The sequence below is a fragment of the Genypterus blacodes genome, unplaced genomic scaffold (assembly GCF_046128005.1).
Source record: "Genypterus blacodes isolate CSIRO-AG114 ecotype Tasmania unplaced genomic scaffold, CSIRO-AGI_Gbla_v1 ptg000061l_1, whole genome shotgun sequence".
NCBI lineage: Eukaryota > Metazoa > Chordata > Actinopteri > Ophidiiformes > Ophidiidae > Genypterus > Genypterus blacodes.
Window position 1 is genome coordinate 2960723 of NW_027466873.1, and position 72089 is coordinate 3032811.

The window sequence follows — 72089 nt, forward strand, 5'->3', positions numbered from 1 at the left end:
AACGCTGCTCTGTCAAGAATACCATACATTTGTTTATGTTTTGATTTATTGGATTCAGCTTTTTTTTATTTTTTTTATTCCCCCACTGCTAAATTTATCGAGTTGTTGACAGACGCTGACACACAAGTTTGAAATTTGAGTCTGAAAACTGTTTGTCTGCGTTTGTCCAGTTTGTTAACACACACACACACACACACACACACACACACACACACACACACACACACAGATAATGTAGTAGAAAGTCGGATAATACATAAATGTTATATTACTAATAATTCCACTGTTATTAATATAATTACCACTGCTACAACAAATACTAATGAGAATAATAATATCTGAACCGTACTACACATGTAAATTGCATGAGTAGCTGTTACAAATTATTGAAAGCAAATTAAGATGAGATATAAAGATACAACTTTTTTCAATCAACCCATAGTTTAGGATGAAATGTTGGCACTCAAGTGCCAATAATAAGATATAAATTCATCAAAAATCTCCAATGTTCCAGTTTTCAGATGCACTTGTTAAGAAAAACACCAAGTTTTCTTACCAAAAAACAGATTTAACAAAGTAGAATGACAACTCATACTGCGATCAAACTTAAACTAATCAATAATATCCTGGTGATGACATTTATTCCAGTTTATAATCTCCTGCATCTGAATGACTCCTCCTCTGTGATGAACGAACCCCATCCAGATCAGCTCAGAGCCTGGATCAGGTCAGGTTTATGCTCCTGGTCCACTCACTCAGCGAACACACGCACACACGCACACACACACACACACGCGCGCGCGCACACACACACACACACACACACACACACACACACACACACACACACACACACACACACACACACACACACACACACAGCACACTCACAGAGCACCCGTCATTATCCGAATTACAACAGCAACCCCTGCTGGATAAAAGCAGGTAATACAACAGGTGCGCTCCCTCAGTACAGAACTTCCATCACCCTGTAATACTAAGTACTAAGAAAAGTGTTTTACATCACATAAACACCAGATGTTATAGGGTTCGATTCTGTTAGAAATATCAATATTTGTCTAAACTTCTGCTAAATTCACGTGATAAAGAAATCAGCACCTTGTCCAGCATAATAGTTAAAAATAAAAGCCTCTCTCCTTAGATATGTAGATAAATTCGTTTGAACTATCATATAATAATACAAGTATTGAAGATTATTATTATTATATATTATAATGATATTCTACTGCCACAGTTTGAAACTTTTTCTTAATGAAGTTGTTGAAGAATATCTAAAAAATAAATAAATCTTGAAAATGTTTTGTGAAACTTTTCTGCAAGTGTCCTTAAGGTGAGTTGTGTTTTATTGTATTGTGCATGTGTATTTGTTGTATTATTAAAGTTTCAAATAAGATGCATATCCATTTGAATACATTCAAAAGAGCTCTTATTTTTACACTGTGAGCTTTGCATGGCTTGCCCAGAAAGCCACAGAGGCTGTGACACACATGGTGCAGCTCATGTATCAGAAATAAACTGTAAATATCATAAAACAGAGACGAATAAAACAAAAAAACATTTAAGTTATTGTTTTGAGTTCATTCAATATAATTATCACAATTTACAGCCTCACACTTTATATCACAGTCATTGTTTAAATTAGGTTATGTCAGCTAGACATGAATACTAAAGCAATAATATATTGAAAACTTTACTATGAACTGTAATTACATACACATGCTTTCCTTTATCTCAAAATGACATATGTTTAAATGTGATGGTATGTTATGAACAAATTAAGAAGACATGAGGTAAACTAAAAGAAGACGTCTCTTCACCGAGGATTACACTGAAAACATTTAGCTGGATCACAGATGAAACATCATCAAACCCTGAGGCCTGCGGCGCTGTGATGTGGGGATCTCGCCTCCATTTCTGTTTCACTTCATACAAAACAAGCTTGTGCGTCCGTCTAAGCCGATCGGACACATGAGGAACAACTTACTGCAAAGTAAATTAAACCACGGCCTCCAAACGTCTCGGCGGAGGAGAAGCTCGCCCACATCTATGGGACGACTCTCCCTGACGAATGCCTCCAGTACCTTAAACGTTTCTCCAACAGAGCGGCGTGCGGCGTCTGACGCGAAGGTGTCGAGTGGAGGAGTGACACGGAAACTAAACATGGAGAAACAAAAGCGAATGTCATTACATCTTCAGGAAACGCTGCCTTTGTTGTTGTGTCTGCATGTGTCTGTTTTGGTCGTTAGCTCAAGTGTCCTAGCTGGGGCGAGATTTGCAGCACCTTTCATCAGACGATCATGTGATTCAGTGGATTTGTCCCAACAAAAATAATGTTTCCTCTGTCAAAAAGCAAGTGAGCAGGAGGCCGAAAGCGTGAGTTCAGGACATATGCCATTAGCAACAAGTACAGACCTTCACTGCCCACATAAATTCTCTGTGTGCCCTCAGACTTTGTGGCTAAAGTAGTTGAAAGATAGTCTGAATACATCTACATACACCGAGCTGTGATTTAAAGCCCTACAATGACAAACGCATATGGAGAACGAGTTTAGGCCCAACTATGCTAATAAAGACATGACTGATGGCTCCAGAGACAAACTGCAGAAAATTTGGCAAACACACTCGTGTATGTCTTTCTTTCACTTCCACCAACACTAGATGTGTCTTGTATGTACTGTATCCAGTGTTTGTGTGTGTGTGTATGTGTGTGTGTGTGTGTGTGTGTGTGTGTGTGTGTGTGTGTGTGTTGAGCACATGTACGGCCTAGAGTGTGTCATTAATAGGCCGCACTTCAGAGAGAAAGGTAGAAATCCACCAGATGTTTTGCAGCTGGGTGGATCTGGTAGTGAAGATCTCGACAGCGTCTGTCACAGGCGAACATTTCTAATCTGTGATGAACATTAGGCAGAGAGCTCCACAAACCATCGCCGCTCGCTGCCCGACGTGCTCAGAGCCAACGCTCCGCATCTTGGCACTGCGGAAAACTTTAAAAAAGCAAGAGGACGGAACGTTTATCGGAATAAAGATGCATTTTTAACATTTCTCAGACCGTTTCCCGTCATGCGGAGGGCAAAACAAAGGCTAACGAGCCAAGCGGAGTTATTGGGGCGGAGCGCTGGAGGCTACGGAGCAGACAGAGCCTTTGAACTGCAGGTCCAGCAGAGCTTAGTAGGGTCAAGATCTGCCAAACACAAGCAGGACCCACGCCACAAAGGCCCCAGACCTTCACAATAAAGGACTTGATGTGAAAAAAACTCTGACAGCAGGAATAATAAAGTCAAAAATACTACAGCTACAACAAATACGACTGAGAAAAATAGCAAATACTACACCCAGGACAGACAGACAGACAGACAGACACGTTCTGCTGCTGGTAAAATGAGACAAAGTTTCTACTGTGGAACGCTGAAGGATCCGTTCAGCTAAAAATCCAAAGTTTGCTCTGCTATGTTGTGTGTAACTCTGAGATGGGAACTGCTCCAGTCTGACCTTGATGGACTCTAGATATCCCTCTCTCCTGGGTTCATGTGCCTAGTTACCAGTTGGTCCAGCTTGTGCCCCGTGAACTGACCCCGTCCTCCCTCTGAGGTTTGAAAGGAAAAGAAACCCCAATCCTCCGGGGAGCGCTCCGACTAACAAGAAAACTGCTGGCCCGAATCTCTCAGAAGTGCCGTGTTTTCCCACCGGACCACTTTCAGCTTAATAAACATCTTAACTAGCCAGCGGTCCCACGGGAGCCGCTGGGAAATCCTCTGGGCAGCCAGAGCTCAGGAGCCGGCCCTTTATTGCATCCAGGTGGCCGTTAAAAATGCCGGACAGCCATAAATGTCCAATAAAATGCATGTGGCACCTTCGGGGGTGGACGGGGTCAGTGCACCTGTCTGTGGACGAAAGCTGGACCGCTCTGCCCCCAAAGCGTCCGCTTCATGTCCCGTGCCACCAGCGCACCAACTCACGTCAGGAACATCCTCCAACGTGGCGGAGCACTTCCTGTCTCCATGCGTCAAGCTTTCACCTCTGGAGTCTGAAGTCCCATTTACTCACTTTTTACTACATTTGACTTGGTTTTCTTATTTATTTGGCTTGTATTCATTTTAACATTTCTGACAAAGCTGTAAACAACTAATGTAGCTTTAAGGACGCAGCTCACATGAGAAACAAAGAGAGGGAGAACGTTTTTATCGTTCTTTTTTATCATCTTTTCTTCCAAAGATTTTCAGAATGAGTCAGAAAATTTGAACTTGAAAAAATATTATTAGATATTTAATTTTATATATATATAAAAAAAAAAAGAAAACTGTAAAAACAATAATAACAAATAATAAAATAAATTATAAAATAACAATAAATCGTAACAAAAAATATATAACATATAATTATTTATTAAAAATAGTAGATGTTCTAGAATTACGTTTTTCTTTTAAATAATGACCTTTCTGAATTATTTGTTTTTTTTAACTGAAAAAGTTTCTGGTGAGATTTTTCCAGGAAGATCAGGAATTCTCTAGAAACAATTAAGAAACTTGTTATAGTCGTTTTTGTTTGGCAGAAATGTTCCGATTTTCAAACACATTTTGTCACATGGTGCTGATGAATGAAGATGGCCCTCTGCTCTTGTTGTATGACCGCACAGCTAATTGTTAAATCAGGGCGACGCTTGTTGGACTTCACACGTCTCTCCCCAGTGGCAGCAGCCTCCCCTCATCAGTGAGGTCTGGACGCTGTCCAAGCGGAGACTTAATTGTCCCGCAGGTTGTGGAAAGACCTGGACGGTGTATTGGGCCTTTGATCTGACTTGAAAGGAGTTAATTGATTTCTGTGTTACAGGCACTTTGTGTTGTAAAGGAAAGAAGAAAAAAAAAAAGGATTCTTGCTGGTCATTTCACAACACGTGCAGAAAAATCAGAGAGAGGATGGAGAGAGAGAGAGAGAGAGAGAGAGAGAGAGGGAGAGAGAGAGAGCGAGCGGGCAAGAGAGAGAGGGAAGGGATGAAGAGAGAGAGATCACCTCACACCCGGCTCCATCCCTCCTCAATTACGATAATTTGACTCACATGGTCTGGCCTCTGTAGGAGAGAGGGAGGGAGAGGGGGCTGCGGTGAGGAGGGGGAGGAGGAGGAAGAGGAGGAGGGGGGGGGGGGATCCCTGCTCTGGGAGATCACTCATCTTACCTCTGGCTGAGGTAAGGAGAGAGGTTATGTTTTTGATGTGCTGCTCCCCTCAGCGTCCAGCCCGGGGGCTTGTTGAAGGTGGCTGCACTGCGGTGAAGACCACGCGTCCAACCTCCCACTGTACGTCTCACTGGGACCTCCATCGCCATGACGTCGGCCAGGACACAAGAGCCTGCTGGAATTCGCCGCACAGTGAGTGTTTGTACTGACTGCCTCCAACCTGTGTGGCTCAGTGTCTCCCATTGTTTACATGGAGGGGGGGAGGGGGGGGGGTAACACTCTCATCAGGTTATTCCTGTTCAGGATCACGTGAGGCCGAGTCAATCCCAGCATGCACTGGGTACAAGGAATGAATTTAGGAAGTGTAATGTGCACACTGACTCACCAGTTTGTCCTCTTACCTAACCTCATATACTCACTCAGTGTGCGACGCTGACAGCGGAGGATTCTGCTGTATCGTCACTTTGGAGCTTTTGGTGTCTTGTGCTGTATCGTGACGTTGGAAAGTTTTGTTCCACTTGTTCCTCCCTCGCTGGCAAACAGAATGAACTGAAAAACAGAATATTACAAACAGCTCTCACCACAACACAAGAACAACACTAATCACTAAGGGCCTCAACATACTGTACTGTACTGTAATATGCAATGCTCAGAAATCACTTAAAATCTTAATTTAACCACATTTTGAGTGATTCTCCTCACAAACAAACCAATTAGCCAAACAACAGACACCAGTTTGTGCTCCGCTGTAGAGGTAATCGCCGTAGAGATGAATTAACAACAAAACATTGAACGTAAGCTTTAAAAAAAGGTTGGACTTGTAGGATTTTCATCCTGAACTGCTTTAGATTGTACAGGTGTACCTAATAAAGTGGTAACCTGGTGTCTATTCTTGACTAAACATAATCTGGTGAACATCACACGAGGCCCCTGCAGCTTTTGAATGATGATGTCGCTGTGATTTGTTGCTTCACCTGCCTGCCTGCCGCTCTGTTGACTGTGGGTCTGGTCTGGTCTGGTCTGGCCCGGGTCTTGACAGGCCTCCTGCCTTCACTCCTTCACCTCTCTCTCTGGTCACCCTAGCTCAGGGGAAGCAGGGCTGTCAGGGGGAGAGTGGCAGGCTAAGCCCGTCTTAACACAGCGCCTCAAACCACCTCATAAATACAGGCTTCCTTTTCCAATTTCCAAGCGGCCCATCCACCTCTGTCTACATGCTTACACGCTGCTCCGTGTCATGTGCCGGGGTGTGAGTTTAAAAATGACCACGGGACATCTGGCAGGCTTGCAGAGGGTGGAGCTTTGATCTGCTGCTCTGTACTTCAACCCCAGCCTCGGCGAGCCAAATCCTCCATGCGCCGCCGCGGTGCGTTCGAGTACAAAATGAGCCTTTTAGTTTTAAGAGATAGCGAGCTGCCTTTGAAACAGATCCACCATATGTGTAATACTTAAATACACAAACTGCACAAGCTTACATGGATAAAATTAAAGCAGCTTCCCATTTAATTTCAAAATGCGGTCTCTGAATATCATCATTATTTTCCATATCATAAAGCGGAGTGAGAGGAAAAGTGAAACCATGTGAGGAGGCCGTTTGATGGCCGACGGCGGGCAGCGCTCATGACGGAGTTGTGGTTCTCTTTGCCCATCTGGAGAGTTTGGCCGCGCCGCTTCACTCTCCGTCGACGCCAAAAATCCAACTGGTTATTAGCTTCAGTCTAAACGGTGCACATGTGACGTGCAGTGATACCTGCAGTCATCTCTGATCGCGCTGAAAGAAGTGATTTGTGGATACTGTGTGTGCTTAAAGGTGTCCGATTCAAACAAGACATGAGGCTTTTCTTCTGCACAATACACTGCTGTAATACTGAGCTGTGTCAAATACTGTATATGTAGTTTGAAAGAAGGTCGGAGCAAGCAGTGAACCCAGGATCCTCTTGATGGATTCAACTATTTTAAAAATATCAAGAAGGGCAGTTTCCAATATTTCATCAGTTCATACAAAGGTAAAAGATCACACAATCAGGATCAGGCAAACCGGATAGAAGAAGATAACATTGCTGTATCTTTAAATCAGTACTACAGTGGCTCAGTGGGTAGTGCTTCCGCTTGGGAACCGCAGGGTTGCCGGTTCGAGCCCCTGCCGAGGTGCCCCTGAGCAAGGCACCGAACCCTCAATTGCTCCCCCCTCTGCGTAGGGTGGTAATGTAATGTAAGTCGCTTTGGATAAAAGCGTCTGCCAAATGCTCGTAATGTAATGTAATGTAATGTAATTTTCTGCCAAACTAGATCACAGACATTTTTTTTAGCATTCTGGAGATAGTTGGACTTCAGTTTCCAGGTCAACAGCACAACATAGAGGTTATGCACGTCACAATAAAAGCTAAACGTAAATGCTCTGGATTCTCAAATAGAAATGTGAACCATTAAAGTGTATTGGTTCTATTTTTAGCTTACAATGCCTCCATGTAGATCTGCAACATTCACAAAAGGATGATGCGTTACGATAGGAAAGAGATCCATGAACAATCCAGATGTTTCAGGGAAAAACACCATAATAATATATTTAATAACAGTGAACATATTTGTGTCTCACTAAACTTACAACTTCATGTAGAGAAGCTTTCAATCAAAGGATACACAATAAAGAGTTATACAAAAACAAAGTCAGTGGCTGAGTTTGAACAGAAATTACCTGAAAGTCATGAAATTATTATTATTAAAATATAAGTACGGCTTTAATAGCTGCAGAGATGGATCCAGAAAAAATATGTTTGTTTTAGTTGTGGGCTTTATCAGCCTTGGTGGAGGTATGAGCTCTAGTCAGTGGCGCTCTTGTTAGAGGATAGGCTCAGATTGTCTCTCTGGATGTAATACGCACTGCTCATATGTACTTTGGAGGAGCTATTCTTCCTCTCAGTATGGGCCCTTAAGCGTTTCCTTCTCCGTGACTGCGCTGTTAAATTTATGGCCAAAATCCACAGCGGTCGTTCCATGAAAATGCCAAAGTCTAACTTCTAAGTTCAACTAAAGCTAATGTGAGGTTTCATCTGCGTGAGTTCCAAGTCAGATGATCGGTTTAGAAAGTCATGGTGCTTTTAGAGTGGAATTCTCACCCAGGGTTGAACCTGTAGAGACGCAAAATGGAACAGGCAAAGAAAATGATCCATCCCAAGGTCTGAAGATGAGTAGAACATTGCCTCCTGCTTGTGTGTTGTGTGTGGATGTTCAGGAGAGGCACAGATGTGTTGCACCGTTTCCCTTTGAGGAATCCAAAAAACCCAAATTGTGGCTTCCAGCTTCCTCGTGAACATAAATACACACTATGAGAGAACCTATGAGATTATGTGTGTGTTACTGCGAAACACTACCAGGTCAGACAAGAGGAAATGAAGAAGGAGGAAAACTCTAAAAAAACACAAAACCTGTTGAGCTGAGGTGTAAAAGAAATCTATTGCAGACCTCCTTTGGTTTGTTGTTCACTGGTCAGAGTTGTAGCTTTGGTTGCGGTTTGGAGACCATGTTCTCCTGGAGGCACGCCTGAGGATGTTTGGTTCAGTCTTTAACAGTGTATTCGCACCACACACACACACACACACACACACACACACACACACACACACACACACACACACACACACACACACACATTGTGGAACAATTTGCCACACACACACAGTTAGTATTCCATCAGACTGAAAAGAGACCAAACTTTAAAAAACAAATTCATTAAAATGCAAAGCAGTATTTTACAGAAATTATTTTTTTTTTTAATGCCTTAAATGTTAAAGATGTTAATTTTACACATTAGCTGAATCTTAAAAATTCAATTTAAATTCATTTAAATCTCAATCTTATCCGGTTTCATGAACTATGGAGGAAAATTGAGTGGGGATGAATGTTTTCAAACTTTTTTTGTTTTTAGAAGTCATTATCTTCACACAGGATAGAATAAAACAAATAGATGCACTAGAAACAAGACAAATGACATCTGGAAAATTGATTAAAAAAGCTGAGTTTTACTGGGAACATGTTGAATTGATCTCACTGCACTGGAAGATTTTTATTTAACTAACAACAGTGAGGTTTGTTTTCACTTTTGTTAGAGAGAGAGAGACTTAAGAGAGAAAAGCCATTTCATTTTGAGGCAGATTAAAATCCAGAACTGGATTCAGGTCGAGGATTTATTTCCCCCACTTTCTTTCACATTTGACTGAAAAGAATGTTGACAAATTGCCTATTTTTCCTTTTTATGTCACCGAGATGACAAAGCCTTATAACGAGATCAGATCAGATCCAGATATTGATCCAGATGTTGATCAGGTGGATTAAAATATTATGGGCCTGGAGTCACATTTACAGTGTGGCTGGTTAGAAACACGCAAGCATGACCAACAGGAAACTAAGACCGTGCTGATTAAACAATACAACATGTGATGAAGATGTGTCTGTCTTTATAGCAAAAAAGCAACTAAAGAGTTAGGCCTTGGTGGAGGTATGCAGCCTCTATAGTTTGACTTGAATGAAGAAAATATCGTTTTAGGAGTCATGTATTAACAAAATCGACGGTGATAAGATGGAGATTTTTCACAGATTTTTTGTAGTGAGGATCCGCTGCGTTTTCAGACACCGTTCATTAGTAAAAGATCAAACCTTCCACAATCCTCCTCGTTCTCTAAAGAGCAAGACTGTAATGGTGGAAACAGATGAGAGTTAACAACACATCACCTTTTGCATGTAGGATCTGCGTGGGAATACGGCTACATATGGCATACGGCGTGCACTTTCTGTACAGCCGCGAGGAGCCTGTCACTGTGCTCACGGGCATCACCGACATGAGTGTCACCTTCATGAAGGAGCGTGAAAGCTGTTCTATCAGCAGAGGATTCCTCAGACCGTCGCTCTGATTCCTACAGCAGAACAGAGGAGTTAGCACTGACGCCCGCACAGGCCTGTCAGCTGCCGCACACCTCATTACACACCTGTGAACACCGCAAGCTATTAGGAACTTTGCTTATCCGGATTCCGGGAGTTCACAAACTTAGCAGGAGTAAAGTCTCATTAACAATGGGGAAATTAACCCATTAGTAATTTTCTACGACTAATTATACCTACAAACACGTGCAAACAGATCGTGACAGTGTAATGAGTTGGAAATGACACTTGTGAGCAGGAGTGAGAGGATGGTATCGGAGTGTAAATCACTCCACAGCAACGTGGCAAAGAGAACTGTTGTTGAATCTGTTAAAAGGAAATAACACCTAATTAACCAATTAATAATTCACGATTTTTTGGCGGTTTGGACATTGGGATAATTAGGAGCTGTGAAAAAGAGCTTCTCATTGGACGATAAAGAGCTGGAACACTAAGAGCTTATACAAATTGTAATAGCCTTTACATTTTAATACGTTTCATAACAATTCGCCACAAGTTATGCTGCAATAAACACACATTTTCTCCAAACCTTCAGGAAACACTCACCTTTTCCATCTCAAACCCATTCTGCACAGGCATGCATGCAGGAATAAGGCGTTCCAAAGTGGAATTTTAATCCTTTTCTGTTCTTGAATACATGATTCAGTTGAGGAGTCACTGTTGATAAAGTGCACAGGGGTGGGGGTGGAGGGGGGGTGGGGGTGGAGGGGGGTTGTGGGGGCGTCACTGATCACTCTTGCTTCACGCTGCTCATGATGAACTTTGTGATGGAACATCAGTGCCTCTGTTCCTGTGCAATGACGCTTTGGTTCTATTCCCCGTTGTCGCGACGATGATGCCTGGCTGTCAGCGCGTCCCTGTGAGTCACAGCTAACATACTTTCATCAACTGCAGTTCACGAGGTTAATTAATCAGATTTATTCTGAGCCCTGGATGAGTGTGAGACGGTCTAAGTGATGGCACTCACACACACTGAAAAGTCACTTTCAAGATGGATAAGTTTCCTAAAAATTTAATGTGCAAATTTAAGGTTAAAATATCAACATGTCAAAAGGACGGTGTTACAGTTACTCAGACATTTAGACTGTAGGAATCAGAAATATACCACAAAGTTTGTTTTGATTTCATGAGTTCATTTTTGTCTTTTTTTGTGTCCATCAGAAGACTCCTTGTGTTTGTCTCCTGTCCTGTAGGAAGGTGGGGAGGTCAGGGGGCGATGCTTCGCTCTGCGCTGAAGTTATAATGGAACTACATGGACAAAACACAAAGCAAACGTAGAAAAGTTACATTCCCAAAAAGTAAAACAGGACAAATAATACAAACAAAACATTACTATAAGACAAAATTCACACATCGATCAATAAACAACCAGCTGAACTGACTATTATACTGAAGTGTAAATTAAAAACTTTTTGCTGGGAGAAGTGCCACCGGCCTAAAATGCCCCCACAGCAGTGAGTGATGGGGAAGTATGAGCAAACACTGCCCTCTGCTGGCCAGGCACGGAATGATCTGGCTTCATAGGCCGAACAGCTGAACTCTGATCATTAAATGACCGCTTTAATGTCTAATTCTGCCGTTTTCACACAATCAAAGGAGTTGCATCTTATGTTGGAAATGAGCTTTGCAAATTCAATCTGACAGATCGCTTAACTGATTGATAATTCGCATTAATCTGCAAAGAAAACAACAAAAGAAAAAAGTGCAATTTATTTACTTGATTAATTATTCATTTAATTCATAATTTTAACCCTCATATTTATTTTCAGGTTTAAGGAGGTTTTGGTACTGAAACAAAAACAGATAAATTAATATAATAGATTCCGTGCAAAACTATCTATTTAATCTGTTTATCTAAGCTATTTGTCCCATTTTGCCACTGACCCAAATATGAGACCAGATTAACAACACAAAATGTGCAAAATGGAATATGTCTAAAGGTACTGTAGTAACCAACAGTTACCAGAAGTGGGAGCTCTGTAACTTCAAAGAAAAGATTTGACATTGATTAGTTTAGATCTGTATGATCGGCGAAGGATCAGCATCTGAACTGAATAAAACAATCATTCAAGGTCACTAAGAAGACGACATGACAGCTTACAACAAACAACAACAACAACACACACTCAGTGATGGAGAGGTGAGGGAGGTGCATTACTCATACACAGCACTAGGGGATGCTGCGTGATCACTGTAGTAAGTTTCCACGCCGCACAATAGAAGCACAATAGCTGAAACAGGGGTGGGAGTGGGGGAGTGGGGGGGCTTGCTTTCTCTCTCTCTCTTTCTCTTTCTCTCTCTCTCTCTCCCTCTCGATCAAAATACCACCTACCCTGATTTTCATCTACTTGAAGGAAGCTGCAAGTTACCCAAAACCTGTCACATATCACAAGCCTGTTAGTTGTGAAGAAATTCTGCCCCCCCACCGCACAAAAAAATCCAGTCTCAACATCTGGCACGGTAAATAAATAATCCTGTGTGTGTGTGCGTGTGTGCGTGTGTGACTGTGTGTGTGTGTGGATGATGGATGGGGGAATGGGGTGTTATCAGGGAGAGCATGTATCAATGTCTGCCAGTTTTACACACAGGCTGACAGGACAGTGACACACTAGAACATGGGCGGCAGTCACCCAGACGAGCCGAGCTTCATTTCCTGTCCCTGCTCCACTGCCAAAAATATGTGACATGTTGTCTTCATTAATTCCACCTCTATTTGGAGCTCTCCCTCTCACACCTCTCGCACACCCCTGTACACACCACTGTCCTCTCCTTGCATCCAAACGGAAACACACACACACACACACACACACACACACACACACACACACAAGCGTAGACACGTGCACGCAAACTCCCCACAAACGCTGAAAACCCATCACACATAGGTGCTAATGAAAACCTTGTCATGTCTGCGTACACACACTTCTCTCCACCCGAGTATACTCCCTCTGAAAATCATTAGCCAGCCGCCAACAACATTTTTCAGCAGAGCAAACTACATAAAGATGTCACTTTAAATCGTTTACTAATTAACACTTAAAAAGACACAAATTAGATATGCGTGGCTAAAAGCAATTATAATATCCGCAAGTTTTGCGAGTCATTTGGGAAATGAAAAGAATGCCTAATTGCTGGAACCAACATCATCTGAGACGTGGCTTAAGTGATGCCTGTTAGAAAATGGTTTTATCTGTGATTACAACAGTTTTCCTCAATTACATGTGCATATGTCTAATTTCAGAAAGCACAGCTCTTTTCGATCCATATTTTAATGGCTCTGGAAATTAGGCAATTACAGCCGGGGCACAAAGTGTTTCTACTTCAGGAGGAGAGGAAAAAGGCTCCCACGGGTGTGTGTGTGGAGGGGTGGGGGCGGGGGGGACAGTGACCTCTTCTGGACAACAGCAGCCAGGGAGAAACTCTTTCCGATTCTTCAAAAGAACTTTGGGTGCAGTTCTGTTCTTGGGATCTCAATCTAAGAGGATTACAGAGCGACGGCTTCCATGGCAGCTCTCTGCAAAGCCAACACACCGGACATTAGATTCATACTGTAACTTATAAAGAAATGCATTCATCATTTCCTCTAAGCAATATTTGTGATGTCTATTTGTGAGAGCATCAGTGAGTATATTTCCCCTCTTGTTCTGCAGATATCATCGCAGGATAATAACAAGAGCAGAGAAGTAAAAATAACACAATGGTGAGGGATGTTTCCACTTGGAAACTAATTATCAAGCTAAGCTGTGACTTCATCCTCATCAGCCTGGCCCCGCCATTAATCTTGTGCTGTCGTCCACTTCACTAAATCCTGTGTGTTACACTATCTCACATTTACTTCATCAGCTCCGGCGCGGCTGTAATTAATGATTTCTCATGCCCTTCCCTTCCCTTCCCCAGCTCAGCTCGCCATGTGTCCTCCTGCTAATCACGCGGCGAGAAGAAAGGGAGAGGAGAGGGGAGAGGAGAGAGGAAACGAGGATGCAGGATGAGCAGCCCAGCCTGTCTCCACCCCGGCGGCGGCGTACACACAAACGCACGCACGCACGCACGCACGCACACACACACACACACACACACACACAAAACCACACGTGTGCATGCCATTAATACCTGAGCTGACAATGAGCTTCATTCGGATGACCATATGACAAGATGGCGACTCAGTGTGTGATTTGGATAGTGTGTGACAGAAGACAGAGGCAGAGTGCAGAACAGACACCCGGTTTGATGAGGGAGTGTTTGCTCTGTAACACATCTCAAACCCAACAGCACCTGTTCTTTTACAGTGGTCTGTCACTTCCTGGCAGTTCTGATACCGAGATACCGTGCTAATGAGAGAGAAGGAGGAGGGGGGGGGGAGTGTCACTGTCTTTAAAAGCACACACACAAACACAGCACACACGCACACATACACACACATACAACCTAACTCTCTTTCTCGCAAACACACAGGCTCGCTGGTACGAAGGAGCAGCACACACATGATATTCTCCCCCTACGAATGCCTGCAGGCTACAGCGTCTCATCAGACATTTGCCGCTCTTTTACTTGCGCCGCGAGATCTGCCAACGCTTCCGGTAGTCCCGTTGAGTGAGTGAGTGAGTGAGTAAGTGAGTGAGTGAGTGAGTGAGTGAGTGAGTGAGTGAGGAGGGCGAAGGCGATCGGAACCTGTACGAGCAAGAATGGAGTCTGGCTCCGAACGTTACGGCCCTGTCAAAAAAGCGAGATTGAGCTGTGAGAGAGAACAATCGGCGGGGGGAATGAAAGTCAAGTGTTTTGGAACGACAGACGAAGCTTTTAGGAGAGAACGGCTGCCTCGCCCACCCATGCTTTTATTCAACTGGAGCTTAGCAGAGCCAACAGGGCCTCCCTCTCTGTCTCCGTTTCCCTCTGTCTCTCTCTCTCTCGCTCTCTCTCTCTCTCATACACTTAATTACAACCCCAAGACCGTTTGCTTTGCATTCTGGGCCGGCGGCGTCAGCGGCAGCCGAGCGTTGCAGCCTCTACTCACTTCCTCCTCGATCTCTGCCAGGGATTTGATCGTAATGCCCATTAAATTGACTTGCTGCATCTGAAATCAAAAGCAGGGAGAGAAGAGGGGGAGAGAAGAAGAAGAAAAAAAACAGGAGGAACATGGCGGTTAGGCTCATGGCTAAGTAAGCATGCTTAAAATCTTTAATCCTCTCCCCTCTCTGTGTCAATACAAACGGGGCTATAGTGACAACCGCCGCCAGCGAGCCAAATGGACTGCATTGAGCCAGCTCTGCCTGACTGCATGCATTCATCACTCAGTCTGCAGAGGAGAGGAGAGGAGAGGAGAGGAGAGGAGAGGAGAGGAGAAGCTTCCCTCTGGTTGACCCGACAGCATATACCATTCATGGGATGGAAAACTAAAAGAAATGCAAAATTTAAAGGGGTCCAAGGCTGAATAAGCCAAGACAAAATGTGTCTTTTTCTAATAATATGTAGTCGTAAAAGAGGAAGAGACGACCGTAATAGACACAATATGTTTCTGTCTCTATTAAAAAGGCATCAAAATCCTTTGACTTCCGCTGAATCGGCCTCGTCTCAGCTGAACGTTAGTAATCGCTTCTGCTCGATTTGTACAGTGCAGTGATTCTGTCGATACGCTGGAGCCAGATCCTGATCTTTAATTTGGATCTGGAACTAATTGCTGTGTATTGATAATTCATCACAGGGATTTGCCTCTGTTCTCCTAATGAGGTTCATGCTAAAGTTATAGAAATACACAAATGCTCAAATGTAAAGGAATCTTCTCCAGGGGCCAGCCCTCCCCCCCCCACACACACACACACTTTCCTCATGAATCGGTTCATAACGTTTATTGAGCAATCCTGCCTGCAACAAACAAAAAGATGTAAAAACAGAAAGACTGGAGACAAAATGTTAGTTTGAATGTTAATTTCTGCCTCTAAATGCCATGTTGCAGAGAGAACAATAAGGTCAAATGTAAGTATCACTTCTCATTACGGGAAACAGGACAAATATTATGTTGAATATGTGATTAAGTGTAGGAAAAGAATGTAAGAAACTCCTCTAAGAATCTTTACCTCATTGCTTTTGCCGTGAAACTTCTCAGAGATCACAAAGGGGACGTCATCCAAGGCTGCAAAGAGAAGACAAAAACAGGATGAACAAAAGTGATCTTTACACACACACACACCCCCACACCCCCACACCCACGATACCAAACATTTCAACAAGACTAAATGTGGGATTACAAGACAGCAGCAAAGCTTCACCGTCCCTCCCATCTTCCATCCACGGGGGAGAAGAGGATGAAAGGCTTTTTTTTTTTCCTCCCTTTCTATATCCGAGCACCTCCGCTCTCCTCCACACCCGGCCCTCTTCCCGTTTAATTACTCTTGATTATTCCCCCGATTTTGTCTTGTCTGAGAGATGTTCACCTCCGAAACAAAAGCAGCGCTCACACACCAGCGGAGAAAAGCGGAAAGAAGAGAGACAAAACACTCAGCAGATATCAAATTTGCATGAAAATAAGCCACAGTGTTCAGCCGGCAAAAAGTGGATTGAAATGAGGACTTGCCAAGAGCGTGGTGGTATAATTAGCATTTGACCAAACAAACGAGCTTCAACAGAGCTATAATTAAGCAGGCCTGTAATTAAGTGTATGCCCTTTATCATAATGATCGTGGTTAAAATGGTGTGATGGCTGCCAGTTGATTATTAATGGTGTAACCCTGTACCGCATGCATCCTGCACTGGAATCAAGGTGTCACGACTGTCAGGCTAGAGAGCAGCCCTTTGTTTATAAAATACATTAGGGCCCAAATTAACACAGGGTGACAAGGGACACAAAGCCAGACTGAGAGGAAAACTGCAGCTGCTCGGCTTCAAGAGAAAACTCCGAATGTGGAGGCGCAAAACTTGCTGCCGTCGGTGTCGACAGGGAGCTCCCAGTTATTCAGAGGCCGACGCTTCCGCTCGGTGTTCCGTCGGGCCGTCGGCACGGGAGAAAGAACTTGTTAACCCAGGCCAAAGCGGCTCATGAGTCATCGTTCCTTTTCCATCAACATTTTAACACATCCCTCATTTTTGACTTTCGCACCACTTTGCTTTACTTTCTTGGTCGTTACACAGAAACACGTTGTCGTCGAAACCCACTTCTTGACTTCCTGAACCACCGTCTCCTACAAGAACAGTTGGAAAATCTCGTAGTCTGAAATCTCTGAGCCCCTGGACCCGTTTACACCCACCTGGGGGCGACTCCATGCCCCGGCCTTGACACACACTTTTGCTGTTGCGCTATTTGGCAGCAGCAGCAGTGTGTTTGGATGCTTGGCTATCTGGAACAGATTGACTGTGTAGGTATGATGGCTTGTTTAAGCCCATAAAAACAAGTGAATAAACATGTGCTGCCGAGTTGCTGGGAGCGCCGACGCCAGGCGAGGAGGTAGGCGGGCGGGCGGGTGGGTTGGGGGGGGGGGGGGGGGGGGGGGGGGGGGGGGGGATACATTTGAATCAATACCCAGCAACGTGAAGCAGAGATTGTAGCCGTTGATGGATCTGTGTGGCACAGACGGATGAATGCATACAGCTGAAGGCCAGAGAGTTGCTTTATTGCTCAAGGATTACATTTAAAATCAGATCTCGCTTTGTATTCCTCTGCCATCTATACTAGAGAGGCTATCTTACATCCAGACAAATGGAGAGGCGCAGGAGATGACTCGGCGGTAAGAAATGGATATCATCCTGCAGAAGAATCGGAGGGTGCAAAGGGCAAAAAATAATGTAAATCCAATCTTCTGACCAGGAATCCCACTATGAAGCATGTTCCCGCTGCTCAAATGGCCAGGCTACACTCCATTAACTCAGGAGTGTATTGCAGGACTGGGAACTGGGAAGTTACTTAGCATTTGGAGTCTGTGAGCCCGAGTTGATCCTGAAACATCTGGCTGGAAATTTGGCACAACGGCTGCAGTTATGATGATGATGGTGATGATGATGGTGATGGCGGCGGCGGTGATGATGTTGATGGCGGCAAGCTCAGAGGTGGCGTTAAGTAAGGAGGACCCTGCGGTTTGAGTGATTGTAGTGTAAAGAACGGAGTCAGCACAGGCCCCGTGTGGATCATTGCCTTATTAATGGCTCCGTCAGGTGCGATGAGCAATGGCTGCATTGTCATCTCCAGCCCCTGGGCACAGATGAATGGCTGTTTCAGGGCGGGAAGGGCTCCCTCGTACGCCGGGCTGAGCGCTAATCCCTCACTCTTCCATTGTTGGATGCACTGTCACCCAGGACTTTCAGCAGCCACGCTCTGAAACATACATCGCCTTTCCAGGGCTGCAGCAGATGCGGGTGTACATACATACAGTACATACGCAGGCGGGCAGGCAGGCAGGCAGGCAGGGCAGGCAGTGAGGGAGGGAGGGAGGGAGGGAGGGGGGGAAGCAGGCAGGCAGGCGTGCGCACAAACCACACCGAGTTGCGCCGAGACACTGACTGATGGAGAAATGTGCATGGGCGATGGAGCGTACCCCATATTACCCGAGCCACAACTCAACAGCAACACCTCAGGAATGTTGATGAACTTTTATTTTACACTTCACTAATTCAGCAGAATTGCATTGATCTCTGTCTCGTATGATTACCTGGGTGAATCTGTCTGGAGCCTGAATTAAGTGAGAAAGTGCCAGTCAAAGCTTTAGCGCCTACAATCCTAACATCTGCCAGTAAGGGAGTGTAAATAAAGACTGAACTGGAAACTGAAAACAAGGGGAAAAAGTGGTTTATGTTCGATTCAAACATCCCAGCGGTTTCTGATAAAAAAAAGGACAACAGTAGGACATTTCTCAATCTCAAATTTGAGAAAGTCACAAACAAACCATAATATTAGAATATAATCGTCGCTAAATTGAATAAATATTTTGAGCAATAAATATTCTGAAGCAGTGTTTACAACTATGCTACAATGCGTTTTGTGACAAGCATTATTTGTTGATGAAAACCTGTTCTAATTCAGATTTTCCTTCGGCAATATTCCAAATATTTGCTCGACACTTATTTGAAACCTGAGCGGAAGTTTTCAGTTATGACTGGATTTTTACCATTAAATAACAAAAAGTAAAACTGTCCAAAACAATATTGGAGCCGTATCTGCATGGTGTGTGTGGTATATTTCATATTCCAAACAATTGGATGTTGCCTTTTCACCATGTGTAGCCAGCCTAGACATAGCAATACCTTTCCTGTCGGTGTGACTCTCAATTTGAGACGGATTCTTTATGCAGACCATGGAAATGCTATTCTAGTTGCAGAGCCGGCGCTCTGTCACCTCTGCAGATAATGGTGAGTAGATGAACAGAGAGCTGGAGGAGGACCCCCTCTGCCCACTCACAGCCCTTAGCCCCGCTCTGACATGAGAAATAGTGCCCGGCCCTGACAGCATCTCGGAGACATATTGTAGTTTATTTTGTCGCCCGGGCATGCCATCTGTGCCATTCCAATGGAGGGTGTGTGTTCAGGCTGCTGTAGGAGAGAGGGCGCGAGGCTCCGGGTCCCTCAGTAGCTCTGCAGCCACGGCAGGTCATTAGTCAAATTGCCTAATGAGAGAGAATACAAATGGCCCCCTACCCTGACAGGAGGAATTTTGGAGGTGTCAGAGCTCCTGACCCGTGCTATGAGAACAGATGATAGCGAGTTGCTATTTTCAGATTCTTTTAATGACTACGGCTCTATGAAACCCATTCTTTTTCTTTTATCTTTCCCCCTTTCTCAAGCCCTCTAGACAGAACAGAACAGTGAAGTAAAGAAAGAGAAAAAAAAACTTGAACAGGCTAAAAAAAAGTCTCACATGCACGAGTGCAACTACAACTGGTGAATTATTAAAATGTTTACTGGGGATTCAATTTACTTTATAAGAAGTGAATAACACCAATAGTGAAATAGATCATCCACAGCAATGATGAGGGGTTCTGATAATCTATTTTTATTTGTTTCTGCCTGCTGAGTACAGCCTGTTTCCCCAGTCTCACTGTAGTGAGAGCGAGCTGGCTTTCTACTGCCATTCCTCCTGACAGCGACTCAGAACTTCACCATGAAATATTCATTCCAAGGCTCTCTTCACAAACGTGTGAAATAAAGGTCATCAAAGCGCTTAAAATCATTTAAATGCTTCTCAATGCTGAGAGTTTCATAACAGCTTGTGTGGAATTCAGCCAAGTTTACGGAAAAGTCCGTGGCTGGAATTCAGAGGAAGACGTTTGCAGTTGGGCCATTCTACATACATTTGACCACTTTGGCAACTTTTCAAAGGATTTTCACTGCATTGGCTGGAAAAGGTGGTGCAACATTTCAGGAGAATATCATTAACCTTTTTTCTTTTACCAGCACAACTCACAGTTTAGCCTTTTCTGCTAGAGTTGACGGTTTGTAGTGTAAACTTCTTCTACATTCCAAATAATGCAGAGATGGAGCTCAGAGGGTTTAGGCTCCTCTGACTGCTTTATTAACATTTTCACTGATATTTAATTGTGACTGCTTTCTTTTTTTCTTCACCAAAGGGATGCAAAATGGCAAGCTTATGGAGAATGACCCACTTACTTTTCCATCTGTGACAAGCAGTCCTTGAAATGTGCTGGTGGGTTGGGAGCCAGGAGGCAGTCCCAGCCGGGCGCTGGTCCATCAGTCTTCCAGAAAGTGGGCAGAGCCAGCAACACCTACAGTGAGTTGGCCACAAACACCGCTGCATAACACAGAACGCTTTGAGGACGCGTGCCACGTGACATAACGTGTCCAATGTGGGCCCTTGGTTTATATAGTAAACATTATGTGTCGGTTATGTTACACTCGCTCTTTACCACAAAACGCTAACCGGACCAATATGCTGAGATCATTTGGTGAATACATCTTTGAATCATTTTGCAGTGAGAGCTGGAGAATCATGAGCCGAGCCTTTCATAATGACCAGCTACTGAGAGCGCTCATGAAATTAAATGGACAATCAGACTTTAATCAGCAGCACAGTGTCTTTTAAGACATTGCCATGGCACTGGCATTGATCCCCAGCTGTGGCTGCTGGTAAATGTGCAGCAGAATGTGTGTATAAATGGGGTACGCCTCTCTGGACAAGTGTAAAAGCTGGCAGAGGGCTGACAGTAAATTGCATGTGCCGGATGGGACACAGCAGAAGGCACAATTACACAAATCCCCTCTTAATTAGCGGTTCTGTGGGCAAACTAACCCGTAATGATGCGAGGGATGTGGCGAGCCCTAGAAAATCCTAACAAGAAACACTCACCAGCACTGGAGGCTGGGTCACATGGCCCTGAAGTGGTGACTGACGTGTGATCCGTTTTGATCAGTGCAGCTGTAGGAGATGATTCCCATGCTGCCCTGCTCCCCTCGCCCTCGCTGAGCTGCTTGCCCTCTGGACTGTGGGTAAAGCAGCAGGCCCCGTGTGGTTGTGGGTGGCGTTATTAAGTTCTCCGTGCTCACAGTACCGGGCAATGTAAAGTGGCATCTCACACGGTGAGTAATGAACTGTGCCAGGGCGGAAGCAGGAGGGATGACAGCCAAAGAGGCCTCCTTGGCAGCCACTAACCTGGGCATCCACCAATTTATCATCCCCCAGAACCAATCCACCAATGCTGCGCTGCCATTTGTCATTAATTATGCTAATAAGGACACCATTACTCTCCTGATGAAACAGGCTACTGTTATTAGTAGAATGCATTTACACTTTGATACATATGCATTTGCTTATTAGTTATGTGCAGATTAGAAGACTTTGGTCGAAGCTCAAATGTTCTGTGCGGTAAAAGAGAAAAAAAAAAGCCCTGGCTTTTCCTGTATACACTAATTACCCCTCATCAAACGACAAAGGCGCCGTTTCTTAATCGTGTTGTATTTCTCGCACCCTAACAATGAGGCGGCCTCGTCTATTTAAAGAGGTTTTTCTGTTTGAACTTTTTCACAGCTGACTTTGTGGCTCTGAGCAGAACTATTTAATATAGCTTCTGGGAGCTCCAGATGCCCTTTTCCAAAACGACTTCATTCCCAGAATCTCATTGTGCTTTCTAAATCACACCGCAGTATGTATTAGAAGATCATTAATTACAAACTTAACAAGTCAGCAGAGCCATTAAAAGATCTTTAAGGCATATTTGACCATAAATCTCCTTAAACTATATTTAATGACTGGATTTTTGCGAAATATTTTTTATCAAGTTCTAATTAGATGTGCGATAACAAACCCTGCTGTACACGGGGCAAATGAGGGAGCGTGACAGGCCCATCCATTGAGGCCGTCCATGTCTGGACACTGAAACTAATGGAGCACCGCTTCCATCTCAGGGATGGATAGAAAGCAATGAGGGATGAGACTCCAGAGTCCAGTCTGGCCTGCACATGCAAAGCCATTTAAAGTCTCTTATTTGACTGCAGTACGGGTCCAAAAACGCCTCGGGGCCCGGTGGCTCCAGTCAAGAATTCCATTATGATTCGTACAGGATGGAGCCCAAATACTGAATGGCACAAGCACATCAACCTTTCACATTTCACAACCAAAACTGGATTTTTGAGTGAATGTGAAACAAAAACCAGCGGGATTTGTTCAGAAGTGTCCAAAATAAGACAATAGAGGAGGTATGTGTGGTCTTTGTGGTCATTATACGATGGATTTAAGGGGAAATTACATGAAAGAGTTTCAGAAAACTTGTTTACTTGACAACATTCCACCCAGACGCAGATTTTAAAATCCATATCCTCTTGGCGATATCACCATTGTGCCGAATTCAAATGACGAGAAATGATTTTTTTATAGCTCAAGAAAACAGTAAAAGTATAACCGCACACACACACATCTGCTTCAGCTTCTCTACAGGATTAAGGACTTTCTTTGTTTATTTGATCTCATGCCAGTAATAGTATCTTGTTTATGGCACACTGGTGTAATATTTGACTGTGAGTCCAACACAAAAGCTGATTTACAATTTCAACTATTTTTAAATGAATTCAGAAACAATTACAGTCCCACGATTCAATTTACAAACCCACAGATGCCATCCATGAGCGGTTAGGAGAAGTAAACAATTTTAAGAAGCGTGTGTATGCGTGTATGTGTGTGTGTGTGCGTGCGCTGAAACCCTCGTCTTGCCTTTTTGGATTTCTGCTGACCGGGCGAGTTAAGTAGCAAATTGCAGGTTTTTAAGAGCGCTCCTTTCATGTCTTGATGTAAGCTTTGGCATTACTTCACACATCAAGATCCGTTTCATAGAAAATCCCGCTTCGTGTGAAGTCAAACGCTCGGCGGGTAAATCCACCCTTGCCTCCCCCATAACACTTCCATAAATGATTCATTCACCTCAATTTAGCTGATGCAAAACAGAATGTTGGTGGAGTTGGGGTATGGAAGCCTGAGCTGCAAGTGGAAGACTCCAGCCCACCGCTTAGGGAATTCATCAGTGTGTGGGCACGGAAAGAGAAAGAGAACAGAATGCTCTCATAATAACTTTTGTGTCGCTATTCAGAGGTCGTGTTTTTTAATCGCTCAGCCTAAAGAATAGTGTTATTCTAAAATATAACCCCGACAGTGCGGGAAGCAGTTTGAGATCCATCACGTGTTGGAGATAAGAGCCTGCTGATCTCCTCCTTCTTGCACAGCACAGAAACACATACACACACACGCGCGCACACACACACACGCACACAGACACACAGGCACAGTAGAGACACAGCACAGGACAGCACAGAGAGAGCTCAGCGAGATAAGATGGAACTTTTGTTTGAAACCTGATGAGAAACCTCTTAATGAAAGTGCCGGGCCCAAAAATAATCTTTTTTCTCCGTGTTAGTCAATCAAAAAATGGTGTAGTTGGAGGGGAGAGGAGGAGAAAGGAAAGTAATTTTGCATAATCAGCGAGCACCATCTGGAACAATTAACCAAATTCCACAGAACTCAGAGGATCAGTCATATTGGCTTATTAAAGATCCGGAATTATACAAGTAATAAATCCTTGGAAAAACGAAGCGTACCCCTGCCTGTCACGACTATTTTAACTTCAAATACAGTGGAATACTTGATAAGGCTGAAAAAGAGGAGATTAATATATGCAAATTATGGCGAGCATTTAAAAGCCCCCCAACAACTGTCTCGCTTTTTTTCTTCCTCCTTCTTCTGTCTCTTATTACGCGGCTTTATGTTTTATTCATACGTCGACTCACCTGTCATTCCATAAGCTATAATATTATGAGGGTATTATTAAACGGCATAAAGTGGAGCTTTAATTGGAAAGCTCCATTGCGTTTTCCAATTATTTGCGGCAAATTAAAAGCAGATGCACATAGTTTAATAAGAATTCTAATATTGTTTCCCGAAAATCAAAAATCACTGTCATCCTGCCAAGATATTTTGCAAACCCGAGTTAATTTCGAGTCTCCTGCTCTTTTCCTCCTCCTCCTCCTCCTCCTCCTCCTCCTCACTGAAGGATGAACTGTCTTGTGTCTGTTAATTGAAGTTCGTCTAATGGATAGGGAAATAATTGCTCTCCATATTACGTTAGATCAGGGCCAATGTCAGGATTTATTTTTGATTAATGCGATAGATATGCAAATGTATTACTCTTTATTAGATTTGCCTTCTTTTTTTGTATCAGGTGGATGTCTGCTGAATGCTGGATGTTGTTTCTCGGAACGTCATGCCGCGTTCTTTTCATATGAAATGAACGACTGGCAATGTTTAGCTGCGTTTACATTGGCTCCTACAAAAGCTCTTTACGCGGACAACGGAGCGAAGGGACTCGAACCGACAACCGGGGAGGAAGAAGCAAAGAAAAAGAAAAGGTTGAAGCTGCGGTGAAAACTTTTCCAAATGAGCTTCAACTCAGAGAGAGAGAGTGAGAGAGTGTGTGCGTGAGAGAGAAAGAGAGTTAGAGTGAGAGTGAGAGGGCGAGTAAGAGTGAGAGCAAGAGAGAGAGAGAGAGAGAGAGAGAGAGAGAGAGAGAGAGAGAGAGAGAGAGAGAGAGAGAGAGAGAGAGAGAGAGAGAAAGGACAGCAAAAAAAAACGTGAATTAGTTTTTAATATTCTTGTAATAAATGTCAAAGCGCCCGCACGTCACATCTGTACACGATGTCAACGCAGATGACAGATTCCCCCGACACGTTACCTTCTCCTCCCCTCAGCTCTCTCTCTTTTAGTGTGTGCGTGTGTGTGTGTGTTGGTTTTTTTTTTGTTTTGTTGGGGAAGTGACGGAGGGTTTAATCAAGAAAGCAGGCAATTCATCAATCCTAAAGAAGGCGCCTGTACAACCCTGACAGAGCGCACATGGTTTTAGACCAACTCGAACCTGGCCAGCTGTCAGCCCACGCACACACACGCACGGTCACACTGATGTACCCGCACGCACGCACTCACACACACACACGCCACGCTAACAATTAACACAAATAGGCTGTCGGCTACGACCTCACACTTGGTCTGCGGGCTATCACATTGTTAATGAAGGGAAGTTGCATTCTCTCACATTCACAGTGTGTGGCTGGGAGGTTTGATGAGCGGCCCGTCTCAGGCGATAAAGCAGCAACGTCTCAGGCTAACTCCATTAAAAAAAGAGATCCTCGTTTTCCTTTAAGGTAGGCAAAAAGGGGGACGGAACAGGGCCGGCGTAGAGGACAGTGTGTGTATGTGTGTGTGTGTGTGTGTGTGGAGGTAACTGATGACTGCTGGCAGCGTACTGTACAGTATGTGCATGTTCTTCACTGTCACTCAAACGGCGTCCCAGAGGAGGAATCGCACACCAAATGCCACAAACCATTCAGCTGTGTGTTAATGTGCGCTCTCCTTCAGGGCAGCACTTCGCACACTTGTCTTAACTAACTTATTATTTGATTGTCATGGCAACGTAGTGATGTATTAATCAAAACATTTTGCATCATTTTGCAGGTTTGCAGCGACATGAAACAAAAGAGAACACAACGGCTGAATTTGTATTTAGATGACTTAAATCTAAAGAGGTTATGTGATGTTTAGGTGAACGTCTACATACATTATGTGTGTGTGTGTGTGTGTGTGTCATGGCTCCAGCTTGGGTGTGCCTCTGCTGGGTGAGCAGGAGGATTCCTCACCACATGGTGTCTCTCTCCAGCTGGATAAAACCAGCCTGCCTCATTCACCTCTCTCTCTGTCTCTCACACACACACACACACACACACACACACACACACACACACACACACACACACACACACACACACACACACACACACACACACACACACACACACACACACACACACAGGCCATCACAGCTTAGCTCCGCTTTCCAAACAATTAGCCTTTCTTCTCTTTTAGTCACGGAACGTTTTCACCGCGGCTGAACCTTTCCCGAGCGAAAGCACAGGGAATTTGCACGCACGCACGCACGGTACCGTACAGTATGTAAGTACGGTATGTGATGGATCATCTTTGACAGCTGTTAAATGTTCTTTTGAGTGTAATGCCGAGCTCCTCTGGGGAGTCGTGTCGACTCAGATAAGCAAAGCGCCGCACCGAGCTCATCAGCAAGGAAATCTAGACGTACAACATTCAGATCAAGCACCAAAGGAGTCCACAGGTGAAGATTACACTGCTCGTGATGACATGAAGTGGTACGTTGGACATTGTGGATAAACAGCAGCTGCCAAATACTGAACCTTTTCTCTAAATGAAGTTGTTTTAAAGCAAAATTAGACAGGAAAGTGTTAAATACTAATCATTTACTATGTTTACATGCTGTCAAAACTCCAGATTATTCATCCCTTCTGCGATTAAGGCTAAAGGGTGCTCAGATGGATGGGATTAACAGGATTCCACCCCCCTCAGAGCGTTTATGATGCATTGCGCAATCACACTATGAGGCGGGGAAATGCACAAGGGGTAGTTTAAATAAATGTCCAGATCAAAGTACAATCACTTTTTCTGGATCTGAGAGAATGTACTCAGATCTCACTCACACATTTGAACTAGAAATCAATGTATTGCCTTATAATAATATTTATAATCAATATCTTAACAATATGCATACATTTGACATTTCTGTTTATCTTGCTTTACGTGCACTTTAGACCAAAATGCCAGTGGGAACTTTAGAACCAGGAGGTCATGGTGTCTATTGTGACATAGAGAGCGATCATAAAAGCATTTACCTGTCATGGTGTAGCTGCCACTGGTCTGGAGCTCATTCTCAGGCCTGCTGGAGGTCCTCCTGCAGAGACAAAGTGCACACGTGTCAACTGATCGCTGCTTTATCGGTCTGCTTATCAACATGCGATGAGATGAGGGGAAATTTCAATCTGTCAAAGGTGACGATTCAATTCCTCACTCACATATTTAGCCTGAAACATACACAATTTTTCAGATACAGGCGCCGTTTGCTGAAACTACTGCTTCATGTGAAGGAGGGGAAATATGGTGAACGTTAAACCATGCATAAGCTGCCCAGAGGCTCCAGCAGCCGCGTTTACAGGCTTTGGAAGCAGAGATCCTGTTAATTCTGGAGGAACTAAGAGATTCCATTATTCAAGGGGAAGTCTGTTTTTACCGTTTCATGGCCTTGTATTACAGAAAACAGCACAGAATGCACTTTGCGGGCAGTTGAAGTTAACAAACCATATAAGATTGAAATCCTCATCAATCAAGCTATCATGAATTACACCCTGTGACTCACCCCTACGGATCGATAAATCCACAGCAAGCAGGAAAAAAAATCACAGCTTCAAGAGAGCTGCATAAAGTGACGTGATGTGGAGGCACAATGAGCTCCAGAACTGAACGCCGTTACAAAACAAACGATCTCATAACCACAACGTAAAATACTTGGCATGATCATTAAAAACGGGGGGAATTGCTTTGATTAGACGTTAAAAGTTTGCCGTTAAAGAAAAACAGAACAACACAGAGACGAAGACGCTGAATTATAAAAGGAGGAGACGGATTCTGGAAGCGAGGAGGAGGTCCGTTTATGGATCGCATAAACAATCTGAGCCCCGACAGCGGGTGTAAACTCTAAATTCTTAAAATTTAAGACTAATGGCGAATCTGCATGTACCGACGGCGGTGGCGGCGGCGATGATGCCGAGCACGAGGTGTGTGTGGCTTTCACAGCCTTATCTCTCCGGATGAGATAAATAAACGCAATAATTTCCATCAAGAGCAATAAAACAACACTGTTGACAGCCCGTGGTATTTATGAGCCCAAGCCTGCAACTCAGATTTATTTGCAATGAAAGGGTCGACGTTTCCCCTCCTCATTTACATCAGCATTCGGCCATGTTAAATCCAGGCCAATGGTGAATTTTTAAAAGGTTGGCATCAATCTCGCGGAATGGGATTGCCATATTCGACGCCGACTTCTTTTACCTCGCAAAAGGTTGACTCCTCTGAAAGGAGAAAGGAAAGGTACGTACACATCTTTCAGTGCGGCGACGGAATTCCGCCAACTGATAAGTGGAGGGAAATTATTCCTGGTATCTGCATTTGTATGAAGCCAGAAGGGCCCCATGCATAAGAGAACACATTTTAATAAGAGAGCGCTTCTCAAACTCTTTGAACCAAGAACCAACCCAGCCGCTGACTGCGAAAGAATCACAAAACTAACCCTGTGTGTGTGAGTGTGTGTGTGTGCGCTGTATGGAAGTTGAGACGTTTATGGGATGAGCTCAAAGACCGGATGAGCTCAAAAAGTTACTGGCACCCACAAAGAACAAAAGTAGTAAAAGTAGTACTACATACTGTAAAAAGAGAAAAAAAAATTAGGTTTAAAAAACCTCTCCCTGAAAATGTATTTTGTTTTGATGCCACTAGGGGGCGCAAGTAACATTAATACACCCAGCAGTTTGAGAACCACTGAAATAAACAATACACGCTACACTAGATGTCATTTCTCAAGTGACTTCTTCCATCTATATAGAGCTAAAGTGTTGCTAAATGCAGGGACTCTACATGTTGTCAATTAAAACACTTCCACGATGGTGAAAAAAACCTTTACACCTTCCACCACACGGTTAACTAAACCTGTAATGCGAGAGTGTGAACAACAACTGGAAGCACAAACAGGTGAAGATGAAGTTCTACTCTCGCAAATGTTAGTAAAATCAGTAATCACCTAAGAACTGTGAATCAAGTCAACCATCACCGACCGGTTCCTCAAGATGATGTTAGAATATTTAATTGTCTTCTTTTCCCAAAATTCCGACCTTTTCCAAAACATTTCAGATATCTCATAATTTTCCAAAAAGTTCAGAAAAAAACACCGCTTCGGTCAGGATTTGCTTGACGGTACAACCGAAGACTCGGTGTAAAACAGGAAAAGTATTCATGAAATCCTTTTCCTCCCGGCGGCCTCCGAGGTTTGTATTCCCATCTGTTTGAAACAGAAAACTGTCTCAATCCAAATTGGTGATTTCTAAATACAATTTTAGCTGCATTGGAGAGGGTAACATATGGCAAATCAATTAGAGAACTAATTCTTAAAACAAAAACATGGCAAGCGCATTGCTAATCAACAGCAGTGGTGGGACACGCATTATGTTGGCAACTGGAGTTTTGACAACAATTAATCCTCATTTCAGACAAGGAGAGCCATATTGACACGTATTCCTAATTTGAATATTCAATTATAGCATACTTCCTCATCAAATTACTGTAAAACTGGGAACGCGGCCTCAAAGATTTACACAATTACGGCGCAGATCAAGAGTCTGATGCTCCCATGAAATCTGCGCGAGTTAAAATCGCATTAGTGCTGCAAAGCATACGAGGGATTACTCAACATCATTTACAGCCTTTTGTTTGTTTTTTCTTTGCATGTTGTTCCATGCTGGATGAGGAAACAAGGTTGTCTGCATAAAAAAAAAGAAAGAGAGAGAGAAGAAGAGAAAGTGTGAGAGGCAGCGGGGAGACACGAGCGGTAGTCAGGGAAAAGGTGAGAGGCAATATTACTCTGAACCGGGAGTAATATCGCCCAAGAGCCGCGGAGCTGCGATACGGGAGTTGGAAGCTCTTGTTTTGACACACATCCTGCCTTTGCCGTGACAACATCTCCACACCTTCCCCTCTATGTGCCGACAGTGCTGCTTTGTGGGCGCCGCGTTCTCACCCATCATTATCCTCCTTTAAGCACCGTGTCAGGTGAGGAAAAGAGGATCTCTGTGAATTTGGGCGCGTCAGATCTCGACTGATCATCGTCGTTCTGCGTCCCTTTCTCTTGATCTGAGGCGCTTTTTTTTGGGTAGGAAACTTCTTGAGGAAATAATGAATGAGATTGAGCCCAGAGTGAGGAGGGGGGAAAAAAAAACGGTTCCAGGAGCACTTCAGGCGGGAGAGATCTGTCACGCTGCGCGCTGACAGTCATGGCGTCTCTTCCTCTCCAACAGTCATGTGCACTGAGAGGTCTTGGTTAACCAGCGAGCAATGAAAGCCGATACAATACTCCTGCACATCTGCGGCGGCCGCGGCTCTTGTGGAGTGTCAGAGGCAGAAGACAGTGCGATGCAAAATGTATTGATATGCATGCCAATTCTGACACTGATGACTCTCTATGCTCGGCGTGTTAAAGGGGAAAGCCGGCGACGAGATGAGAGAGGATACGCGGCCTTGACATTTTTATCGTTGTACAGTTTTGATTTAAAAAGCGTCCGTGTGTACAATGGGCTATTATTCTAAGAGAAATGTCAGAAACCTTGATTCTGAGGGAAGTGAAAGAAACTGCAATATTAGGACAAGGCTAATTTATGCCACCAGTCACAGGCAGAGGTCAGATATCAGCCTCAGCGATGACAGTTTTATCAGGAGAACAAATGGCAGTGTTGGCCAGGAGAGGGGGGGGAAGGAGGGGGGGCGGAGGGCGGGGGGATACTATACTGGACACATTAAAAAGCTGACCGGATGGTTCAGGTTCTTCACAATATAAAGTCGGAGGAGGGGCAATACGGTGGAAAACAGCCACAGTGAAACTATTGAATATAGAACGTTGCTACGCTTGATTGAAGCTACGTTTCTATTACATTTGATCTTTTTAGCCTGTATGTGATCCCTTTGTTAACATGTTTTGGACCTGAGACCTGAAATTAAAACTCTTTAGAACTGCTGCCCCTTCCAAAGTCTGCATTTATTTTTGTACTGTATATTCTAGGTGGAAAAGAAGGATTGGAGCACTTGTTGCAGCTGAGGTGCGTGCAGAAACGATTGCTGTTTGTTGTTTATAAGTAGAATTGAAGTGAAGTGTACTTGGCAGGCTGCCTAAGCGACCCGAACCCGGATTAGCAGTGGAAAATAGATGAATGGTGTAAATGCGGTATTAGTTGTTGTTATTTTGTGTTTTACGAGTGACAGCGGGGTTACAGGTTTGAATGTTGGTTTACTTTTGGACGGCAGATTGCGCCTTTAAACACAACCAGCGTTTCGACTTCACACAGCTTAACGGGTCTATGGTGGCGGTTTTAGGAGCTCAATATGGCGCGACAGCCTGAGCCTATAAGAAATAACTACTTTACATCAGCCGTCTCTCCTTTTCTTACCTAAACTGAAATTTTATGTGTACTGACTGTATGCTTTACTGAGAAAATGGATGATCCTTTAATAACTCTTTTTTTTTTGTGTGGATATGTACGGTTTTCAGCTGACAACAAAAATATAAACAGACAATACCTTAGGACATTAAAACACCTCTGCCTGAGTGTAATGAGTGTGTACATCACACACTGAATAAACCATATCTGATGCAATATCCTGCAGTTACTCCACCGCCACTCTATACTGCCGAAGAGCCTGATTTGCGTTTTACGTCGGTACACAACACTAACAAGCTCCCGTTGCCTGAGGCGACTTTAACATTTGAGAGGGATCACTGCGGCTTTCAAAATTATAAGGGTCATTAAAAATTTACACATTATTGACTGTATTTAAAACATCTTTTCCACCGACTGTAAAGAGCACTTAAATTTAAGAGGTGCTATTCTCCAAAGGCCATAAAGTTGTTATAGATAGCCCGAAGGAGCGGCGGAGAATTTCCACACGCCGCATATGAATAAAGTGATTCTACACGCTGACAGATACAGCAGAGGGGGGAACCGAGTCAAAAGTAAGTCTCAAGTCTTTACCCCTCAACTTACAAGTCAAAGTCCTAAATGAGCCATAATGTGCTTGGTTTATTACTTTACAGATAAATAAAGGTACCCATGACTATAAAAACTGTATAGATTATAGACAGAAAAATTTGGTTTGGGAAAGTTGTCGAGTCTCTCAAAGTCAAGGCCCAACTTCGAGTGAAGTCATAATTCAGTGGCTTCAAAGCCGAGTTTAGGTGTTCTTTGATTACATTGTGTTCAGTCTCAAGTACAAGTTGAGTCCACGCCTCTGTACTGCACCACTTAGTCACACCATTGGCCACTGTGTTTATGAATTAGTGTCAAACCATCTAATATATATCTTGAAAACTAAAATACCCATAGCTGTATGTGAAAGCCTCCCAGATAAACACTCTCCAAATGTGCCCTCTGTATTAAAGAAGGAAAATGTAGAAGAAATCGTCGACTAAATTTAAATGTTAATACAAAAACAGCAGCTTGTGATCTCAGCAGGCGTCAGCAGGGGGGGTGGGGGTGAGCTGCTTCCAGGTGCAATTTATTCCAACCTCAACTTGAAAGTGGGCTTCAAAAGAACTCAGGATTACCCGAAAGAGTTGTGAAGGCGCAGACGGGCCGAGCTCTCATCCCTTCAAAGATCCCGAACCCAACATGGACGCTTCACAAAACTCTGCCCATCAGCCGGGTTTAGTTTTTGTCTCTTACACATCTCTCTCTGTTTCATTGTCGTTATCCCGCCGAGTGGCTATGTGAACAGCAGCTTTACTTTGAATACTGTTGGCATCCCACCGCTCTGGTCTGTTGTGGTTTTCCACTCAGCCCAGCACAGGATGGCAAAGCAAAGCACTTCAAGCTGGCAAAGCTGTCCGCGCCCGTGCCAAAACTCTCCTCTCTGCTGCCATGCTGAAGGAGTCTCAATTGTTTATTTACAATTTGCTGTGGAAATCCCCCCAGTTCTTGGTTGTGATAAATAATTGAGCTGTTTGATCTGGACACAGTACAAAGGGGTTGATTCTTTCTCTCTGGGCCCTGGGCGGAGGAAGACAGAGCGGCGAGAGCAGAAGGGGGAGGGTGGGGGAGGCAGATTCCAGCATGGCGGAGATCTTGGGAGCTCTCCTCCCTTCCTCTGCAGCTGTCGCTCCCTCTCCGGGCTACAAGTCTTCCTCTTTGTCTGCACGGTACAACACTCCTGTCACCGCAGTCAGAGAGCGACCTGCCTCTCTGCCTCCTGGGACGCCACCACAAATAGCAGGAGTTTAGCCCTCATTGAACTACGGTTCTTGTTCAGCGGATCCTGTCTAGTTAGCCTCTCTCTCCGGCTCGCCCTTGCTGCCTCGTTGTCCAGTCACAACCTTTACGGCAGATTGCCCAGGAGTGATCAATTGCTTGTGTCTTCATTGTCATACATATGGTGCAGTACACTGGAACAACAGTGCAGAGCAGGAAAGAAAGAGGCAGGAAAGCTGAACTTCTGCTGCCGCACAGAAAACAGGGATGGAATCCTGAAATTCAGCCATGAAAATGGAGTAGAGTAAATGACAGGCATACCTCTACCATGGTAGAGAAGTCCTCCAATGGGAATGGCTGCATAGCTGGACCTAAGGATTGTGTTCTTATGGTGAACAAAAAGTGGTTATTACAGCGCCACCGTGAGGTTGACCAGTGTAAAAATGTAACGGGGTCTTCCCTGGTTCACGTCCGAACAGCCCAACAAGTTCCACTAATCCGACAATTACTACAGAGATATCTCACATAAACACACATGTAAAAGTTAATTACCGTGACTGTCTTATGTTTATGTCGTTTTGTGTCAAAAATTACGAAGATGAGGCTCACTTAGAGAACGAGGATAGCACACCTCCAAAAGGGGAAGGTACATGCTACAAATTAAGAATGGACACGGACACAGACACACACACACACACAAACACACACTTTGTTCACTGCTTCAACTACAACTCTGATCCATGTTTTATGTCCATGTTTTCATTCATACTGTGAAGCTCTGTTGTGAAGCACTTGATTAAAACAACAATCGATAAAAAATAAAAAATGTGATTAAAATCTGGATTAAAAAACACTGAACCTGGAAAAAATCAAAAAGGAATTTAGAAAATAGTGAAATCAAACTTGTCACGAGTCTAGTTACCTGTGGCTGGGGGCTGGGATGTCGCTGTTTGCCGTCTTGGCCCCTCCTCCCCTGCTCGCCTGATTCTGCAGGACTTCTCCCATCCTATACCATATCCCCATGCTGTTTATCTCACTGTGAAAAGGCGGCCAGACAGTCGAATTAGAAAACTCACAACATATAAATGACGACTCAAACGTTAATTAATGCAGATAAAGAAAAAGAGACAGAGGGCCACAGCGCTCTCACCCTATACACATGTAGTTAACAAGATGGTACTTGGACTTGGCGATGAGCTGTATGTCATATATGGCGGTGACGGCAGCTGCACGGGGGATGATTTTCACACAGAGCCTCCTCTTCCTCGTGGCAGGTTCCTCTGATAAGTCAGGTGCACACACATACACACAGACGTTGTTCAGGCAGGAATTGGAAGCCAGACGTTCTGTCTTCCCTCACGCGCCAGCTAAAAAAACCCCCCACATCTTTGCACTTCCAGAGCCTCTAGGAAAGATATACATTCACAGATTCCGCTTGTACTTCAGTCATTACCAGTCCGAGGGCGACGCGTTAACTAACGCCGCTTTTCCCGGTGACGTTCTTTGCTCAAAGGCAAACGGACAGGACGACAGAAAAGCCAGGAAACCTACAAGTATTATTATCATTTTTACCACTTTGGAAGGGTGAACTGACAGAAGTAAGCGGGCCCTCCATCAGCTATGGAGCACAACAGGGATTATTCCAGATAGATCTCATGCATAATGGCACATGTATACATTAAACATGGATTCACATAAAGCAATAAGACATTAAATAACACCACAGCCAAACAAAACATAATCTCTTTTCTTCATTCTGGCAAAATAAATAAATAAATAAATAAAGCATGGCCATGGCTTCTTATATTGCATCTGTGCCTCGCTCATTTATTTCCCCTGCAACACTCCAAAGTGCAGTGTAAATGCAATGATAATAAAAATAATAAACAAGCTGTCCTCACTCCCCACACCAAAATATTATTACATTTCCAAGGCATGGATAGTGAGGGGGGGTGGTGGTGGATACATAGCACTCAAAAAGCACTAAAGCATTGGGGAATGCATTTCATTAATATTAGATAACCCCCATCCACTCGTCCTCTCCCCAAATAAATACATAAATAAATAAGCCCCTCATAAAGAAAAGCACGGCTCCAGCTGAGATAAACAATGACTCATGATTCTCTTCTCTTGTACCTCCGGGGCAAAATGTTTATTTTATTCCCACAGTCTGCCATAAATTAAGCTAACCTGCACCCATAAAACATTCACTATCTCAAGCAAAGCTGCCCCTAAGGACCTGCGCATAAGCTGGTCTGAGAGTGAAAACAAGGAGAGGGGTGAGGGAGCTTATGGTCACTATTGACTGTTTACTTACTGGTGTCCAATGTGTCCTGCACAGGTGTGAAGCCCTCCGGCAGCACTTCCTTTATGTCCAGCACCTTCATGTCCACCACAACGTTGGGATCCTGTGTATTTCAGATGTTACACGTGTGCAAAATCAAGTTTTAAAAGACAGGAAAAAGAGCTTAAGAGCACAAAATCGTGGAGATAATAGATTCGATGATTTACTAAAAGCTTGGGATGTCTCTAAAGAGAAGCCTTGACAAAATGGTGGAAGTAATTACTCTCTAATAGCTTCTTTTTTTTGCCAATGAGAGTATGCATCTGCGAACTTCTAATCATTCTCAACCTTTTGGAGAGAAACGGAGGCGTGATGAGCGGCAGAGCAGGCAGCCTGATCAACAGAGCGGGCCTGGTTAAAAACAATCAGGGACTGTGTAGTTGACATTTTCAAGCATGACTCTTCCCTGCCTCCCATTACATTTTCATTTTTTGCCATAATAAATTGCAATAATACACCGCGGCGGTGGAGAGTGGGGCAAGCCAGGCGTGACTTGATGCGTCCGAAAGGCTCTGGATTCCACTGCCGCAGTTGCCCGACAGTCATTACCATTAGAGACATTTTTTATTCATAGTTTTTATACTGACTTAAGGAGGAATATGGATGAATGTTATTACTATGCATGAAACCTTTTTTAGTTTTTTCTCCTTTTGCTGGGGAGATTTTTTCCATCAGGATGTGACAAAAGGGCTATCTACCTCCAATCCAGAGTATGATAAATCACAAACTATTTACTTCCCCCAGCATAATTCAGGGGCTAATTTTACAGAATCTGTTTTTGTCATAGACAATTACAGTGGGGGCTCCATTGACTGGCAGACAAAATAGCCTTTGTTGATGGCTCTGTCATGTTTTATCTATGTCAAAGTCTTTAAAACAATGTGGACACACATTTTAAGATAATATAAAGGAAACTAGGGGAATGCTATTTGTGTGCTATAAACTAAACAGAGGAGTGTGTGTGAGGAGGTGGGGGGCTTTTAGAGGATGCAACAGAGACTCGATCCTAAATACTGAGCTACTGCACAATGGTAACACAACGACAGGGAGCCAAATTTATGCAAAAAAAACATCTCACAGTATGTACTCGCAAAGAATACCACCTGCAACTGTGTGATACAAGATACTGTTTAATAAAATTGTAGCCATTATCCATGGCAGGCTGTATGATATACGGAGTTGGATGTATTTAAGATTTTGCAATGAATCCTTGGTGATTCTTAGCAATACGACAAAAATGAAAAATAACTACACAGACTCTAGTAATATAGTGAAATACAAAATAAACATTAGCAGTGAAAAACCTCAAACAGCAGGAGGAGGAGAGATACAGTTGTTAGTTAGTTGTTAGTGCGATATTCCAATCAGCTGGTTAGTGCAGCAATCACATTGTGAGATTTTGGGTGTGAAACTCAGACAGTGTTGGAATTTTGTCTCCGGCCATCTATGGTTGCAAAAGCATTAAACTGGCCCCCTGTGTCTCATTGTCACCTCTGATCATCACTTTCAATGGCCAATTTCAACAGGATTCTCTCATAATTGCTAATCAACAGCCTAAAACTGCACACTCTGTAGGAGCCTTAAGGGGAGGTAATTAATATACAGCCAGTAACAGTCCAAGGTTACAGAAACAACAATATGCCAGTTGTTGCAGAGACGAAACAGCAATAACAGTCAGTGGTCAGAATATAAATGACCCACCAGCAATTAGCAAATGTTCAAATATTCACTGCTTTTCACATTAAGGGCTCTGTTTCTGACACAAACATGTGGAAAAGACCTTTTAAGGTGTCACTTTTCACATAAAAAGGAATAGCTTCATATTCACGTGCATCAACTTTCATGAATTGCTGCTCGGTATCCCAAGCCTCTATGGGGACATTGTTAATTGAATAAATTGGAATAGTAAAACACAGCCCATTGTTATTTCATGAATAAACATAAATAATATTCTCCGGAGGACCTGCAACATCAAAAATATCTCACTGAGGTATTATTCATCTAGAATATGCATGCAGATCCATAATATGTCGCACAGGCAGTGCCGGTCTTAAAAATGGGCCTTTGGGTGATCAAAGTGCAAAGTGCAGAGAGATTTCCCGGCAGCAGGAAAGCGAGCAGGAGGGCGGCTAAGCAGACAATGCATAGGAACAAGTTTATGTTCACCCTTACATTTTTCCTGGTGAAACACAGGTAGCGAGTGACCTTGGATTTGAATAAACCGTCCTTCCACAGGTCGGCGTCGGAGCCATCTGTTGTTTGTGCAACCTACGTGAAAAAAAGAGAGAGGAAAAAAAACAAGAGAGAGGAAAAAAAGCGTGCAGGAGGTGGGATAAAGTTAATGTATGTATGCCATGAGCGTGTTGCTTTTGCCTCTTCCCTTGCATACTAGCCTTAATTAACGCTTGCCTACACTCGCGCTCCATCTCATTAGTGCTCTGCGTGGGTAAAGGAGTCTTAGCCTCCAAAAAGGTGGCTAAAAATATCCTCCCTTGGGACCAGGCTGATTAAAGACGCCCTGACAAGGAGCTGCTCTAATAAGGAAAACCAAACTTCAATGTGCTTTCGGAGGAAATGCAGAGATTATGTTGGAGGTAAATGTGGAACATATATATAAAAATTTCATTTATTTATTTTTTTAACCCTTTGTAGTATCTCTTGAGCACAACACCTCAGCAAACGGAGAAAACCGCATGGGCACCTTGAACACATCTAATGCACCGACCCCTGTGAGGATTCTATGTATTATTTATTGAGACAGAATAAGTCAAGGGAATAAGACCAACATCATGTGTGTGTTGATATAAATCTAAATTCAGAGACGTGAGCACAGCCCAATTACAAATGAACAGCAATGTCATTAAAAATACAACAGATTACATAATACTGACAGCATGTGCAACCCCCACGAAAGAAAGACACGCTGAGGGTCTCACACTGTGCTGCTCCATAGACGCAGGTACGCGGGGCAGAATGATGGAGGGAAATAGATCCAGCAGACTGCATCATACACACTCTTCCATCGTTGGAGCAAACATGCTTGGCTGAGACGTCATGTTCCATTGGCTATCATGTGAGAATCGCCTAAATAACTGCCAGAGTTATTTTCCAAAGGGATCCTTTACAAAGAAGAGTCAATCTAATGAGGTTCATTCAAATGAAGAAGTCATAGATCTCTGCACCCACCCACACACATTACCCCCTTGACAATAATGATGAATGACCCTGGTGACTGGGTGGGGGGAAACGTGGCATGTAGAGATTCATGCAAAACCACCACTGACTGTAAAGGGACTCGAGAGGCAAAGCGTGGATAGATAGTGGGATGAGAGAGAGAAAGAGGGATTGTGGGGCGTCTCCGTCGGCACTGCCGTGAAAGGTCCCAGAAGGAGCCTATACATCACCGGGCTCCCTCTTCCTTACAAGACAACCCGTCTTGGCCACTTTTTCCAGGTCAGTAGCCAGCTCATCCTGTCAGCGTAAACAAAGGGCTCGCTTTGTGAAACCCAAAGTCAAGCTGAGGAGTAACGAGGGCACGGTCCTCCTAGGAGGCACCTCAGGCATCATCCTGCCACAGCCCCCGGCAGCAGGGATGCGACGCAGCCTGAATGTGAAACACTAACTGCTGAGCCACAGCAGAAAATGCACCAGGAAAGTTGCGGTGGCTTGCATCTTGATACTTCCAATTCTGCCGTCGTCTGACTCCAGCGTCACACTGAAAACGCTGCACAGTGCATCTGACAAGACGCATCACCTCTCCCAGCTCAGACAGAAACACGGTTGCATCACTTGATTTAAACAGTGATGACAGATTCAACTGCCAATTCCGAAAATCTTGCACTTAGGCTGATCTAAAAGCTCGCTACCAAACAAGTCTTTAGGGGGTGCTGAATATTCCTGTGAAGCATCTCTGGAGACAGACACCACCAGTGAGTTAGCATGGAGCACTGTGAGGCAGAGCTGTAAATAAAAGGATGCAAAGGCACGCGATCAAGGATCTCTGGGGAGCGAGACCAGCTGGAGAAAAATAACAGAATTACCGAGAAACTAACAAGTCGCTACAACATAGAGAGAAGTTGAAAACAGAAAAAGGCTTTGAAAAACTGGTAAACTGACTTCATAGCTCACCGTACAAAGAACGATAGCTGTGCTTACTTTAAGAACACTTACGTACCACCTGCTCCTCACAACACTGATCTCACTCCATCAAAACGGACGAGCCTTCTAATCTCAATCCCCGGATGTCCCAGCCAATTACAGAGGACTCAGATCTCAAGGTTGTGCTAAAATTCTGCAGATTAACATATTTTATGTTAATGAATCCACAGGGGTATACCACGTCAAATGCTCAGGTGAATTTGAACCACACACATAACCCGTTTTGCAACCCTTGGTGAGCGTGTGTTTGTGTCTGACTTGTGTTTGTGGTGTTTGATGTTGGGTGGCTGCTGGTGCTTCAGCAGAGCTCCTCATCCCTGTGGAGCCATGTTTGATCTGTGCTCTCTTGTGCTGGAACAACCTGCTTAAGTTGAGAGATGTGAGCACACTGCAACACAACGCAAAAGAGTTCATCAGCCCCTTGATCTGCTGTTTGAAATTTGGGGTAAAGAGACAGCATTTTACAGATGAATTCTAAAAAAAGACTTCCAAGTTTACCATTCACATTTACTTCCTGAAGGTGGACAAAACCATTTATTTTGTACTTTAGTCAACATCTACTGCAGAGGAAAGCCAATTCCATTCGACAGCCTGTGACAACGTTTACGCCCTGCAGAATATGTAAAGTATTTGCACATCAGCTGAAATGTATTGGTGCGCTGGAGCAGCAGAGGAGGAAGTCTGAAGGGGTTTTCTCCGTTTGTCACGACGTTGCGTGCATGCAGTTTCCCTGCCAATGGCTCCGTTTCGATGCCAACCCACCATCATCTGCCAGGGATTAGAACAAGTGGGGTACGTGGGGCGGAGCAGGAAGAGCTAAAACGGGGAAGAGACCTGGTTTGGGGAGGCCTAGGGTGAATGAAACAAGTGGAGTGGATAGGAAGAGAGAAGGAGGAAGAGGGATCTGCCCTTCAGCTTGTTTTTTGCTTTGGTGAATTTGCACAATCTTCTTTTTAACTCTCTCCAACTTACAACTAAGAGGCCGATCATGGATCCTGTTCTACTTGATGCCTTGTGTTACTCTTGGGGTTGTTGGGGCATTTGTATAGAAACCAAACACAGGGACAAAGTTACATGATTCTGATGGCCATTAAAGATCATTAAATCTTTGCCTCTGGTGTGTCTAGAACACAAGCAGAGCAAAATATTCATGGCAGGAAGAAGATTCCCCCCCGAATCAAAGTAAACTTTATGAATAAGTCATCTGAAACTCAACGTTACCTTGGAAGACTGCCAAAGCCATTGTTTTGTGTTAGATACAACAATTCCATTTTGTTGGGCACCAGAGATATAGGACTTAGCCAAGAACTCATCTAATCATTTTCTCATGGCTGATCAGACTTTGATCCTTCAAGATTTCTGCCAAAAACATTTAGTTCAGTACTCAGACTGAAGATTTTGAGTGGAAAGTAGCCCTATTTCCAACTATGAAACTAACAAACACATTTCAGCTACAGCACAACACAGAATGAATTCATACAGAATGAATACTCACAACAAAGAAGTCGTCAGGTGCTTTAAGTGATGCAACCACTCCGACCGCACTGATGGGGTCTGAGGGCAGCTGCTCGTTCACTCTAGGTTGATCCAACACGTCAGACATCGTGAAGCTCTGTGAGAAAAGCAGAATCAATGAGCTGATCACAGCAGAAGACTTGTACACTTCTACACATAGAGTGAGGAAATATGACAAAACAATCTGTGTCCAGCTGCTCAAAGGTAACTGGTAATTGGCTAATTTTCCTGAATTTAACATTGTAATTTGAATACAAATTTGGCAACAGCAAACATTTTCTTCAAGTTTGGGAATTTCTGAAACAAGTAATAATAAAATAATCAACAGATTAATTGACAATGGGTATAATCATTGAGTGCAGTCTTTAGTTCACAGCTTTTTTTCCCTCTTGCAATCCAACTTTAAGCACAGATAAAGACTACACTTACACAGTCTGCTACAAACAACCCAATGTATGCAGCATATATGCCATATGTGCCACATATATTTATTTATTTGCATATTGCACAGAAATCTGAGGTTTTCTGGTCCTTAGCATTTTTTGCCTCTGTCTAATTTAGCAGAGAAATGTATTTGAATTTGTACACAAAAGCCACGCATTAAAGGAATTGAGCCTTACACCCTTGAGAGTGGAGCAGAGAACGGGACAGTTCTATCTTCACTAGAATGACCTAAACACCACTGTATTGACTTCTTTGAAGCTTATTAGAATGGAGAAGAAAAAGTGACCTCCTAATCCAAGATCAAATGACAAGTGAGACCACTGACGAAGAAAACATCGGGAGACCAACCAATGGCTTCACCAAATCACAAATTACAGGGAGGGGGTCACATATTTTCAAGGAAGTCCCAATCAATTGCTATCTATTCCTGTCTGAGGGAATTTTAGCCTAATGGGTATGCAAGCCTTTTACTGGGTAAGTGGCTTTGCAAAGGTTCCTATATGCAATTTTATTAGATTAACTTTAAAGCATTCTTGTACTAACTGACAAAGTTGCTGCATTCAATCTTGATGTTTACGGAATCTATTGCAATTAAGTTGATCAAATTAGGGGATTTAGTCCAGAAACAGCTGTCTCCTTAACAAATGCTAGATAGCTGTACTTATTCAAATGAAACAGGATAGCAAATTAGCTAATAGAATGAGGGATCTGTTTGGAACATTCATTTGTTCACCATCAGTTCTGTTCTCCAACAAAACATTGGAGCTTAGAGACTTAAAGAGCAAAGAAGTACACAGGCAAAGTGTGTTCCCGCCTGCAAAGACAAAAACAGGAGTGTTTTCCTGAAGTATCACAAGGCCATAACTAACATTTCATTCATTTCCCTGTATGTCTACAACTGAGAAAATAAAGCTTTATACACCATGCAAGGAGCCAACCTGCACATCAGGAGCATGCAGGGGTTCAGTGTCTGAGAGGCACTATCGGGGGGCTGGGAATTGAACCTAGACCCTTCGGTCACTAGAGGAACAACTCTCATCATTGGTATGTCAAATATCTAGTTTTTCTCTTATTTCAACATGTTTCTGTAGTCACGAGTCTTAAAAATTAGCATTCATATATTTACATGTGCTTAATTATAGTCGTCGGAATTGGGGTTTGCATATCACCTAAAAAGCTGTTTCAGCGTTTAGGTAATTAACTTTGCCTAATTAATTACATTTTGTTTTTCACAACTGTTAATTTCACAACTTCGCAGGTCAAAAAGACGCACCAATATTTCATATTATGATGCAAATGTTCTTTGTGGAGAAATAAACGCCCTCCTCTATATTAGTTATTATTACTCCCTTACATGTGACAGAAATAGAGGCAAATATTAAAGCAAATTTAATAGAACTTAAGTTAAATCAATCTGTAACACAAATAGGTCAAATTTAATTTCCGAGACTGGTATGTACAGGGCGAAGTTGTCAGGTAACTTAAAAGTTTAGCAGCGATATGAATAAAGCGATATATAACCACTGTCTCGTTGCTATTCTTACCTCAATGAAAACAACCTGTCTGCTTTTCAGCTTTGGACTTCACGCAGCCCAAACATGCACGCCGTCAATGCTTCCGGGTGTTTGTTATCATTGCTCAATGATTAACCAAGAGTCAAACCGGTCTGCGCATAACGGTGGCAACTCTGACGCTCATGGTATCCACGGCAGGAGTCACGACTCACCCAGACTTTTTAATTAAATCTAATTTTTTCATTTAAACGAGTATTATTATTTTGCGTTTTTGTTCGGTTATTGATTAGTTTCTCGTGGTTTTCATTTAACGAAATGCCTTTATTTTTCTCAGACCTTTTATTTATTTTTTAACATTTCAATTATGTTGGATTTAAACTTTCTTTTCAACATTCCCCCTCTCTGTTTGCTTGGTATCCCCCTACAAACACATATCACCATCCACATCACAATATTCAAAGGTAAAATAAAAGCAATTTGCAAATAATAATAAGAAAGCAAAAACAGCACATCACTGTACCTGTTGCCGTTACCATGGTGCAGCACTGTTGGTAAGTCGCCTCACAGCCAGAAGGTCCTCGGTTTAAATCCAGCAGGAATCCAGCAGGGGCCTCTTCAAAGTTGTGTCTCACTTCATGGGATAATATCATGGAGCATTTGAAGACATCACAGGCTGTTTGTCAGTCAAATCACTTAGTCAGCTATGCAGACTAAGTGATTTGAGCAATGTTGAGTAAAGGGCGATGAGAACTTGGATAATGCAGAGTATGACATAGTAGGAAAGGAGTATTTGCAGGTTGTCACAGTTGCACTTGGGGCATATAGGCCATACCTGACAAAAGCTAAAAATAAACAATTTTACAAAGCAACTTCCATTCTCCTGCGTGTTGGTCTCAAGGAGAGGTAAAGACAAACAAGCTTGTTCTGCTGAAAATAACTGAGTCATAACTATTTCTGGAATGGTGCGTTCTAGCAGAATTTAGGCCAGCAGCTCCTCTCCCAGGCCAGTCCTTACCCTACATTTTCCGTGTGTTGTTGCATTGCCTTGATCCTAGGACCGGGAATGCCGCTGGAAAGGCCAACACAGATTGTATTTTAACATGAGGAATGATTCATTAATGTGTTTCTACCAATATTTACCTTTACATTCACTGTCAATATTTTCAAGACCAAATATCCAATATTGTCCAATAAAAGGTGCAAATTCTAATGTCATTTGATCAATGGAACTGAGGAGCCATTGTGTTTGGGATTGGATTGCAGAGTACACCTTTAAAATTAGTATGTGCCCATTAAAAATACAGAATAATGTTAGTTAATGGTGACTATCAGATGGCCATGAGGATATTAAACATACATTTTGCACATATGTAAACGTGAATTGTGCATTTTGTAGTGTGGATGGGTAGAGTAGAGAAGAAAAGCCCGGGCTCACGCTGTTCCACTGACTCACGGGTGTATTTCTTTGCAATAACTTTTGAGATCCAATTTGGCGGCGGTAACTACATTAAGGTTGTTCCACACTAAATGACCACGATTACGTGTGTGTATATCTGAGGGTCTCGCCTCCTGACAGTGGGTTGTCTCTCTAATCATCACATGTCATTACTGTAATCAGATCAAAGTAAGACACAGCGCGACGTCTTAGCTGTGCCGCAACGCCAGGCTGTACATCTCCCGCCACAGAAAAGTTGAAAAACGCCCTCTTTGAGCTCACACTGCTGCAACATAGCGAAGGGTGACAGATGCTTTCCTGTCGCCGAGTTTATTATTTGTTACCCAATCAAATAAATTATTTCATTTCACAACTATTATCCTAATTTATTCAAATCACAAAACATGTAGCTCTGTTTGGTGACAGTGCACCATATGCCAGGGCAGTGTCTGCACTGCGGCCCACACACACACTGAAACGTGTTTAATGGCTTACATCGCTTCATTTGATGCTATCACAGTGTTCATTCTATTTCATTTTAATTCTACTTTGGAAGGTGAGTTCAGAGTAAAGGAAAATTTCCAGAAACTTTCACCTCTTTCCTGTGAATGTGCACCAAACAAGGAGGCAACACATCCTCATCTTTGCTCTTGCTTGTTTAAAATGCTATCAAGGTATGAAACAATCTTTGCCCTTTATTGTTTTGGCCACTTTATTTTCTCTTTGTTTGGTCCATTTATTTTCCCTTTTTTAGAAACGCACAAATTGTGGTGGGGCTTGTGGGTCTGAAGATCACCAGCTGGTCAGACACACACTTAATCCAACCCAAGTTATTGTTACTAATTGAAACTTTCTGGCGATGTTACTTTGAAGTTTGAAGTTATATTTGCTCTGAAATCAGAACAAATAACAATAAATCCTCTAAATACTGATTATTTGTACTGTAACGTGTACATGGCCTACTGTATATACAGGACATGGATGGAATCAAAGGGATTTTGCTGTTGAGGCCCATTGAGGAAATGCGGAGGCAGTTTACTTGGACTAAGATTATTATTAGTGTCCATGCTGACTTCAAGATCGCTGTCTGTCACAAAGTTAAAAAAATCCTGTGTTTCTTGCTTTAATTGCAGTACAATTGAGGTTTTACCATGCATGTACACACACTGATTGAGCGATTCATCAGTCACTCCATTACTTCAGCAGGTGTGACTCTTCTGTTGCAGAGTTCCTGTCCATCCGTATCCACAATATGTTTCCAAAAGCTATATATGTTTGCCAATTAAGTGTTCTAGTGAATGGACAGCCCAGTACAGGTCAAAGGTTAATCTTGCAGCCAATGAGTGAGCCAATGTGAGCAATTCCAACCAATGGAAAAAGGAGCAGCAGGCGATCACACCAGTGCAGACGGCTGATTACGAGCTCGACAGGATCGTTTGCAAGCATCACGCAAATTAAGCAGCTTCTAATAAACATAATCAAATCACGAGGCCTCACGCTGGCTGTTGTTCACGACAAACCGGCTTTAAATCAGCTGTCTGGGGAGGAAGAGTTACTCTAACCTTTATGTGTACGTCAATGAGAGAGTGATGGAGCCCGTCATTGAAACTGAACATTATTGTGTATGGTTGACAGAACAGCAACCATAAAGAGGCCCAACCTGCTGCCAAACCGCCCGTTTCACATCATATACCATAACAACTCAGCATGTTCAGAGCTTCTGCCTTCATCACAGACAAATAATTCCTGATTCCTACAATGATTCCTCTGCAGATCAGCTAAACCCCCCCCAAACCCATACCCAGCACCGTACCATCACCACCATCATCACCATCTAGTTCACCCACACGCCGCACCAACACACGCTTTCACATCAAGGTGTTGACAGCCCAGTGTAACAGGCATGCTCATTTTACGCAGAATTTGTGGCAGCGCTGAAGTTGATAAGATAAAACCTCAGGTGTCAGCGGGAAAACACACACACACACACACACACACACACACACACACACACACACACACACACACACACACACACATACACGTACACACGCTGAGACTGAGAGGAGCTGCACCTGCTGAAGTAATGGTCTAATTATGGAATAGGTGATGAAACGCTCATTGAGAATCTGGAGTTATCAGCAACACATGCTAACTGTGAAAGCCATCAGCTATTACAGTGTTTTAATGTGCGGCACGTTGCACGGCGAGGATTGCGGGGTGAGATGAATGATGCTCGTGGCAGGTTTCTGTGGGGGAGCAGCACAGCGTAGGTTCATTAAAAGTAGGATTTCTTTGTTCAGGCTTTGCTTCATGTATACTTTATGCTACATCCTCTAGGTACACACACACACACACACATTATTCATTTCGCTGCTCACCTTTAAACTAATGGTTGGACATTAGGCTTGGCAATTAGGTGATAAGTAAATACAAATAATGATAACAATAAAAATAAAAGTAAAAGTATGTAAACAAAAAAAAAGGAAACATTTTAAATTACGGTGATGAGCACCCCTGGACATCTACTGTCCAGATTGAGCTCCAGTGAGGATAAACACAGGTTACTTAGTTAGTGAGTGAGTTAGTGAGAGGTGCTCAGTGAATGACAGAGGAGCTGCTGGACGTTAACGACACCTTTGTGAACAACTTTTGTGCCCAAAGGATAAAAAAACCCTAAACAGGTTTCCTTCTCCGGCGTGCAAAGGTCACTGCCTGTGTTCTGTAATTTGCTGACACCGGTCTGGGGGGCTGAAGATGGAGATTTCTGCGTGGCCACCCTGAGAGTAATAATATCCATGATTTCAGCTTGGGAAATCTACTGCGCTCCCCGCCCGTACCCCCCCTCCACCCCTGTGCTGCCCGAATGTCCCCGTCACCCGTGTGAACCCATTACGGCGCCGTGTAGAAATCTGCAGGTCTGGTTTCATATATGACCCTCGCCCCCCACGCCCCCCCCCCCCCCCCTCTGTTTGCTGTCTGCACATATAAAGCCTCCGTGTCTCCTGAATAGTGTATAATAACGTGCTTTAAGAAGCCACCCTTACTGCCCCCGCAGGACACAAACTCACAGGCTTTATAATATCCACGCTTTCTTTGTAATTAAAGGTCAGTTTGGTCTCGTCTCATTGTTGCCTCGTCGGTTGAAAAATCTCCTGAAGCGCGATGGCTTTGCCAAATGTGATTTAATTTTCCATTTATGCCATCTGTTTCCTTGGCTAAGCATGGAAGTGCATAAGTTGAAAATGTTTAATTCATTTCGAGATTGTTCGCAACAAATCACGGCCAAAAATTGATGGATTTCTTAAAATCCCAGCAGAGCAGGGTGGGGTGGTGGTGGTGGGTGAGTGGGTGGGTGGGGGCTTTGTTTGAGCCGCGACGCATATTTAGGTTTGCGTCTCACGGGTCTGACTCGGGTAATTTCTTTGGGATTATTTTATATACATTCATATTTCCTACCGCCTCACACTTTATAACTCAACTCAACATCAAACACACCCCTACACTCACAGGCACGCACGCTCGCCGCACACTCACACGCGCACACACACATATACTTTCCTCCGTCTGGTGGGGAGTCTGGACTGCTCCGACTGACTGCGCCTCACTGCCCTTGTGCAGTGGTGTGCCAGTTGTGCCTTCCCCCATCGCTGTGAATGCCACCATCTGGTGTGCCACGTGGACATCATAATCTCCCCTTAATTACATTAGCAGTGCAATCAGTTACTGCATTACAAGGCCGGGCGAAGAGCTTTTAAATCTTGGAGGAAATCATAAATAATTGCACTAAGTACCCGGCGCCAGATGTGCGTGCCAACTTGGCTGGCATGAGATAAATAGTAACCTCAACAACGGTGTTCAAAATCGGCTCTGCAAACATTTTTTGGGCAATGTGATCCCCCTCGTCCTTTGCTCGTGTCCCATGTCCTCGTCCTTTTCCCTTTGGATTCCTTTACTGTGTGTGTTTAAGCGCAGGCAGAGGTTTTGGCGTCCACTGAGTACGCAGTAAACTACCTGTTGCTGAGCCCGATGGCGTCCATGAAACATTTTGTTACAGTGTTTTCACAGTCCATCACTTCATCATTCAATCACTCGCTACTGGTTCGTCTAATGAGCCGTTCCTCTGGTATCGTGTGTGGAAAACAGAAATTCTTTATGAATTTTGAGGAGGCGGTTTTGAGGCGCGCGTGTGTGTACTCGTTATGTTGTTTTGCATGCTGCTTCTTACTCGTCGTCCTGTCATGTTGGTGTTTCCAAGCGCAGCTCATACCGACACACACCTCACTGAGTTCACTGCCAGCCTAGAGCTCCACTTTTTACCTGATGGAACACACAACAAATTGAGGCTTACATACGGATTATATAACAATGATTTCAACAAAGATATTAACTCAAGCGGAATGCATGTAGGCACTATGGGAAGAATAATGTAGGATTGAGGGAATTATGTTGAATGTCTGTATTTGGCTCAGATTCACAAACTAAATTCAAAACTTGTCTTCAAAGCTTTAGGTCTCCATGCTGCTGAGGAGCGTTCAGAAGTTTAACCGAACCTCTACAGTTACTGACCTCTGACAAAGCACAAGAATGCCATAGAACAAGGTTCAACATTAAGATCAGAGATAGTCTAAGTACTGAATTACATACTGAGAGTCCAAATTTGTCGTTATCATTTGGTAAAGATTCCTCAAAGAAACCCTTATCAACGTTTCTCACACACATATCAGAAAGGGGACAGGCGTCACTAAAGACTAATAAATGCAAGGCAGTCATCGTTAACGCTATTAGTCAAAAGGTCAAAAGGTGTATAAGCAGCCTTTGCATTTGGGAACATTGAGGGTTCATATCTCTAGTGAGTCCTACGGGTTGCTAGGGGCGCCTGCATAAAGTTCATCTATCTATTTGCTCCTGTATGCAAACACATCTACGTACGTCGTCTCCTGAAATGCTAAATTTGTTGATTTACAAAGACTACAGTTTATTTTATTCAAATGATGTTTTATGCTATATTGAAATAGCAGTGAACAATTATGATAAATGGAAAATATGTGAACATAAAGGTGAAGACAAAGTGTGAAAAAGTGGTTTTAAACAAATCAATACATTTATCTAAAATGACAAAGTATAAAGTACTGTATATAGTGTAAAGTAAAGTGTATGTGCATATACATCACCCACTACTTCACTCTCTCTCAAACACACAGTTGTGGTATCTTCACTATATGGTGTGAATACTGCACACTGTATGTATACTACAGTACATACAGAATTCCACATTGGCACATTGTTATTGCATCTTTTGTTCAATTCCCTCATTAAGTAATATTTACTGCAGAACAATAAGCCTGTTATTCTTAAACACCATGAAGGCCTTCACAGACAGTATGGCTGTCACGCTGTGTAAATAAGATACAAATCCACCAAACGGCGGCGTGACACTCCATCTCCCAAATGGAGATATTGATATTAACAACGTACAATGCCCATTTCAATTTGATCACAATCTGGCCTTCAAAGAGCGTCGGTATTTAAATGAGCGGGTGTCTCTCCAACCAAACAGCGCGCAGACGAAAACAGAGCGGAGTGAAGAAAAGAGAATTACAGGTATTGACTAAATACATCTTATCATTTATCATAATTTCTCCATCCACTTTGTCACGGCTTCAGCGTTTAAGGAAGATGGATGACACAAGATGCTGTCCTCTCTTTCATACTTTCCCTGCTCTCGGAAGTGTGTCCAATATGGACTTACTTTACCTCTGTGCAATTCTGTTGGTTTGTCACTTATCATCCATTTCACATATTTTTCTCTACATACAGTTTTTGCGCTTGACATTTAGGCCTTTTAACCTATACAGTACAGTGCAGTAATATATCTTAGCAATAACAAATGGTCAGAGGTCGCTGTGTCAAATTACTACACAGGCTTTTTTAGCAGGGTAAGAGGTTGAAATGTGTTATTCAGGGAATTTTTTGGAAGCGTTACAATGTCAGTGTAGTGTCATTAAGCGAGCGTGGCTTTGAGAGGTGTGACATTTGCTGCTCTGTGTCCCAGCGGGCTTTGTGCTGAGGTGGTCGGCTCGGCAAGGGCGACCATTAATATCTCCGAGGGAATATTCCCATGGTGAGGCGACTGTTTGGAGAAGGTCCTGCTCCGACACAGGAACCTATAACATCAAAGTAAAAAAAAAAGAAAGAAAAAGTGCTGACTACCTTGTGAGTGCCGCCGCTAGCGACCATCTGCTCCACTGCTAAGTAAATGCAGAATAACCAGAGAGAACAAACGTGTCTCTGGGACGGATTTGATCTACCGTCTAATTCTTTTGTTCCAGGATATGTACGTCAAAGAAACAGGGAAATACCAGGAGTTATTATTTTAATAAGAATAAAGCGAGATTTTTTTTTTACATCTATTAAACATACAGGACTTTGTCACTCAACTCTCTTATGTATTTGAATGTGTTGTTTGCTGCAGTGATTTACAGGGAACATTTTATCTGAGCCGGGTCCATCGCGGGAGCCAGGCGCTTTATAAGGGCATAAATAATCAATGACGCTGCATCTATAATGGCCTGTAATGCAGTTTGTTAACTCCCCACACACACACACACACACAGACACACACAATCGACCCCACCCACAACCAGAATGCCACATTCTTTAAACAATAGAAACGGATTGCCACGGCTAATTGACAAGGCAGGGGGATGTTCTATTTTTCTCTCTTCTGTTTCCCTCTTTCTTTCTCCTGCCCATGGCCACCTTTAAATCACGCATCGAGGCGCCTGGTTTGGTTTGTTGTGTCATCTTGAGCGTTGAAACACACATAAAAATAGTGCAAATACTTCCAATATGTCATTTCTGCGCCAAGGATAGCCAAGTATAGCTGGGATAACGTCAACATTAAATAAGAACTTGTCACAACCTATTTCCCCTCGTGTCATTTCATCTGTTGCTTATTGTGAGCATCAATCTGAAGTGAACTTTGACTGGCTGAACCCCAAAGTTCAATTTGGTGAATGGCGCAGATTCGTCTTTTTTGTATTCTAATCAATGCGGTTAGTGTTGCGTGAGAAAAAAAGCATCATTAAATATTTGGCACTCCTCTATATCATGCAGGATCATTTTCATAGACACGCACGCGATGCCATCGCTGCATTCGCGTCTCATTTTTCATAGTTTCACAGAGGAAAACATACCAAAATACCAAGTACATTCACCCGCCAACCCCCTCCCACACGTACACCCACAGCTGAATGCGATACATATTTTGAGTCTCCCCCTCCTCCCCATCTCACCCATGAGCCTCTGATTTCCATTATTATTAATATCTGCCTGTTTAATTTTCAGCTCTGTCATAATGTGTCGGCCTAAACTACAAGAGACAATCCCTTATTGATTACTTTCCCAGCAGCCCCGGCGCATGCCCCAGCTGATCACGCCTCTCATGCACAGACATCTCATGCATTTCAGATAATAAGCCGCTGCTCCGGAGTTGAAACAAATTGGATGTGCAGTCAGTCACTGTCCAAGTGAATCATGTTGCAGCCTGTCAGTGGACGAGGGTTGGATTATCATCTTACCCAACCGAGGCAAAAAAGGGAGAGGAAACGCCACGAGCACCTGCCATGGCGGCCCCAGTGGCGTGTTGTTTGTGAGAATGACTCCCAAACTGTTGCAGAGTTCTATATTAGTGATCAACCTGTATTCACTTTATATCTTTGTTATTCATTCATTACAGAGATGAACATGGATGAGGGGAAGCCTTATTAAATTTACATTAAAGGTAATAGGCTGAAGATAAGGAAAATACATTTTGATTGGATACGATTTGGTGCAAAACAGACATGTACATGCTATTTAAATGTTTATTATGTTTTCACCTGTGTGCTGAATAAGCAGTTGAAGTGGATTCTGATTCAGTATTTGATCCAGAATGTTTTAGAATCACTGCCTTTTGTACACACACTTCATTTTAGGCAAATATGTATGTAAAATGTATATGAGGTGTGTCAGGAGAGTGCAGCTGGTAAGGGAAAGCATATGGGGGTGTCCGATATATTAATTTGGGATGTATAATAATCTATGTCTGTCACTCCATAGGGCAAGCTAAGAAATTCTAATATAATCTTGCTGCCTGCATGGCGTTAGAAAAAATTATTGCCTTAACTGGAATATAATCAAAGTTTTAACCTGCATGCGAACACACTGAGTGATTAATATTCTAAGTGGGTGTTAAATACATCAATCTCCATTTTATAAATTCAGCATATTTACAAAATGTCAATGTGTGCATTTTAGTTTGGATCCTGCTAAAGATCTGAATTTCTTTAAGCTTGTTCAGCCTTTGTGGAGGTATGCACACTAACCTCCACTGTACAGGTCAAGTAAGAGAAAGTATCTACTTTCCATGTGGCAACTGATGGCATTTAGAAAAGTTCCCAGGGGAGGAAAATATGGATGAAACAAGTCGTCAGTCAGCTGAATCAATGTGGAGAAAAGACCTCATTATGACAATTAATGTGACAATTCAATCCAGCGCAGGAAAATCCTGACAAATCCAGCAGAATCAGGAGGGAAATTTCCTTTATGATCCTGCCAGCATCGTCTCTGCAATACGATTATAGGCTGTGAACTTACAGCTGAAGCGGCGCGCTCATGCACGTTACACTTACTATAGACGCCGGATCGACTGTGACAAAATCTTTCTAACAGTATACAACTCCGGCATTGTATGTACTTGCTTTGGATTCTGTAATGGCAAGAAAATAAAGCATCCTGTCACCCCGGAGCCAGCTCAATTTCAAATTCAGCGCATTTCCACGTTAAAAATCAAAAAGGGTTTTTTTGGAGTTGCACAGGAAGACATGATTAATAATACATCAGGATTATAGAGCACAGACTGTGCTGCACTGACTTTAATAAGTCCATGGAGGAAAAACAAACCCAGACTAGGAAAACAACCACACTCACAGCCTGAAAAACATCTGCATTTAAAACCCAATAAATCTGCATTCCCCCCTCAGCATTAAGTTAGTGGGTCACCATTAAAATGCGCTGAAATGTTAATGATGGTTTGTCTGTGATGCTGCAAACGAGGTACATCAGTGAAGTAAGAGTTTGATTTTGGAAGCACACCTGAGCTGCTGTGGTTTGCTACAAAACCCTGAGATGTAGAATAATTGGCACCCTAGTGTAAGGCTCCCTCTGTTAGGTGCCAGCTGTTTAAAATATGGATGATATTGTTTTCATTGCCGTGCTTTTATTGAGTTCTACTTGGGGCCGAGCAGAATAATCCTCTGACTCTGACCTTTTCTGGCATGTGGAAAAAGTAAATAAACAAGGCACTGATGTATTCCCTCCGTTACCAGAGGAGCTGAGCAGCATCTCTTCACTTGATGGTATTCAGGTGTCTGGATTCAGAGAGCTGTCCGTGAGTGCCCGATGCTTCTCTGCGAAACAGGCAGAGAATAATGGATGATGGGGAGGAAAAGAAAAATGTATTGACATCTGTGATTGGTGTGTAGCATCTGCTCTCTATCGGTGTACCCCCCCCGCAAGCAAAACTAGAGGCTGCTGACCGTGAAATGTTTTAGTCTAAAAAAATCGAGTTCTTTGCAGATGTCACAATAAAATAAACAACAAATCTAAAAAAGTTCTACTTAAAGTCTGAATGCTGGAGGGCACTCAGAGGTCTCATACCTCAACCAAGGCCAAGCACACCTCTGATATAGCTTCTTTTTGCCAATATAAATACAGACTTTTACCATCACGACCTTATAATCGGCTACGTATGTAAAATAATATATTATGCTGATTCATTGTGGTATTCCAGACAATGTCATATAGGTCCATGAGTGTTTAAGACTAAATCTTTGTACCTCTATATTGAATATGTCTAAATGCAAGTTAAAACTTCAATTATACTAAATAATTTTTCCGTCATGTAAACACTAGATTTAGATTGAAGTCGGCCATAAATCAACATTGAATCTGAATGACTGACCTAAGATATGTGATTGTAAATGAATTCACTCAAGCATGTAAACAATCTATGTGTCATAATGGGGGTACACATGCATTTCCTCAAGTGGCAGCAGACTCTTCTTCCTCATACTCCGATAAAGCACATACGACTCAGATGAAAGAATCCTTAATTTCATCCATGCATACATATTACTTGCATCTTTGCCTGAAGCACAGTAGACAAACACTAGAGTCTCGAGTAGTATGGTGGTAGTTGCACGTTTCTGGCCTAACTTACTAATGTACAGCAATGCCATGAATATGACCCCTCTATCTGAGTATGTGATTCAATCTACTACATCCAGATCAAACGAGATCCAGATCAGCAGTCATTACAGAACATTCCAATATCTGGATCTGAAATGCACAACATGTACATGCCTGAATATTTGCCTTCGTGTCTTAGTTTGATAAATTGACAAAAATATAGAGAAATACATCATCATCATCAAAAAAACAGAAAGCTGTAACACAGATTTGAATATGATTTAAAAATGCTGCTCTATACTGAATTATACATGACTGTATTATTTATACAACTATTTACTTCCACGAGATCATCAAATCAGTCATAAAAACATCTTTTCGGACATAAATCCAGTTGTGAGACAAGTTGTCTTCCCTCCAGTCTCTGATGTGACCTGCTCCTGCATGGCGTCTGTACGTGAACATCACACTAATCCTAGTCTCATTGCATTATTCCACACATAGCCATCCATTGTTAACTCTTGCATAAATACATAGATAAGAAAATGATTAAATTTAAGTCAAGTCCTTCCCGTTATACTCTGTCGTCTTAAATCATGCATAAATGTGATAATTACCCACGCTGGGCCAAAAGGGCCCGTCACTGCCACTTTAAATCCAATAAACGCCATGACCTGATCACTATAATTGACCATCTATCAGGGTCATTGAGGGGTCCAGTGTTGTTAACCACCGCTTATAATTCCTCTTGATCATTGCTAATTACAGATAGTGGGAGAAACCAATATTCCTGATAGGCAGAGCGCAGCTGCCAAACAGAGCCGAGGCAGGACGGAGACGTTTTAACACCGCTTCATTTGAAATCCTCATTTACGCTTCATACATTTACAACTTATATAACCTATTGTTCAAACTGCCGTGTCAGCACCAGTCAAGTTGAGCAATATTGGATTGAATTTGCTCGAGTTAGGTTTTCTTTAGGAAATGTAAACGAGAGCATTTAAGCAATAGATTTATTATATTGTAATGTAGTTAACTTGATGTTATTCTTAAAGGCATTCTTAATAACAAAGGCCATTGTAATCCCCTGGGGACGAAGGCCGGCCGCTCCTGAATTTCATTTGGTGCCATAACACTCTGTGAATATGAGGCGCACTTATGACTTGTGACGTCTACCGACATCTATTAGACAGGACGTATTGTAAAGATTTCCATGTTTTAAGTTTCATTTCAGGATCTACTTTGAATCCAATTGGAAGCTATTAACATTAACAGAAGTGGAGGCTACAAATTGGAGCAAATTCTCTCAAATCTGTATGCACAAAGCTACAAGTGTATGAACAGAAAATAATGCTGCATTCAGGCGGTGTGGGAAATTGATAAAATACCAAATTCATAACTATGTGATGTATATATGACCTTTGAACCCTCTGGATTACGTTATGTTATGTACTGGAATGAAGAAAAATTCAGTCTGCCAGAAGCGGTTAGATAGAGTCGATTGACTGCATTTCCCATAACGTGAAGAGAAGTGTAAGAGTAGTTTAAGTGACAAGCTGCAGATCTGAAAGACACAAACTAAGACCGGCTGTGGTAAACGTTATGTAACATTAACACATTATAATATCCAGAGAATGTGACAGTTTGGTGGCTAAATATTCAAATAATTGATTTAAAAACACATAGAATACTTGCAACTTAAAAAATAGTACTTGTGACAGTCTCAATAAGCTATAACACAATATCAATGAAGGAAAATAACAAAAAGAAAGAAAAGCAATACCAAATTCTGGCCCAGAACACGCGTGGACGTCACAACGACAAAACCCACCAAAGGGCCGCAACTTCCATCAAGATGCATTCTTTTTTTTCTCCATAAGCACGTCGTAAAATATTTCATGCCACATTTCTTCTGCTGTTTTTTTTAACTATCGCCTGATTTTACTGCCAAGTTGAAGGTTTCATTACCACATATCAAGTATGACGTAACAAAGATTAATTTGGGTATTTCCAAATGTTTCTCCTTTATAGAAAGCTTGTGGTCTAAATGGTTTGTTTAAGTGAAAGACAAAGGCAAAACTAAAAGAATAAGAGGGGGACACGGAGGAGGAAAGTGAGACAAAGAGATTGAGTGAGTGGTGGCGAGCTGACTCCAGTCTCTCCTGAGATGAGCATGATGATTGCATCCACGTTCCTCTCCAGAGCTAAACCCTCGGAGGCTTTAGCGACGTGAAAACCTACTTCTTCTCTCTTTATACTACAACACTTAGGCAGTGTACCACTTTTTTTTTCTCCACCCTTGAACATTGCTCACATGGCTGTTCCCTGAAGCTTGAAAGCACAACATTTCTCAGCCAGCAACTCCCACTGGGACCAAAGCCCAGAGATGGAAATGCAAAGGATATGTTTTATTGGACAGTTGCAGACAAATAAATCTAAATATGTATTTTGGTCATGTTTGTGTGCCGACCGCATCCTGAGGGAGTTGAAATGATTATATGACATAAATAACAGCACTGTAGCATGATATTAGGTCACATGTTTACATACATGGACCCAGGGTCAGAGAGAAAGAATCAAATGCTATTTCTCTTCCTCTGAAGTGAACATTGTTTTGCTTGCATGCACGGCGCTGCGAGCAACACTTTGCAGTCTGTTGTTTTCCTCCACGGACAGACTGTTAATGAGAGATGAAACCGTACAGTCGGGTAGAATATACTGTACATACACAAACGCAGAAGTCAGAGCTGCGTGAAGCACAAATCAACCTGTCCGTTGTGTGTGTGTGCGTGTGTGTGTGTGTTTGTGAGAGGAGAGTGGGGAGAGGACTGTGGGTCACCCTGAATGAAATGGTTTAGGCTCACTGATCTGCGTGAAGGAAAGTCAATGGGAGGTGTCAATGAGAGGGCAGGGAGAGACTCCTGCAATCACATGTCCTGTGATTGACATGGGGGTGCTGCTGCCCCCTTATGTGGCCTCAGCAGACGTTTCCCTCATAGGACAAAAGTGAATTATGGCCAAAGACGGTTCACTTAAACTCCTCTGTAAGTTACATGACCCCCAGCATGCACAGAAATCAGCCTCAATTCAGTGTGAGAAGTGTTTTTATATGGAGAGAAAAATCTGAAGAATACTAGTAAAGTAAAAGTAAGTGTTCAAAATAGCATTGAGCTGTTTTATGGTGGATGGAGGGATATACGCTGATGCTTCTCCTGGCTCGATTCTAGAGCACTAATCTGTGAGCAGGCAGCATCATTGCTGATCACTATTGGCATTCCCATTCTGATTGATGATCCGCCCCCTCCCACCTTTTTGGCGATGCTGATGGAAGATGTCACCTCGATTGCCATCTCACCTCGCCTACGAAAACCCTGTAGCAGGAGCTTTTTATTGCTGTGGGAATGACATTGCTATATCATTATTACCATTTTAAAACAGTGCTGTCTGATGTTCAACTGTGTATACAGAATGTGTCCTAATTAGCTTTGAAATAATTCATCACTTTCAACACTCAAAAATGCAATTTATTCATACGAGTCTTTAAATTAACTTAAATTTGAAAGTCAATTGATTGTTAAATTAGGACATCAGTGATCTCTTTCCCCTTTGTTCCATCTTAATAACAAAGGGAAACCTCCTGCACTCCAACTTTGCATCCCATTGTTGCAGCTTTGAAGGTAAAGCAAACTTGGGGAATTAAAGCAGCATCCTTTGGCAAACTGCACTTCAGAGAATTCAACCCCTTTCTCTTCCTGCCACCCCTGACAAGCGAGTCATGCGGCAGTGCAGAATTATATATCTGTGTGTCTAATTATTTCCTTTCAACCCTGCACAATGAAAGACTGCATGCTTCCCTCTTGCCGGGGTTAGGACGGCAAGAGGAGTGTCCCCCAAAATATTCCCTCTCATGCCTCTGACATGCACATCTGTCTGCATGTCAGCGCAGCAACTTTCTCGACGTCTTTGGTGTTAATGAGAGAGATGTTGGTGAGGTACAAATGCAATAGGTGCCGTGATGACACGTTTCAATTGCATTGTGCAAACAGAATCTCTTTCTCAGACTTCCTTTTCATCTTTATTATTCGCTGCTTCGTAGTTCAAACTGAAGCAAAGACTTCAGATGATTGCCCTTCAAACTACAAGCTGTATTTGTAGCTGAATAATACGTTGGGTTATAACAGTTAAAATGTTAAAATTGTTTATATTAGATTAGATCATTTAGAAATTTCCTATAAGCTCCAACATGCACAATAAACTCCTACTGAACATAAAAATCCATGTTAAATGTCAAAAAGCTGCCTTTGTATTATTCAAACCTACGATTTCCACAGTATTTATGCTGGAGCAGACTGCTGTTAGAATAGAAAATGCTCCTGCTGCAGTGCGGTCACAAGGGGGTAGCATTGACACAGTTGTTTCAGCCCTTTAGCAGGCAGCCCAGCAGCAGGACAAACTGCCTTTGATGTAATTGAGGTCTTAGACCTTTTAGAAAAGCATATATTGGTTTGTATGTGGAAATGTTCAAGGAACAATGGATTTCCATAAGTGGATGTAAAATCGTATTTGGAGCATCCCCGGCATGCTAACCACTCTCTAAACAATAAGAAAAAAGGACTCCTCCAGGATGGGACGGGTAATTCCGTGGCACTTACAGGCTGGAAATGTAATGGAATGTAGCATTAGGATTAAATGTGTGACTAAAAGATGCAGACGTGAGTTCTGGGCTCTTTCCTGGGTGATTCATTCAAATAAATGTGGAGATATTCTCAGCTCTGTACACTGCTACTGTACATCCTAATACCAGTCAGCATGCAGCATAAAAACACGTCCTTCCTGTCTCTCAGTCAGTGTATGGGCGGCATGTGGACTGTTTTTGGCCATTGTTTAGAATTGCAAATACAATCATTTATTTTTTTTCAGTCTCAGGAAAAAAAAGCTGTCAAAGGAAAGCGCGGAGCAGAGAATTACGACCTCTAACCCCTATAGATTAAGCTGTTAATTATCCATCATCCTGTGGCCACACACAAGTATTCCCCTAACAAACATTTTTGTCTATCCATCTTATCATCCAAAGTAATACTTAAGAGCAGGACTCTGGCAGAGCCTCATAAATAAAGGTTACCTATTTACATATTCAGTTTATCATGAATATTGCATACTCTGTACATAAAAATTCAAATGCAGTGTTTATGAAATATGATCATGCAGCAAATGTGAAAACACACAGCGCAGACTGTTGGTACACGGCAGGGACTTAAAGAATTCCTCTGTGATTGATAAAAAAATGAAATGACATATTAGACTTTTTACTCCTAAAATTACCTAACCTAACTTAATGCAGCGTAAGCTTCCTTTTTCAAACATTCCAAATCAAATTTGGAATGTGACAGACTTGTCAGAGGGTTATATAGATGGATTAATGTCCCATTAAGTCAGCGACATATTCAAACCCTTACTTATCTGTAACTCGCCCGAGCAATAATTCAGTAGAAAATAATGACGGCCATAAAACACCACAAGGCTTTTCTGACTCGTCCCTCAGTGGTCACCTCATGCACCACGTGTGATTTAACATGAACACAATCACTAAGTTAAACCCAATACAAATCACGTGTACCTCCAATACCCAAACCTTTGAAGATAGAAATAGATTTCTGTGCCTATGCAAACAACACACACACACACACACACACACACACACGCGCGCGCACACACACACACATAATACATAACACACATAATACAACATAATGTAACATATTCTATCTCTTCACAGTTGCATTTTTAGTGTAGGTAGCAGATTTTAAACCACAAATCTATCTGTAACAGTCAATAATAAATGGATGATTGATTCTGAATTAGTGTTTCAGGGAGCGTATTCTTTAATGTTTGTTGATGGAAGAAACATTCAGTCTCACATTTCATTGTCCTATGTTACCATGATGATGATGATGACCTCAAGCAGCGTGTTTCATGTCCCCAATCATGTCCTATTTACATGTATGATATATAATAATACACAGTATGTAATATGGGCCCTCGAGTAGCCTAAATGTGTGTATCTGCAACTTTATCTGTACAAAAATATACAAATTTGGGGTCACTTGAGGTAAAAGTTTAGGCTCAAAGAATGGCTTCTAGGGTGTTTTTCTCAAATGTCAAAACAATTCAAATTCGACTCGAACCGTAGGTAAGGGTTAAATAAAAAGAGAAATGTTATGATTTTGCTTTATTTGGAGAGGCTTAGCAAAGTTAGTGCAAGCTTTGCATCATGTATTGAGTAGTTGTGACTATGAGGCCAGTATAAGATACACAATTCTAAAGGCAAAAACAGACAGAATTCTTACCCAAAACTACTTTGTATGTGCATTCACTGGTTTGGTTGTGGAGTGGAGCGAAAATGACTTCGCGGCATGACGGCAGCGTGAAGGGACAAACACGGTGCAGCAAGTGTCTCATCTCCCTCCATGAACTAGTTAACCTGAAAGAATACGATCTACAAATGTGTTTCAGCAAAAGCAAATTACCTGGGTTTTGTGGAGGGGAACTAATCTCTCCAAGCATGACACTGGACAGGAAAGGCCTCTTACTGTTATTATGATGTGTCGGCTCGTGTTAGATGGAGGGCCTTGATGGCCGCATCAGGAAGGAGCATCGGAGCCCCTCTGCCATGACAGCGCTCTGATGGATGTACGGGTGGTGGAGGGGCAGAGAAGCTGGAGGTTAGAGGACTGGAGATGAGGAGAGGAAGGAGGCAGTTATGAGGTGCAGTGGGGGTTCTGCAATAGTAAATATCCATGAATGCAGCACATTAGCAGTAGGTGCATCACCCACAGCAACATTAGCATGCACGAGAAAGGTTTCTATTGGACAGGCGAGGTACTAAAGGAAATCAAGGTCCTCTATGGTGAATCTTTAAGTGACCTATGATGACTTGTCCCAAATTAAACCGACTGGGTGTAAATAATTCTGAAACAAAATCAAAATACCTACATGTCAAAGTTTGACACGTCGTGCAAAACCCAGCATGTTGATTTTTGACATTAGGGAGCAAAGAAGGAACAATGTACACAGCTACACTGACAATTAGCTGAGGGGTGATTTGGAGAATTTAACCAACAGCGGCTTGACTGTTCCATGCATCTGAATTAAAAGTAAGAACCATTTCCCTTTGACCAGTTGTTGTGCTAAATAGTGGGCAATATTGCGTTTACAAAATGTAGCCAAGCAGATAAGTTACTATTTTGGGTGCAATCTGGTGTGTAACCAGTAACCCGTTATTGATTAGTGGCGTTTCCTTTACACAATGTTACTGTTTGTTATAAACTGACAAATGGGTGATGGGTGAAAAACCTTAATATGGCAACAACTTTGCAAGAGTATAAATGTGTGCCAACGCTTTAATATACTTGTGCTCCAAAGGAAAGTTTGCTATACAATGACTATTAACAGCTACGAGAAAAAGCAAACCTTATTCACATTTATTCAAGTTTCCTATATTTTGCTCAAAACTGAAACGGAAACACGACTACTGTGCTAAATTTAGCCCAGCATATCAAATGTATGCTGGGCTACTAATAATAATCATTTCATCATGTCATTCTATGGCAAATTCATGACATGCAGCCTGGCTGTAACTAAGTCTGACTCCATGTCTGGGTCAGAAGTCATTTTGTGCTTTAACACAGCAGCTTTGTGAAGTTGTGGCAGCTCGGTAGCGGCGCTGCAAACAGGCACTTGTTGGTCTATTGCAATGTTTTTCTTTTTTTTTTCTTCATCTTAGGGTGCTCAGAGCAGAGGGTGGGTGGTGTGGTGGGTGTGGGTGTTGGTGTGGGGTGGGGTGGTGGGTGTTACAGACTGTATACATACTAAAATATTAATGGCCAGTTTTCCTCCACGTCAGCAGGCTGTAATTTGATTTCTGGTTAAGAAATGCAGTTTTGGGCGGCAGATCTCCCAGTGAACACCGGTCCCCAGATTCCTCCTCGTCTTGCTCCTTTGGGGTCCCGGGAGACTGCGGATGGGAGGAAAGTGTTATGGAGAGAGATGGTGCTCCTTCTTGGCCTGGTAAAGATTGGGGGTGCCGACGCACAGCGGGACAGGTGTTCTGAGCTGCACACAGGGGAGTCTCACCAGGCTGCAGTGCCTGGCCTACATCCATCTCTGTACCTGGGGAGATAAATGGAAAAATATGACCCAAACAGTCTAACATCACAGCCATGGCAGGAGCATGTTCTAACAATGGCGAATGGGGAGGGTTCCCCATATCATTACTAAAAATGAGGCACACTCTGCAATTAATTCCAAGCCAAAATGAATGTCTCTAGCTCGCAGCATAGCTCTCTGTGGCACAGATGAGAAATAGATTAATAGTGCAGAATAGAGAGAATAATCTTATTCACTACCATGCTGCAGTGATAGAAAATGGGCTTCAAGTCTTGCTCATTTCTTGATCAACATTTTTGTCATCTTGCAAAGCGCAGATTTCAGCCTTTATTGTATAAAATGGTGTGATCTTTCCACTGCCCTTTGTCTTGGAAGAAAAATTAATTCTCATTTGCATTACCACGTCTAAATGTCAGCCACCGATATTTTGTTAGACATTAGTAAAGCTGGCAGCGAGAGGCGCTGGATAATTGCACTCAGCCTAGCAGAGGGATTTACATAATTTCAGATAGCAATTAAAGAATCCTTGGGAATTTTCTCCTGGCCTCTCTCTCTCTAGTTGCACTTCCACAGCAGTACAAAAGAAGCATTCGTTTACATTAAACTCCATGCTCCTTGCTGTTCATTTGCATGAAATTAGAGGTTTTCATGATCTTGAACAGCGGGGTAACATTTAAAATGCTGTTTTAAAGCGCTCACCTTGGAATAATGAAACGCTTCGACGTTTTCTTTTTTTCCTCTGAAGGCAGTGGGAGTTCATTGACTGCTCGTCCATAGCAAAACTTTCTCATTTTCAATTCACTCATACAATACGCTGCTGTAATGCTTTCAATTTATTATAAAAATGACTTTTTTTCTCTTTTTAAGGCCCATTCTTCATTTGATCTCACATCACCGCACCTCCACTGCTCACAAGCCCTTTAAATATAACAGAAAAAAGCACTGTAGTGAAAAAAACACTCCTCCTATACACTCCATAAGCACAAGTTTCCAACACATACACTGAGATTCCTCTTCTCCAGAACAAACCAATGTGTGGGATTTTGCCAGCACTGAAGATAAACCTCTCTTGTACAGTATCTTTAATTAGGTCCCTGTGGGTCCCAGTGTTATCTGCTATGCTGATTAGGATGAACATTAACTTGCTTTAGCCCTGAGTCTGATACTATACATCGGTGTGTGTGTGTGTGCGTGGTGACAGCAGCGCAAAATCCAATTGAACGTCTTTTTATAAGCAACTGTTTTTCTTTGAGAGAATATGAGATTTCTGAGGCTCCTTTGGGCTTTCAGAAATATTACTTTCATGGTGGCAGAAGGAAAAGCCTCGTTGCCTTAAATCCTTCATGTCTCATCAGTGTGGTCTGGGTGACACATTTGATATTTGTATGGATCATCAGGATTAGTTAAGCCAAGCCCCCATCTCTTAGGAATTCTGTGGCTCAGCAGGCCAATGTGCATAATATTCCACAACATTGCAGAGTTTCTGGCACTGCCTTGCTTTTTACTGGTGTACTATCAATAAACAATAAAACAGGAAAGCCATCACAATAACCTAAAAAAAAAAAAAACGATGAATAGTCGGGCTTTGTTAAAACAACAAAGCTTTGTCGGGAAAGCTCGGAAGTAAATACAAAGCCTCGTAAGAACAATACCCTTCACACTTCTTCCTTGATTCCCTCTCCGTCCTTAAAGGCATCACAGAACATTTTCACACCAGTCGTCCCACCGCTGTGAAATAAATTGTGACAGTAACTCAATATGAAGTGAAATAGCTGAGAAAGCCTTGAGTTCACTTGCGCTGACAGTGCTGTTTAATTCCATCTCGTGCCAGGCTGACATTTCTGCTGCCACTAAATATTAAACATGTGTACCCGTTTCATTTGCATCTGGTAATGAGGTGGGAGACAGCGCCCAACTGGTCAAGCCGCTCTCATGCTAGTGCGGCTGTGCTGGAGGTAGCACAGACAAGGGTAAACCAACAGAAATATTTAGACTGGAAGCGGGGGGAAGAGACAGGATGGAATAGAAAAAAAGGGGGGAGGGGGAAACTGAAGGATAGAGCACCCTTGCGTGTGTGCGTGTGTGTGTGTGTGTGTGTGTGTCTGTGTGTGCGTGCGTGTGTGTGTGTGTTCTCCAGCATTCAGAAAAGCAGTCTGAAATGACCTCAGCTCTCAAGCGTTGTCTCTGCCCGGGCTGACATTTTTCCCTGAATCTTTTAAGATGCATCCCTTGCTGCAAAATGCATTAGTGGGAGGGGGGGGGGGGGGGGGGGGGGGGGGGGGAGAGAGAGAGAGAGAGGGGGGGGGGGGGGGGGGGGGGGGAAGAGAGAGAGAGAGGGGGGGGGGGGGAAGAGAGAGAGAGAGAGAGAGAGAGAGCGAGAGAGAGGGGGGGGAGAGAGAGCGAGAGAGGGAGCGAGAAAGAGAGAGAGAGAGAGAGAGAGAGAGAGAGAGAGAGAGAGAGAGAGAGAGAAAGAAAGGGTTAAATGTGATTGCTCTAAATGTCATCACATCTTCATAATGCAATATATATTCATGATGTGGCAGTCCAGGAGGGCAGATATCACAGTTGTGTCCTGTAATTCAAATGTTTTACCCCAATTTTGATTCACGAGACAATGTCCCGCGCAGACGCCTCAAACCGCAACGACGTGCATCCGTTTTGTTTTGCTGTAGTGGATTTAGACGGACAGACGGCATGTGAGGTGGAGGCTGTGTGACGTGGGAGTTATCACAGATCACAGGCCTCCGTTATCAATTGCATCTGCTTTTTAATCGAGGCTATCACGGTGCCAGACATGAGGAAGGGAAATGATTCATGTGTACATCATCGATTGAACACATTTCATTTTTTATCTACATTGATATTGAATTACAATGCTAGCCGCATATTTCTTTTTCAACTGAGCTCTTTCTGGCAGTCAGTATCGCAGATAATACATTTTTCAGGAGACCCAAAGCAATTACTTTTACTAGTTACTAATTCAAGTCAAAAAACTGTCCATGTTCAATTACGTTTCCGATTCTCATTCCTGGAATGGCCAGGTGTGCAGAAAACTATGGCACCTCGAATTTATCACCACAAAAAGTTTCCTTGATGTGTTTTGTGATTTCATCTTAATTTTTGTGCAAATCCAACAGTGATTCGTAAGGTTTTTGCATGGTTGTAGCAGCTTCATCCATATTAGAACTCCCCAGTCTTTCGGGGTAAAGGGATGCTTGTTACGCTGCTAAAGGTTTTACGGAATGTCAGCATTCTTGCCTGCAGGAATTAGTGGAACCTCCCTTTGCTCAGCGCTACAGCACTGCTCAGTGGACAGTCCGGGACATGATCTGTATTTGAGGGAACGCAGAAGTCCCCTTAATCATCTGTTACTTATATTTTTTTGTGACAGCATTCATCGAATTCTAAGTATTAAGATGTATTTTGCATTGTGCTCATGTGTTCTCTCATGTGCTCCATGAAAAAGGGATTAAATATAGAATATTCTCATTCCTCTGTCAGGTTCTCACGACCACGACCGCTTTGAAAAGGAATCAACACCAGCGTGAGGAAACTTTACACGCTATTTCACTTGTATGGCTTCCTAGAAACCAATTTGTCTTTTTTTTTTTGTCTTTTTCCAGCCGGCGTGGAAAGGAAATATAATGCTGTTATTGTTCTGTTCGCCCCCCCCACCCCCCCCCACACACACACATACAACAGTGAAAGTTTGGAGACGCCTCGGCTCTCTGTGAGGGCTTGTATCGCTTCTATAATATGCGTCAGATATGCCACAGGAAATCAAACCTTGATCAAAACCAAAGCCGACTGTCTTAGAAGAAACAGGGAAACATCAAAGAGCTTACAGTAGAAAGGCAGATGTGAAGGTGTGTGTGTGTATGTGTGTGTCTATGCGTGTGCGCGTGGGTGAGGTTTCCTATTTTCTTGTTAATTCGCCTCATAAGAGCTGTTAAGCACATTCAGCAGTCATTGAGAATTGTGTCCACTCCCGGGCCTCCGGTGGGACTGCGTGTCCTGAGGTTTACTGTTGCGAGCTTGTCATGTCCACGTCAACAGCACTTATCGCCTTCTGTCTGAGCGCCGAGACATTTCCCAGGCATTTAGCTGCCTGTTTGTCTTCTCTTGATTTCCCCTCCAAATCTGTCACATATAGTCTTCACCTGACACCTCACACAGTGTTCCCCTCTCAAACACTGTCAAAACAGGAGGATCCAACAGGAAGCGATAGCAGCAGGGAACCGCAGATTGCCAAATGTTATAGACTGATCAGGCGCCGCAAATAATGACCTGTGTAGGAGAAACGGTCTGGTATCGTTTGCTTCATCAACGCGCTGCTGACTGCTATCCAAATAAGAAGAAATGAGCAGTTTGTCTTCGGCGTCTTTTGCTCCTCATTTCATTTGGACGTGGTATTATCAAACGCTGCTTCACGGCGCCCTGTACATCAATAACACAGAGCAGAGTTTTCAAATCACTGAGACTTTCTATGTCCCTTTATTCTCATGAGTAAAAGGCACTGGCAAGAAAACAATGCACTTCACAGCGAGGGCCTGGCACAGAATCAAATGCTTCTCTTCACCGCATTTTTCTTCCCCAACAAAACCCTTCTATTATTTCAATAAGCTCTTGGTTTTAATACATTATTGATCTTAAGGTTGAACTAAGGGCCACTGCATTACCAGGACTCTAAAGCCCATCATGGCATGACACGCGTGTACTTGTGAAAAATTATACCAATTATGAAATCAACCAACAACTACCTCAAAAAGCAATCAATTGTCACATTGGAAAGCATTTTGTCCTGTGACGCTATTGGCTTTGTGGTTACACAGGAGAGGTGTATTTAATGACTTCCAAACACTGATTTCTCTCATTTTTTTAAATACCTATCACTGCTCTCCGTAGCCTTGAGATGGTTTTACTTTGAACTAAGGAAAGCCTTTGATTTGGTTTGATGCTCTATTTTAACTTCTTGGTGCCAATAAGACAATAGCATTTTCCATTGATTAGTCTTCCTAAGTACCAAAGCCTAAACGCCGCCACATGCACTTAAAAGCCTGCATCACAGCAATGAATTATGATTAGGACGCCACGTAGCCGTGCATTAGGAAAGGATATATTCATTTTAATTCTGCAAATGCCACAAAGCTAGCGGAGAAGAGAAAGCCATTTCTAGACTCTCTAAAGTGTTGGGGTGTGAGGGAGGGGCGGGGGGGCAAGGGGCTGAGTGCTCACAGGGTCAAGTGCAAGTCGTGTCTTTGACAGTGGCTGCCTGCCTGTGTTTCCATAGCACAACGTTCAATCATGTAGTGTCCTCATGCAGAAAGCTTTAACTCAATGCTCATAAATGCAGGCGAGCAAATCTTCCCGTCTGTTCCGCCACCAGCAACCTACGGTGGTGCCATTTGTTGTGGCTAACGTGTGATTTCTATGTACACACAATGCACAGAAACACAGAAGATATAGGAAGAATATCGGAAACAGATGCATATTAAGAATTTGAAAACAAGCATGCAGCCAATGCCATCCAAACATATTGAGATAGGGTATGGAAAAAAATAGAATTAAGGTCACCTTTATTGTTTTCAACCCAAACCATCTGTGTGACATCTAAATGGCATTTTAATGAAAATCCTAGACAGCTTATTTTGAATAGTTTCCTAAAAGATGCAGAAGGTTGAGCAGCGGTGAATTGCAAGTGTCTTTGGGGGGGAGGAGAGGCTTGACGGGCGCAGGAAATCTGAGCCAAATAAATGAAGTGGAGATGGTAATACAGTGTGTTATAGCGGAGAGTGACAAGCCCGTTCCTCCCATGAAGCAGCTGAGCTGGCATTAAACAGACAAGACATCCCGTTCAGTCAGTTATCAGCCCAGGAATAATGAAGGAACAGGCCGGCGGACCAGGACGAGTCACCCCAGTCAGCCAAGTGGAGAATTTAATTTCGTGCAGGTTTCTCTGCAACCAAGCGTTTCCCCCATCGGAGGTCCACTGGTGCTTGGGAGAGCGTGGACAACTGAGTGCACCCGACTCAGGAGTCTCTCTGGCACTGACAGAGATGTGTGGTGATGGATTCTAGAGTGGCTGGGGGAAGAGGGTGGACTTAAGTTTAGGTAGGGCTGTTAAAGAGGCGAGAGAGCGTTGACAAGCCAACTTCAGAGAAAAGTAAGAAAGCGATCACTCGTGTTACTCATTTTCCAGTGTATGGCTGCATTATTAAATAAAAGACAGTGAAATGAGAAATGGGTGCTGTCTGACCCAAAGATCTGTAGGAAGGAAATAATGTTGTCTCGGCTTAACGGTACCGCCGCTCCACCAACCACTGCTCTCTTCCATCTTGGCCAATAGCTTTAATATGTTAATTGATCTCTTATTGTTCCACGAAAAAGCACGGCACCAAACAATCTAAATCTTACTACAGTGTGTTTTTTAAACCTTTTAAGTTTTTACCCAGCGTTGAATTCTTCCTTGAATCCCCCCAGTGCCTTAATTTCACGCTGGCTTTTGTGGTCACATGATCCTGGGTAGTTTCCAAAGGATATCAGCTGAGTGTTGGAGAAGCTGACAAGTGATGTCTCCAGATGCTTCCTACCACCTTCACATTTCCATGCCCTGCAGCAACAGAACCGTGTGGTCTACCTGTGTGCATTCTTGCAGATGTGGAAGGTCTGCAAGGCACAAAAGCGGAATACTGAGGGTTTTGCTTCACAACATAATTCATTACCATCAATAGTAGCATTGCATGGTTGACAACGACTGAAAAAGTGCAAAAATACCATCGATCTGAGACTGGACTTGAAACAGAATTCAAGAAGAAAATGGTGCTGTTTAACAGTTTAAGCAGTGGCTAAATATGCGTGTGTGTGTGTGGTGTGGTGTGGTACGGGAGGGAGGGACCCACATGTGAGGGCACAGGAAGCTGATGCGAAACTCTACACATTCAAGTGCTGAACATAAATAAATAAATAATACAAGTTTGAAAAGCCTTTAAACAGTTAAACTGCACGATTTCTACAGTTTTTGAAGAGCCAAACAGATCAGTCAGCCAAGGACTTTTTGCCGTTACAAGAAAAGTTTGGGTACTTACTTACTTACTAAATAAAGCTTAAACATTTGCTAGTGAAAGAAACAGAACTGAAATAGCACAAATCGGTTAAACGAAAGGTTGAATTTTGACTTCAAGCCAACAGGCAACAACAGAAAAGCTATCCTGAGTCTAAACCAAAGGTATTGTTGCATCTTGGTGAATTGATCGGCTAAAATGAACAATAATCCCGCACAATAGCAAATATTTGCTGATTGTTGCTTTTCAAAATGGAAGATTTGATTGTTAGTGTTTTGTGGGTTTGATATTTAAGGCATCACCTTTAAACGATCAAATGAACATTGTTAAGATTTGTCACTTAACCACTGATTTAACAAAGATATATTGGGTAATATGGACTAAATAATGATCATTTTATAATCCTTCATTGAGTAATCATCAAGTAATGTGGAACCAACTAACCCCTGCAGCTCAACGCTTTTATCCACTTTGGGCTCATTGTTTTGATGTCACGACCTGTATTTGGCCTGAATAACTGAGTGCAAAACATTACATTACATTACATTACGATCATTTGGCGGACGCTTTTATCCAAAGCGACTTACATTACATTATCACCCTTCGCAGAGGGGGGAGCAATTGAGGGTTCGGTGCATTGCTCAGGGGCACCTCGGCAGGGACTCGAACCAACCCTCCGGTTCTTAAGCGGAAGCTCTACCCACTCGACTACTGCCTCGACTACGTGACGTCTTGTATGTGTCCATTATATGTTGGTCTTCCCGTGTCTGTGTGGCATGAAAGGTTGTTATCACACCAACAGAGAGCATTCATTTGGAAGCTAACCAAAGTGCCCTGTGGCTATGAAGACCTGCCTGCCCAGGGTTCACGTTCTTAAAGCGGAAATAATTGCAGAGGTACACGCTCCATTAAAAGCAACTATTTAATACAATAATCATTCAATTAAAAACCCCTTGTAGCAGCTGCCATAGTTGATTTAGATCAGCTGAACATGTTTGTGGTAAGAAGCAAACGACCAAACCAGTATTTCTGCAGATTGTCACACACAATTCTGAAACCTGTAGGCTGCCTGATTTTAAGTCTTTCAACAAAACATAACAGCTTAAAATTGAGGACACCTGTTTTGCTGAGTCACTACAGATTGATGACAAAAATGAATTTAATCCATTAAGAGTCTAGGGGCTGACTCGCTCTTCATGCAGTATGTATAGGATGCAAATACTGTGGCAGGCATTTAAAGTGTAGCTTCAGCATTGGTTTTAAATTCTGGTGCTGTAAAGCTTACATTACATGTATTGCATATGATATACTATGACTACTACTACCAATTACAATATAAATGTATGTATGTGCACTATGACTGTAACATACTGTGTATGTATTTATATTCATATGTGATCCTGTGTGTGTGTTACACATGATGCACCACTTTCAAAGGCTAAACTGTATGAAACTGAACAGGCAGATAAATAGGGAATAAAAGTTTTTCCGGAAACAAAAGAGAGTTGCGCTCATTTTACGCTTACTAACCAAATGGGCATTCAAATTGGAAATGTCAGACATTACGCCGTTGGTTTGCATGCGAGCCCCATTCTTCATTACGGGGCGATGGCATTGTGTTTTTATCTTGTTGGGTGCCTTTTGAGCAAAGGAGCACATTACATCTAGTCTTTGTTTTATTGTGTTCAGCAAATTAATAAATGGGGAGCACAGCGGGAAAAATAGATATGAAAATGTGTACTTTGCATTATTGAAAAGCCCATCCACT

The 72089-nt window shown here is 42.9% G+C and overlaps 1 protein-coding gene and 2 long non-coding RNA genes across 3 annotated transcripts; all 3 read right to left on the reverse strand.

The window, feature by feature from the left end:
• Nucleotides 1-1635: 1635 nt before the first annotated feature.
• Nucleotides 1636-7198, reverse strand: LOC143003518 (uncharacterized). Its single transcript, XR_012963878.1, has 4 exons — nucleotides 6166-7198; nucleotides 5611-5740; nucleotides 5192-5527; nucleotides 1636-2175 (listed from the first exon to the last, which is right to left on the reverse strand). It is a non-coding gene; the product is annotated as an uncharacterized LOC143003518 (long non-coding RNA).
• Nucleotides 7199-7783: 585 nt separating this feature from the next.
• LOC143003563 (uncharacterized) lies at nucleotides 7784-10796 on the reverse strand. Its single transcript, XR_012963882.1, has 3 exons — nucleotides 10670-10796; nucleotides 9917-10098; nucleotides 7784-8748 (listed from the first exon to the last, which is right to left on the reverse strand). It is a non-coding gene; the product is annotated as an uncharacterized LOC143003563 (long non-coding RNA).
• Nucleotides 10797-11017: 221 nt separating this feature from the next.
• mvb12bb (multivesicular body subunit 12Bb) lies at nucleotides 11018-43542 on the reverse strand. The gene is made up of 10 exons (XM_076154325.1): nucleotides 43457-43542; nucleotides 41449-41565; nucleotides 37968-38063; nucleotides 35769-35859; nucleotides 34602-34731; nucleotides 34374-34487; nucleotides 27287-27345; nucleotides 16195-16250; nucleotides 15135-15194; nucleotides 11018-11371 (listed from the first exon to the last, which is right to left on the reverse strand). Exons 2-10 carry the CDS (start codon nucleotides 41554-41556, stop codon nucleotides 11330-11332), a joined length of 756 nt encoding a protein of 251 aa, XP_076010440.1. The 5' UTR covers nucleotides 41557-41565; nucleotides 43457-43542; the 3' UTR covers nucleotides 11018-11329.
• Between the last annotated feature and the right edge of the window lie 28547 nt (nucleotides 43543-72089).

Excerpts from the sequence above, each read along its gene's own strand:
- mvb12bb (XM_076154325.1), bottom strand. The coding sequence starts at position 41,556 with ATGTCTGACGTGTTGGATCAACCTAGAGTGAACGAGCAGCTGCCCTCA. Across the intron at positions 34,488-34,601 it reads GTTAACTACATGTGTATAGG|TGAGATAAACAGCATGGGGA; the intron begins GTGAGAGCGCTG and ends GCCTTTTCACAG. Across the intron at positions 27,346-34,373 it reads ATCCCAGCCCCCAGCCACAG|GAGGACCTCCAGCAGGCCTG; the intron begins GTAACTAGACTC and ends TTGTCTCTGCAG.